The following is a 60,948-nucleotide window of genomic DNA, read 5'->3' as shown; positions in this document are numbered from 1 at the left end:
TGAGATCATCCTGGATCGTAAACAACTAAATGACTATGTTCATTCGTTCGTGTAGGAGCCACACGTCTGCGCATAATGCTCCAAAAACGATAACATTGTCTTTAATAACATTCTCTTCGATACGAAGGCAACAATCGCATTAGAGTCCAAAGTAAACACGAAACCTCTGCAACATGTAGTACTGTATCGCTAGTCAATTGTGGCATTATTATACATATTCCCTTGATGTGTGTAATTTCGATATACATTAGCGCAAGCCCGTCTGCAATATATCAAAAATGGTTGTTAATGCTGTCCCTAAACATATCGACTTGAATGAATCATAAGCTACATAATGTGCATGACAAAAGTACATTTAATAATCGCAGCAATATACATGGTAACTTCTTTTCTCTAAAGTTGTAAAATCATGAAAAATATTCACATGTAGTTGTCAAGCCATTCATACATATCTTTGAAAGCTTCTGTGCTAGCCTTCATAACAACTGGATCAGATCTGTCCCTCGGTGAGCGAAGGCGTGGCCTACACCTTTAAACACTTTTATTTTCACAGCAGGCCCGTCCAACTTGGAGTTATCTCCTGATGCACCGATCGTCAGGCGATTGGCTTCTCTCACAGCATTTTCCATCTCAGATATTGTGTCCAAGGGCATTATCTTATCAAGTTCACCAAACATCAGTAGAGTCGGGGTATTCATCGCGAGGGCGATTTCCACCATATTAGGAGCGATCTTTACAGCATAGAAACCTACCGCTGCTCTGAACTTGTCGGCGTATTTGCCACTGGCCAACATAACTTGAAATCCTCCCCAACAGAAGCCGATGACACTCACAGAAGAGACAGACAAATTCTGCTGCAGATAGTCCAGCGAAGCGTCCATGTCTCCATCAACTCGGTCCTGTGGATGACTGGCCAACCACTCCTCATACGGATCAGAGAACATGCTTGGTTTGGTCGGGTCTAGTGGATTAACACCAGAATGTTGGTTCCACGGATTGTTTCGAAAGAAATTGGGCATGAGTATGGTGTAACCCTTTTCGGCTATGCTGTCAGCCAAGAGTCGACTTGTCGATGTACTGTATCCAGACATATCCGACATTAGTATGAGAGCTCCCTTCAGCTTTAAATTTCCCAGGGGACGACTTAGATAAGCCTTAAGGTCAGAGGTGATCTCAATGTCTTCTCCCCGAGCTTGAACTTCTTCCAAGATTTTGTCCGGCTCTGGTAGCTTTCCGGTAGCCATTTTGTTGTCGACAGATTCGTTTGTAACGGTAGTAGTAGTTTCTATATTTGAAAGAGGAAGAACATCAACGTGAATATTATCAAAAGTTTTTAAAAAAGCTTATATGTTAATCCTGGGGAATTATCTTTGTAGCAATATTGATCAAAATATGACTCCAAAGGTGGTTGACGAGGTAGGTGAACATTCACTAACATGGATGAGAAGCGACATCATGGCATCAAACCACAACCCGTTCCATTCACGTGGGGGCTTATCGCCCTGACCAAATAACTCGTTATCAGAGCTGCTAACGAGTTATTTGGTCAGGGCGATAAGCTCCTACGTTGGTGATCGGAAGAACAAATTAATGAAGGGGATTAGGTAGGACAATTAACAGATATGGACTTGAAATAGTATACTGAGATAGCTAGGGTAAAGTAATAGGCATACACTAGACACAGGTAAGGCATGTATAATGAATGAAAGGTTATTGCATGACATTTGTTGTTCATATTCATAACTTCTAGACGAATATTGCTTGCCATACCCTGTGTTTCATCTAAGTAGCGCCAAAGCAGTGATCAGAACTGTAATGGAATCTACGCAGGTCGATACTTGTTTGATAAAGTGTGTCATAAATAAATCAGAATAAGTCACACGTTGAATGATCGCGGGTGTGTTAGTGATTGTGCCAATATTTATCTGTATCGCCATAGTAATTATTTAAAGTACAACTTAAGAGAGTATTTGTATGGCACAGAGCTTTCGCGCTATTTTGATGTAGGAGGCTACGTTTGAAGTATGAATGTTCCGGGGAGGGATTTGGTCCTGCCAAATGAAGGTCATTCATATATGCACTAGAGATTTTAGCCCTTTGTTAACCTCATGTAGAGTTTTGACCATGAACGCGGTGATAAAATGCAAACTACTGACCCATGTTTTCGACTCTGGAACAACCTTTAACCAAATATAGGTACCATTATTTCGTAGAAAATGTAGAATTTTGACCTAGGCATAAGCTTATAAGGCTTTAAATGTGGACTCTTGAAACGGAAAATTTGGGTGTGTACTTCATAGCGTGAAGTCCCAAGGGTAAGCCTGTACCCAATTTGGGGTCGAGTTCCCAAGCCCCATGAATGTGAAAAAATACATCCAAAGCAATGTGTCGACTGCAATAATAAAACAGTATTTCAAAGAAAAATTGTTTTTGTACACGCATAAGTCAAGCGTCTTTTGTAAATTTTGCGCACATTGATTCGTAAACAAACAATCAAAGTTTTGAGTTTTCGACCAATGGACCGTCATTAAAGTTTTCGTATTGTCGTATGGCAGAAGTCTTCACATAACCATTTGTCGCCAAATTTCAATCTCGCTCGCCCTTGATATCGTCAGTGGTGCACCACAGACCCCGTCCGATCGTCAAGGGGAATCAAGGATGGTCATAATACAAACAGGCGCCATATTGCTAGAGGGGGCAGTTTTAAGGTCATACACAGAGTATTAAACAGCAATAAACGTACTTTAAACTGTAAAAATAACACGTGGCTATTTCACTCTCAAGTACTCAATAATAGTCTACAGTCGACATGATAATCGTTTATGTAATGTTTGAGGGAAAATAGATAAATTATCGCAGCCCAAACATTGTTCGCGATCACACAAAAATGTGAACTTGAAAGGCAAACTTGGCGAGTGGGGCTGTGCCGAAGGGTAGAATAAAACTAAAAAGTTTTGAAAAAGAGCATTATATATCTCATTTTATATTAATGATGGTGTTCACACCATGCCCAGAGTAAGATAATAAGTGACACAGCTTGGAGACTCGATAAATCGAAAAGTGCCGATGCTATCGTCAAGTTGGTGGCGCACTTTGATGAATGCTTTCTCGCTTCGGGCTAGGCCTACAAGGAGATATTCATGTTTTTGGGCGCTCTTGCTACCAGTGTTTGCTCCTATGTATATTCTATGAACGTAACAATATTATTAAGAAAACTATTTTACTGCATTGATGCGCATTAACTGTTAAATCCTTTTTTTTACAAAAAACAAATTTCGCGATCCGCATTTTAACACTTCCGACGAACAAACTGACGTAAACGTAACCTAATCACTCGCTATGCACATTCATGAATCGATGTCTCATATTCTATGATAGATATGATTTCTTTTATAGGCATATGCTTTGATGTCACTGTATAATCATACATCGAGAAATGTCCATCAAACACACACATTTACCTCTCATAGTGTAGCTGTTTGTTCTGTTAGAGTACTGATAGTTAGCTAAGAAAACAATTGTCGACTGGACTGTACACATACATGTATACGATACCATGGAAACACTTGCTGTTTGTTGATGGCAACAAACACCTATAAATCGAAGATTTTGAAATCTATTCGCTGAAAAATCACGTCTTAGTAGAGTTCTGTCAGAAGCTTTTAAGCCCGTCTGACACTTAATGAAAATCTTTTCTTTTAGAATTACAATGTGGGGAAACCGATTGGTTTGCATGGGAGATATTGGATTTCGACTTTAAATATCTGACCATTCCCGCATTTACAAAACTGACCCAGTCATGGAATTGCACTTGTTATTCTTGTGAAAAGATGAGTTTAGGGTAATATGCACCTTGAAATTTAAAGACTTAAACTTTTGCTCGAACTTTCCTTAATTAAACTGTCAACCATTCATTTACCAAATAAACAATAAAAGTCCGGGGTTAAAGTACAAAGATTGGTACCCTGAGAAACAAATTATCCATCATTTACCGATATTTGAAATTCAAAATGGCCGCCATCCTGTGTGAACTGTATGGGCTTCCGATTTCAGAAAACTAACATTTGTCTTACTCCAAGAGCTTTTGTGTGAGCCCCAATTGACAAGATGTAGATCAGAAAGCAATTGTCAAAATTTGAGAGTTAAAATATCTGTCCTGGTGGTGCATTCTACCTTGACCTGAAAAGTACAGTGTCAAACGATTTCTGTAATGAAACAGGCAACAGAGCCTGTGTTCACTTCTAATGGTGAACACAGCACCCATTTAGTTCAAAACGACTTAACTCAAACGTATGTAGAATCACACATATTAAAGTGAACTTCAAATGTTCATGTAAGCTTATAGAGGTAACATGAAAAGATCAAACCAATCTGTAGAATGTGTCTGAGTTTTCAGTCAGCCAGTTGACCAGCCATACTTGAGGATACACACAGTCATCGTTTCAAAAATCTTGTGGAGGAAATCTCATCGTGTGTAGTGAATCTGCAGACAATTTCAAAGCAACAACTCTAGACTACAAAAGTTACCTACCAGGCTTGACTTGCAGCGTAAGCAGACGCGTGGGCGCTGATGTTCGGTGGTCTGTTCCGTGACCGGGTCCTGACCTCATTGGGTCAATCTCGGTCAGGGGTTTAGCCACCGGCGTATGTGGACTGGGTAGTCTTGATGTAGACTTATGCAACGTTCTGACACGCATACTGCCAGAAAGTCAGAACGTAGCATAACTTTACACTAAAACTACCGAGTCCACATACGCCTGTGGGTTTGGCACGGTAACGTTAAGTTGCGGCATAGAGTTTATATTTGATTGACCTACTTATTTACTTACTGTATGCAAATTTCGATCGATAAATAATTCACTTAATTACGCTGGGCAGTATGTTATCAGGGGATTTGCCATTTGTAGTTAGGCCTACATGTCCTGAAAAGTGAGTCACAGATTTGGAGATTGCTCAAGACAGAAGAAAATTTCAAGACACTTCCTATTGGAACAAAGACAAAAATGTTAATTAACTATATCGCCTCATGCTCTGCAAAAGTCAAAATTGGAAAACTGCTATTTGCCGGTATTTTAGCTGTCTCTGAGGGCACGACGACCGATTGTGACAAATTTTAGTATTGAAATTTGTTGTTTTTTGTTTCGAAAAGGCTGAATCGATAAAAGGCATCCTGGAATTGATTACAACTTTCATACTTTCATGCAACAGCTTCCAATTGTTTGCATGAAGGGTGCGCTGCTTTTATCACATTTTGAAAAAATGGACTTCTAAGATTTTTCATTTTGTAATGCTACCGTTCCTAGTCAACCTCGGTAATGATAGCTAAGTTTACGGGGAATTTAAAATGATAATTTAACGTCTCTTGTAAAAGAAGTCAATTATATGTCAAATGACATTAAAAGCATCCCCTTTTGTAGAAAATTTTGATTTTTTCATAACATTAGACTTGGCCTAGTCGCTTGGATTTAACGCGACAGTCTGCTCAAGGTTATTCCTTCAACTTACTCTGTTTTTGATATTTAAATGAATGAATGAATTGAATGAATGAATGATAATATACCCACAGACTTGGAGAAAGTCTATCATAAAATGTCGATGTTTTATTAGGATCTTCGCGCAGATACACTGGTGGAACACAACGACATACTTAGTAGATACACAATATTGTCAGCTATTTATCAAATTATATCAGGTGTTGAATTTTATACTTATAAAAAGCGTCGCTTTCGACGTATTTAATCTTGGAAGAGCTCTACTTTCCGACCTTCTCTACCAATTCAACGTGATGTCCTGAGCTACATCAGACATTCTGGTGCAATTATCCCATGCAGGTCTTTCAGGAGGGGCTGTGACCAATTTCATGTTCCTCACACAAGTTTTCTTCTATAGTAAACTGTGTAGATAAGCCAGACATTAAAGTTGCCAACTCATTTGCTCATTGGCTAGAAAACACGAAAGTGTCCCTTGTCTTCGGAAAGACATATCCCTGAATCCGTAAGTAAAACATACCAGGGGGCTGTGGTCTTGGCAGATATGGATTACTATTGCCAGAAGTGCCAGTTGATGGCCTCTTTCAAGTAAACAGAAAAGCAATTGACTCCTGTCTTTCCTAGGACCAGTGCAATATGTCGAACTACATCTGGCTTATGGCGTTACGGTCAGAATTATTCATTCAATGTCGCAGATTCGTATCTTCGAGACAAAGAAGGAAACTGAAGGAAGTGGGTGACTTGGTGCCATGTTTTATTAGTCCATTTATTCATTTAGAATTGTTCTCGATAACGCAGTTGTTTCTTACCCTATCACACTGGCAAATATGATGCAGAGGCATTTCCAGACACAAGCAGAGCTCTGGAACGCTAGTGTATGTAGAAAGTTATGAGTAGCATGACTGTGCTATTATCTCGCCTGTCGAGCACTTACATGAGCGTCCAAGTGATTTGCGGCGTTGGGTTACTCTTTAACTAGTTTAAACTAGTTTTAACTTGCTCAACTAGTTTTTTGCCTGATGACTGCTTGTGAAAATGAGGGCTCAATTTTTTAAAGTTTTGTCGGTGGATGGATAGTTTTTAAAATAAAGAAAGGACCTATAGAATTCTACATGCTTTTTAAAAAGTTTTGACATTTGTTAACGTTCTTTGATATGGTTTAATTTACAAGCTGGTATTCGCTACAAGGATCTGACATTCAAATGTGAAACTAAGGTCGGTAGAGCAAAATTTGCAGTGCGTTCAATCTTTTTGGGACTGAAAATTGATGGCGTCCTGCGAAATTCGGCAAGGGTGGTGAAATGTTTTGGGGATTAAAACGTAATTTACATTGAAAATTAATATTGTTTAAAAAATTAATATTATATGTCAAGGCGCCATAAAATCCCCAAAACCCTTGCCAAATTTCGCAGGACGCCCTCAACTTTCACTCCCAAAAACCTATTTACAACATATGTGTACTTGGCAGCAACACTGCAGGATAGATAAAGCCAAAATACGAGGGGTCTTCTAGAATATAAGGTCTGATCCTACCATTAAATGTCGACGACAAAGGCCAAGAATGTTAACGTAGAGGAGGACTTCATATGCCAGAAGAGGTTCGGGTCTGAGAGTTTTATCGGAATAAAAACTATCACACGAAACTTACATCTTTTCGTGTTGCTTGTTTGGCCTTAATTATCTCGTTCATCAATGTAATAATTTTAATCTTGAATTTTAAAGTCACCTATACGCGTAATGGAACATTCCATACAATATATCCAGGTTCCAATATCTAAGTTCATTTGAATAATATATTTCATATTAAAGCATCAGCCCTTCTTAAATTGTAATGGATTCCTATTGGATTTCTATTACGTATAATAAGTAACTTTCTTGTGTTATGAGTCAAGCATTTTAGATTTTACCCACAATGCACCTGTTTGCTTCAATGCCCTCCCAAGTATTGTGACACGCAGTATGGTCGCAACGCAGGACCTCATGAATAGATAAATACATCCGAATGGAGCATTCTGATCGATCAACTGCCAATTGGTAGATTTTAATATATGTTATTGCATATAGAAGTACATGCGGATGCTAGCCATTCACGCGATGCAATTATAAACTGATAGGAGAGTGAGAGTGTGAAAGAAAATAGGACGTTTGGAGATTATATCAGATCAGATCAGAAATGCTGCATCAATTATAATCTAAATGTTCGCTATTTCTGTAAAGCCCGCCACTCTGAGCGTTCATCAACGTGATAGCTACCTAGAGATGTTTACACTATCTGAATAAAGCGGCACTGCAATTATTTCAAAAGTTACACGCCTGAGAACAACGATTATACTTCAAGGTGATACCTCATATCAAATCCCCATTAGTTGTATCTTTTTACATGTCTTTGATAATATTGTTTGAAATCAAATGCGGCATAGTATTTGGTGAGACCACAACACGATGTTAAAAATTGGCGACTGACGCACAACTCAGCTAACATCTACACAATTTTTCGAGTTGCTACTCAAATAAGGCCATCGCGAAGGCTTCTATACCTGGAAAGTGCGTAAATTTTTTCGACTAAACCCTGAACCAAGGAGTGAAATACTGACTTTTTCTCAAAGACAATATGGATTAATTACAGCAATCCAGAATATCTCTCTCAACATTGGACTGTATTCTTTTTGTAGAAAAATCCAAAATTGTTCACATGTATTTCGCAAGCCATTCATACATATCATCGAAAGATTCTTCGGCTGCTTTTGTAATGACTGGGTCTGATCTATCTCCACGGTGGGCAAAAGCATGACCCACTCCCGGGAAAACTTTAATCCTCGCCGCGGGCCCGTCCAGCTGTGAGTCGTCATCGTTTGCACTGGTCACAAGTCGGTTAGCTGCTTTCAGAGCGTTTTCCATCTCCGCTACAGTGTCCATCGGCATCAGATCGTCAAGTTCACCGAGAAGCAGTAGGGTTGGTGTCTTCATAGCGAGGGCGACCTCCGCCATATTCGGAACAAACTTCACCGCGTAGAACCCAACGGCAGCTTTGAACTTGTCCGCAGATTTGCGACTGGCTTGCATGATTTTGAGACCTCCCCAACAGAAACCAATCACACCCACGGATGAGATTTTCAGGGAATTCTTCAGGTATCCAGAGAGGAGTCCATGTCTTGGTCAACTCGATCTTGCTGGAGACTCTCTAACCACTTTTCGAATGCATTTGAGCATCCGGTTGGTCGAGAGCGGTCAATCGGATTGCCGCGAATTTCGGGATTCCATGGGTCTCCCCTGAACAAATCTGGTACAAGACAGACGTATCCCTTTGCCGCAACATTATCAGCAACTGCTCGGTTGGCTGGAAATGCATAACCAAAAATATCTGCCACCATGATAATCCCGCCTTTAGGCTGCCCTGACGGACGGCTCAGATAACCTTGCAGACCAGAATTGATAACTACGTCTTCACCTTTCATCTGGACATCAGCACGAGTATCTCCTGGTTCACATGGTTTGTGGCACGCCATCCTTGTCCAAATGAACTGTATTGTTATTGGTAGATTTTGATTCCTGCAAGAGGAGAAATTTACATGAAATCAATATTACAGCGAAAACGGAGTTAGCTTGGACTCTCTGTTTTGCCGTGCAACCAAAAAATGCAACCTCTGACATTTTTTTCAGACAAAACACACAGACAATGTAGCAAATGTCATGGTTTCTTTTAATGAAAAGGCGTACTGGCGTTACGAAAACTTACTGCTTTAATGTGTTGATTTCATCATGGAAGTTTATCTGAATATATACTGATCGTAGGAAGAAAGCATGTTTGCTTCAGGGAGGGACTGTGATCGGGGAATGTATATTTGTTTCGGAAAATGTAGAAGGTGCACTAATGCATATGAATTTTACAATCACCGTTTTGCTAGGTCCATCGATCGTGCGTCTCTTGGCATGGTAGCTTGGTAACTTAAATTTCAAACTTCGGGCTTCTAAAAGTCGTACGCAAAGCGAAAGCGAGGCAACTTCTTGGCCTATAAATTGCGTCGGCTGAGAAAAAGGTGAAAGACGACATTGACAATAAACATGCTGACCAACATAAATGACTGATTTGCCTAGCAAAACAAATTATTAACGGCCTTTTTCAAGGCCAACACATATTCAAAAGAGAACTATCGTCACAACAAAATGAACCCCCCCCCAAAAAAAACCCAAAACATGCGAAACAAATCAAATATAACGAGATATAACAAACACAACAAAGCTAACGAAAGGAAACAGACGGAAAAAACATGATCAAAATACCAAAAAGTTGCGATACACAAAAATAAAAATCGAGCGCTGTCACAGACTATTGTAATAGATTCATAAAAATAACTTATCGACTACTGAAAAACTCACAGTGACAAACATCGAAGTCAGTGTGCTCAGCAAAGGCTAAAACTTTATCCCGACACCTAACTGTCCAAGAAGAAACCAGCTGTTACACGATACGACAAATAGGCTATACCCGGAAAATGAGCCTTCGATAGATTATGAGACTTAAACTATAAAACATCCATTCAAATTCACGGCAAAATTGATCCCACATACAGCACAGAACAAAAAAATTAGGTAACTCTTTGGAAGCTATGAAAATGCCTCCAGTCTTGTCAACATCCCCATACGAAACACGAAAAATTACATGTGGCTAGTAAACGCATGGCGTTATTGTCACGTAGCGTGGCTTGATATAGCAGTAGGCGTATAAGAGACGGCACGATACACCGAATATATTCTAAGTCGTAGCACTTTATTCAGCTGAGTAACATAAAGTTACACGGTAAAACTTCTATGTCTCACAGTAGTCTAGTACTTAGGCGTCTGTCTCGGTCAACGTCGTCTCAAACGTCGCAACAGGTTCTGGACGGCTTCTACAGGTTCTGTGCGGCTTCTACTTTAACACACTAAAATGCAGAGTTTATATTGGGTGAATATCTGACTTTGTCATGACTTTGGTATGCGTCTATAATGAGGAACGTCACTCAAATCTAAGTACAAGGTTAACAGGATGGAAGTATCTCTCAACGCCGAGCATGGCTGAGACTATCTGTCAACATAGCGTCCGGTCAACGTTAATGACTTAAGCAGTTGTCAAAACAATACGTTCACTAAGAGAGGATGGACTCTCCTTCAGAGGTCACGAAAATAAACAAGGGAATCGTTCTCACGATGCACCACGTGCAGAAGGGGTTACTATAGGTCACTGTCGGTCATTCACTGTCAGTCATACAAACTAAATTCAAGTCATAAAATATCATATAATATTAACTATCGAGTGGCTACATCACAATATAAACACTATCCAAAAATAGGAAGATAACAATTAAACCGTTCAATAAAGAGAGGGTAACAGCAGTTCTAGATGCTGGTGATATTCATAAGAGAATATCAGCGACAACTGGGCGATCACGATACTACACAAAATTAACAACAGATTAAACAGATTAAACAGAGCAAATCACAACAGAAATGAACTACAATATGACAACAGAAACGTATAAAAAACAACAACATACGATCACAAAAGGTATGAATATCGGGGACCGGTAAACTGCAAATTCTTCTGGATTGAAATTTCAGAACACTGTCTATTATTAATGCCAATTCGGGTTGGGCAAACTTACGTGTCGTATACTGGTTTGTACCCTAACCAGGTAAGTTAAGGTTGTATAAGGCAGACCATCTGAGGCGGAATTAATGGTTTGTATTACACGCCACAAGATCACTGTGCAAAAATTGGTCATCGTTGGTTTGTTGACAAACTAAACTTATTCTATTATCTGAAGGGAATTTATTCCAATTTAAAATAGAACTTATAATCCACTGCTGCAGTTAATTTTCTTGCCGCTTTTAATGACATGCGGGATTGCCCCTTGGTTTGAATAAGATATAACAAGTAAAACTGACTTGGTCATATGCAGTGTTCGCGCCACTCACAAAATGCGAGTAAAACTCATTTGAACACGATTGGAACTAATTTTGGATAATGGGATGGTGAAGTGTTGTCGATTTATTCTGCAAATGTAACCTCATCTGCTTTCCTTTTTAAGTTACACACTCGTTTTTATGACTAATTTGTAGTATCGCAACATTCAACTATAGGGCACCTATCATTTTTGAGAAATTTGAAAAATATAAAGATCAATTGTCCCAAATGAGTTCCAATCGTGTTTTGGCGAATTTTTTTATAGTCATCAGCCACGCTTGCGAATTTTTAATATTCGCTCCGGAAAAAACGGTTTTGACGCGATCACTCCAACTGCCGGGTCGTATCTCCTTTGCACTCTTACTTCCGGGTTCTGGAAGCGACCCGCGCCCTGCGTACAGGTCTGTGTGTTCCCGGCGTTATACGGCCTCCATGAACACACAGACCTGTACGCAGGGCTAACTGGCTAGCAGTTTTCACTGCCAGGCAAGTAATTTTTGGTGCCTACAAGCCTGACGGGCTAGCGTAATTTAGGAGAGTAGCAAAGTCATTCGGCATCAAACGACAAGGAGTATCACTGTATCTCATGAACAGCAAAGCGAACGGAACACAGAGACGGTTTTCGAGCCTTACAAAACTTACATAAAATTCTCTATATAAAAGGATGCAAATCTCCTCACGATAGCGCACATAGGATCCTATTTTAAGCGGTAATACTTGCCACGTTTCATGGCATTTACAAAGTTACACATAAGAGTTACACAACGTATTTAACTCTCAAGTTTCTCGACCTTGTCGAATATTGCCAAGGGACGTAAAGGTCTGAATATGTAATAAAGGTTAGAGGTCAATGTAGCACAGTTTACTTTCCACTTTTAATATGTTTGCTACTTTTATCCCTGAAATCATTATGAGGAAATGTTCATATTAACGATAATGAGTGTCTACGTTGAGGTTTGAATAGGGGTAATGATGAATTATACTTATTTTTGGTCGGCCAAGTGTGGACGACACATGACCTTTGACCCTGATTGGCTCCTACAAGTACAAGTGTGCATTGTGCATTGAACCGGTCGGTCGCGCCTGAGACCATTTCGCCTGCGGATGCCTTACTGCTGGGACGCAGGTCATTAACTGTCTTCTTCAAAATTATCAGCCCGCCTTTTGAACCTGGTATACAGCGGAGACAATGGCGCCTAACTGTGGACCAAGGAGCTCGCCTGTCGCGAGCATATCAAGGAAAACCGTTTGCATTTCCCATGGACGTGGACGTTGAAAATTCTGGTCGGGTAAGTCGACCTCCATGACATATATATAAAGGCCTCACCGTGTCTTATCGACAGTGGTACAAACTCGTGTTTCCTCAAATGTTGGGTATTTCATAACTTTATCTACTACGCATAGACAACTTGAGAAGGGACCAGTTTCATCATCAATAATATTTAATACCACAAATCTGCTTTTTTTCTGTAATAGTATAACACATTTCATGTCACCATTACCCGTTGACATCGTGTAGAAGGGGGCCTTGAAAAAGGTAATTCTGTGAGTGAATTCATACATCACCATCACAGTAACACAGACGGGGAGAAGAAAAGTCGTGTTTTTATGATATACTAATTCATTTTGCCAACAATTATTGTGTTGGTATGTTAATGTGAGTAGCAGGCTATCAAAAACTCAAATTAATATTTCAACGGCGGTTAAATTCAACCAGTCTAGGGATTTACCCGCCAAAATTCTTTTTCGCACCGCTTGTGGTATTAAGTTACGATTGGCTTCGCATCTTAATGGTGGGCCGTATGTTTGATTCCCAAACGTCATTGTCATACTGTTAGTATGTTTTACTTTTTTCACGGCAGGAAATTTTCTTCTAAGAAACTTATAATTCTCAGCTGGGACAGTGCTAAGAAATGTTATGTGAGAACATATGAAACCCTCTCACCAGCTCCTTACACATATATCCCCATGTTTACACTTCATTCTAAATCAGTCCCGCAAGATTTATCTGAAACCAATTACCATTCGTACTTTCCCCGCCAAAAGTGATTAAATTACAGTCAAAGTTGTCATAAGGTTCATTGTCTCAGACCCCATGTATTCCAACTTACTGGTTGTCATGATAACGCAAACTTCAATAGTTCCCTAATTTTATTTTTAGCTCCAATATGTGCATATGTATATATGCTAATGGGAGGTATTCTTATAAGTGGCAAAATAGCCTCTGTATGTATGTATGTACCGTATTTATGTATGTATGTATGTATGTATGTATGTCCGTCCACATCAAAAACTCCTAAACCGCAGCACCTACTGTCATAGTATTTGGCGTACAGGTGCACCTAGGGTGGAGATTTCAAATGAACATGTCAGTGCCAAAAAGTAAATGAAAAAAGTAATGAGGGCAGATTCCCTTAGGTATTCTAAATTATGTGTGCAGAAATCGGGATGAAATTTGCATGTTTCTATTTTTAAGGCAATTTTTTCAGATTTTAGTCAAAACATCTTTTTCTCTGAAACTGCTTGTCTGATTGCTTAAAAAGTTGGTATACATGTTCCTCAGGATGACCTCAGTCAAGTTTATACATATTTATGGTAATTTTCATATTTGTAATTTATGGAAAATTTTCCAAATTTTTGGTTAAAAATTGTTTCATCCAAATACTCCTGATCTGAAAGCAAGCTTTGATATTTGGTACACAGGTTCTAACGGTTGATCAAAATCTAATCATGTGTTAAAATTCTGATGAAATCTGCAATTTTTTGTATTTTGGGGGTAATTTTTGCCTTTTTTGTCCAAAAAAAATTCTCTTAAAACTACTGATCTGGTAGCTGTGATATTTAGTGTACAGGTTCCGAGGGTTTATGTTAATAAGATATAGTGAAATTAGGATAAAATCTGCAATTTTGTATTTTGGGGGCAATTTTTCTCATTTTTTGCTCACGTGTTCACACACGTGAGCATATGTCGCAGCGATGTCTGTCTGCCTGTGTGGTCGTGTGTCTGTCTTTCTGTCTGTCTGTCTGTCTGTTGGTCTGATATCTCATAAACGGCTGATCAGATCAGAATCAAATCTGGTAAATAGATTCAGTTAACAAATGGCAAGAACTGATTAGTTTTTGGTGGGTGTGGCTTGCATACTTTTTGCTCATTTGCATAATTAATGATTTTAGAAAAAACAGATATACATTAAAAACCACTGCACACAATTTGACGAGATTTGCTACAAATGTTGCTCATACCAAAATATATCAGTAGTGGGAACCATTAAGGGATGACATGAAAGATAGTTGCTAGTTTGCATATTTAATGAACTTTCCTAATTAGGGATATATATCTGATTTGACTTGATCAAAATTGACCAAACTTGGTATGTATATTGAAGATACTATAATTAAACATTCTTGAAAGTCATCAAGCATTTTAACTTCACCCAATTCCTAATTTGCATATTTAATACACTTTGCTAATAAGGGATATATATTTGAATTGACTGACTAAAGTAGATGAAACTTGACACATGTATTGAAGCTACTATGATACAACATTCTTGAAAGTCATTAAGCATTTGTACTTCAGCCAATTCCTAATTTACATATTTATTGAACTTTGCTAATAGGGATATATATCTGAATTTACCAGACCAAAGTTGATGAACCTTGCTATATACATTAAAGATACTGTGATACAACATTATTGAAAGTCATTAAGCATTTTTCTTCAGCCAATTCCTAATTTGTATATTCAATAATCTTTTCTAATTACGGATATATACTGGGATTTACTTGATCAAGTTGGCAAAACATGCTATGTACATTGATGATTATACCAGGTTTAAAACAATATCGAAAGTCATTTCACATTTTCATGTCAGCTAATGTATAATTTGCATATCTAATGAGCTTTCACAGTTCGGCATTTATGGCTTGAAGGACTTGGCCAAGGTAATTATACTTGCTATATAAAGTGGTGATACAATAAGAGCAGTCAAATAACTTTAATATTTTTATTTCAGCTAATTACATATTTGTATACTTCATGAACTTTTAGAATTAATTGGCGGTGAATACTGTTCATTATCCTGATCATATTACTTTCAATGAAGTTGCAAACATGTGGCAAAGGTTCAAATTTACATATAATGCAATATATAATGAAACGTGAGCATTTTCAGTTCATATCTGGTTGGTCAAAAATTTGTTTCTCAAAATTTACTAATCTTATTGCTTTGATATTCAGCAAACAGGTTCTTAGGGTTTATGTTAATATGATATATTGAAATTAGGTTGAAATCCAGAATTTTGAATTTTGGGGCAACTTTGCAAAACTGTCATCTTTACAGGATTATCTTTCATTTTGTATTTTTTAGATTTTTTTGGTAATTTTATACCTACGGGAACTAAGAGTATATAATGTAATGATTTAGTAAGCATTTGGTATTGTAAAATGTATTTGGTGTGGAAATGCAGTAAAAAATCATTAAAAAACATAGCTGAGGTGCTTTTAGCAGGTTTTGCTTCCAACAAATATATCCAAAATTTTTTTAATGTTTGAGAGTGAGGGATTATGAAAATATTGCCAAACAAATGTCGATAAAAAAATTAGCCAGAGAAGGTTTGACAAAAAGGAACGGTGGAGAGTGGGGAAAAAAGAATGTAATGTATTGAATAAAAAAGATAATGTACCTCATCAATCTTCAAACACCCCCTCCCCTTTATCAAACCCCTGAGGTATTTTTTGCAGGCAATACATGTAAACCATGCAGTCAGTGTGCGAAATTAACGTTGGTCCGACGGTCTGAGACCGACAGATTTCTCGTCGGGCCGAAAGTTTTTAGCAACATGTCGGTCCATATGACCGACTGGAATTCGGAATAAATAATGAAAATTTCTCCGTCAAGATCTGTAACAGATGCAGATGATGACTGACTTTGAATCATGTGATTCAGACTTGAATGTCATGCACCTATCAATGTTTTCCACCGAGGGAGTGGAGGGCAACAGGGTTGATCGCACTTTGTGTCCTGGTAGTGGGGAATTCGATCGCTATGGTATGCCATACGGGGGGGGGTTGACAATGTAGCAACATAGTAATTTTTTGTTTTGCGACATTTTACATTTACTAATATTTAGTCTGATCCCTGCGATCTGTGCGCAAAGCACAGTATAAATTCAGATAAGTATAAATTACGTCCGTGCATCCAGATTCTAGCAATGGAATGGATTGATTTTGGTGCAACAATGTGATACAATATTATAAGAATACTCGTCTAGTGAGTGTAACCCTGGTAATCTTAGCATATCGGTGTTATATGACAACAACACCCAGTATCACTTCACTAGTTCCACCATAGGGTCCTCAATTTCCGATGATATTGATGATGATGATGATTAAATATTTAAAAATGGAGAAAAATAAACATATATTTGGACTCTGTAAATTTGTTGTTGTTGTGGTTGTTATTATTGTTGTTGATAGTACTAGTAATTGCAGAAAAGGACAAAATATGCGCTGCAAAATTCAATACAGCCTAACTATAAAGTTAGACTGTATTGAATTTTGCAGCGCATAGTCCACGTCATAATGTAAGATTCAGTGAATGCCTGAAACATGACAAAACTATGGGATTCTGCAACCAAACACAGCACGTCCAATCAGTAGCGTGGTTTTTTAATATTTGCAAAGACTTACAGAAATCCAGCTTTTATAGGGGAAGTTCCTGTTTAACTATTTTATCATTACATTCAGCTGTTATATCTTTATCAATCTCCATGGGCGAAGGCACACTTGGGGCCACTGTCATAAGTCTGTGCCAGTCTGTTTATGTCAGTCTGTCTGTATGTATGTATGTATGTTCATGTTTCATACAATTGTTGGCTTGCTTTGATAACTATATGGGAGAGAACAGTGATATTGTCATTATTTTTCTTTTGCAGATCAAAATATTGATGGGCCTGATTTTCTTTCTTTACAATGAAATGACATCAATAACCTTTAGGCTGAATGGCCATTTTCCAGTTCTTAGAGAAAGTTAAGGTAAGGTTTAATTCCTTTCTCACCATAGCAATATATTATACTGTGTATTCTGTGAGTGTCTTCTATCAAATGAATGATCTTCTCAGAGATAATAGGCCACCCTATCTAAATCAAATACTTACAGTATATCATCACAGTGACCATAATTGATTATGCTAAATTAACCTCTATTGTGTTTAATCCAAGTTGATCACAAAATTCATCTGCAAATAATCAAAATTTATATTTGAATATAAAAAATTGTACCTTACAAAGAATTGTGTTTGTGAAGTTCACATTTGCCAAAGTATCTTTTCAAATAGACTAATTTTCTGTCCCATCCTACCATCCATTGTCCTTCAACAATTTAACTTTGATATTTGGTACATAGGTGCCTAGAGATAATCTATTTCATATTTGTTGCTGCCAGTGAAAATTGCATCCGGCAAGATTTAAACTGGAATGGACCATTTTTACATATTTGTGTAACTATTGAGTCGCTGCCAGTGAAATTGCATCCGGCAAGATTGAAACTGGAATGCACCGTTTTTACATATTTGTGTAATTATTGAGTCGCTGCCAGTGAAAATTGCATCCGGCAAGATTGAAACTGGAATGCACCATTTTTACATATTTGTGTAATTATTGAGTCGCTGCCAGTGGAAAATTGCATCCGGCAAGATTGAAACTGGAATGCACTGTTTTTACATATTTGTGTAATTATTGAGTCGCTGCCAGTGGAAATTGCATCCGCAAGATTGAAACTGGAATGCACCATTTTTACATATTTGTGTAATTATTGAGTCACTGCCAGTGAAAATTGCAGCCGGCAAGATTGAAACTGGAATGCAACGTTTTTACATATTTGTGTAATTATTGAGTCGCTGCCAGTGGAAATTGCATCCGGCAAGATTGAAACTGGAATGCACTGTTTTTACATATTTGTGTAATTATTGAGTCGCTGCCAGTGGAAATTGCATCCGGCAAGATTGAAACTGGAATGCACCATTTTTACATATTTGTGTAATTATTGAGTCACTGCCAGTGAAAATTGCAGCCGGCAAGATTGAAACTGGAATGCACATTTTTACATATTTGCGTAATTATTGAGTCGCTGCCAGTGAAAATTGCATCCGGCAAGATTGAAACTGGAATGCACCATTTTTACATATTTGTGTAATTATTGAGTCGCTGCCAGTGGAAATTGCATCCGGCAAGATTGAAACTGGAATGCACTGTTTTTACATATTTGTGTAATTATTGAGTCGCTGCCAGTGAAAATTGCATCCGGCAAGATTGAAACTGGAATGCACCATTTTTACATATTTGTGTAATTATTGAGTCGCTGCCAGTGAAAATTGCAGCCGGCAAGATTGAAACTGGAATGCACCGTTTTTACATATTTGTGTAATTATTGAGTCGCTGCCAGTGAAAATTGCAGCCGGCAAGATTGAAACTGGAATGCACTGTTTTTACATATTTGTGTAATTATTGAGTCGCTGCCAGTGAAAATAGCACATTCCAAGTACGCATTCTAATGAAAGAACTTTTCAACTGCTGCAACTGCCCCAAAAGTCATCATGAAAACTAGTAAATAAATATGGTGTAGCAGAAAGGGCATTCATGAAATAGGAAAAATGTCTCATCAGTGGAGGTTCTATTGATACTTCAAACTTGAGTATATACTATAAGTAATGAAAAAATATCATAGTTATCATGGAATGGACGTAAGGTGTCAGTTAAGTGGTAATGAAGTTCAGTTTATGTGTTTGGACTTATTTTAATTTTATTTAACAAGTAACAGTTGTGGTCAGTGAGTAAGATGACATTTCTTGAGAAATTAGCACCATATATGTTTAGTGCAGTCTCTCCTCATGTCTCCTCATGTCTATAACTTTTAAATAACTGGAAGTAGGGAAACTGTGTGTCGTATGCATCTTGGTACTGTTCTTCCTGGTTTTAATCTCTTTTCAGATGCCTGATACACCCCCCCCCCCCCCCCCCCCTATTTCAGATAGTATTGATCTGCTAAATCTGGACTTGTACCAAACACATCAAGGACAAGGTTACCTTAAAGGAATCTTAAAGTGATATTCCTTCTATCAAAGGGAACCAAAGAAAGTAAGGATATAATTAATTTTGCATTACCTTTTGTAATATGTTTTACACTCACACAACGCTCTATTCCTGTACTCACTTCCCAACGGTAGCAAACCATAGAGTTTTAAATTATGGCTGAACAGCCCTAAAACTTGACAAACCTTCATTTTCCCAAATCTTTTCTTTTCAAATATTGATGTCAAAGGTAAACCTTGTTACCAGGTATTACAAGCATAAATAACAGGCATAATGTGATAGACAGCAAAGCAATGAAAGTAAATTGCTATTCTTGTACCTTGATGGAAGTTTAACATAAACGATGTACACATACTTGGACAGACACAACCCCAAGGTCTCTGCTTTTTTAAAGTTGGAAAGGTTGGCATAGCAGTAAATCTATCCATGTTTGCTTTGTACATTGAGTGGGGTAGAATATTGTGTTGTAGTAAATAGTTTTAAAGTCAGTGAATCATTGAGTGTGTATTGCGTTATATTAGTTTACATTTTGAAGCAATTTTGAGTCAAATGCACCTGAAATTCAAAATGAAATGACATACAATATGCTACACTTATGTAATGAAATGGAATGAGTGTAAATAGACTTTATTATTATGATGAGGAACATAATGCATAATATTTTTTGCATTTTAGGGATCAGAATATTGGCAGCAATCAGAGTGTTGGAGATGACCTTTGCAGTTCAAAATGCACTGGGGAAGATTGTAGGCATTGTTGATGTAAGTATCATATCTCTCGGTATTCAACACAATATGATTTAATATTTGGTTTCCTTAAAGGGAAGAGTATGTCATGTTCATTATGCTCTTTGTCACTTTGGAGTAGCTTCTGTCACCGCAGTAGTGGTTTAACTTCGTGTTCACATGCTGGACAAATTTAAGAACAAAGCCTTTCAGAGTTGTATAAAGAATGTTATCTTTAATTGGCTACATATTTTTTACCAGGATTATTTTTTCTCTATAGGATGCTGGAACACTTTCAGTGAAAGGAGAAGAAGATGGCAGACTACCTCGTTTGGGTGTTTTTGTGCATGAGGAGAAGGTTTAGCAGTTTGTTATTTTTCTTGAAGCAATAATCTTGTTCTTGCACTCCTTTATTATATTGGAGTGCATTTCCTGAGTAACTTTGACCATGCTCCAGCTGTAAAGAGTGCATGCCAATTTTTAGAATACTTTTGGCTCACATCTAAAGACAAAAATACAATCCGGGATAGGGTCAGACAGTTAGGCCTTGTTATTACGGGAAATGTGTAATTTGGTCATAGCAAAACAATTTCCTCTGAAAATTGTGAAACATCAAAAGTAGGACTTTGTATGTATCCTATTTCCTCAATAGCGATATTAAGAAAAACTATTCATTTTTCCTTTTTAGCTTTGCTGTCAGAGATGGGAAGCTGATCATATAAGCTGACTCATTCATTTTGAATTTTGCATATTATTACTTTTAGGCAATTTTTGTCATTTTTAGTCAAAAAATCTTAACAATCTTCTTCTTCAAAACTACAGGTCAGATAGCTTTGATATTTGGTACACAGATCCCTAGGGGTAATCTATTTCACATTTGTTCAAATTGTGTAGAAATATGCAAATTTGTAATTTTGAGGCTAGTTTTGCAATTTTTGGTCATGATCAAAACTTTTTCACCAAAACTGCTTTTCTCATGGCTATGATATTTTGCATACATGATTCATAGGGATGACCAAAATGTGTAGCGTATATTTAATTTGTTTGATGAAATCTACAATTGGTATTGTAGGGGTTATTTTAGCCATTTTGGGTCGTTTTTTTCTAACAAGTGCTTATCTGATAGCCTTGGTATTAATTATACAGGTAACAAGGGGTTATCTTAAAGTAATGTGTATCAAAATTATGATGAAATGTGTAATTTTGTGTTTGGGTGCAATTTTTATCAGAAAGATTGGTTTTCATAAGTTACTTGTCTGATAGCTTTGATATTTGGTGTTGCGGTTCCTATTGCTTATCTCAATATGATATACTGAAATTATGCTGAAATCTGCAATTTTGTATTTTTAGGGTAATTTTGCCATTTTCGTTACAAAATTTGTTTTCAAAAACTGCTTGTATTATGCCTTTGATATTTGGTAGAAATGTTCTTCTTGATGATCTCAATCAAAGTCAAGGTCGGCCAGGAAAGTTTTATCTTTCCTGCCTCTCAGCCTGAGCAGAGGTTCTTGGCTTTTTATCCTAATGAGTCCCATGTCTTTTTCACCTTCAAACATATCAAAGGCTGTCAAAGATTTCCACATTCATCAAAACATATGTCATAAATAGTTAAGTCTCTACACAATACAGCAGAGACCTATCGGCTGCTAGGTTGCTTGTTTACAGATTTTAGTGAGATTTGCATATTTGTATTTCTTGGGCAGGTTTTATGCCTACATTCGGGATATGTTTTATGCATATACACGTGAGAGCTTATATGGTTGGCAGTGTCTGTATGTCTGTAAGTATGTGCAATATATGTCCATCCAAATCTAAAAATCCAAAATCGTGGCAGCTACCGACTTAGTATTTGATGTACAGGTACACCCATAGGTGGAGATGTGAATTTGTTCAAATGAATATGTCAGTGTCAAAAATACCTAACGAGGTATAAAACGGAAAAATCAGCAAATTGGTCACAAAATCATTTTCTCTGAATTAACCATTCTGATTGCTTGTAAACTTGGCATGCATGTACCTAGAGGCAACCTTATTTGAGTGTCTTCAAATTTTGGTGAAATTTCTTATATTTGTATTTTGGGCAATGTATTCAATTTTTGGTTAAAAAGATCATTTTCTCTGAAAGTACTTGTTCAGTTGCTTTTAAACTTTGTATGCATGATCCCAGGGGTAAACTTTAAGTATACTCACTCTGGCCTGCTACATCAAACCAAATGTGAGCCAAGTGTCATTGAAACAATTTTTCAGTTTTGAGTCAAAAAATTTATTCTTCAGAACTACTCATTTGACAGATGTATTCTAGTAACTAGGAATGACTTGATTTAGATTTTAGTGATAGTGTCATTGACACTATGATTTGGAATCAGATGTTATTTTATGCCATTCATGGAAGAGTTGGCCAGTATTTGTTTTAATTCTTTTGTCTTTATTAATGTTTAATTCTCATTTTAGAGGCCTGTAGTCTTTTAAACATTTTCCATATACAGTAAAACCTGTCTACCTCCACTTGGACTTGAAATCTTCAAAATGGTGTTTGGTATATTGGGGAATATTGTCATTGTGTCAATAGGCAATGGTTTTAAAAACCTCTAAAGTTTGACCGTTCTATTTTAGGCAAAGTTGAGATAGTACAGGTTTTGCTGTATTTTATTTCTTACCAAGTTACACTTATTATTTGCTTATGTATATATATTCGAATCATTATTATTATCAGCATGTATGGCTTGTCAAGTGATATTTACCTGAATTGTACAACTTTGTCAAGAATTTTCATTTTATCAATAATAATCATAATAACACTAAAGACATTTCTTTGTGTGATCTCTTTGGCAGGTTACCACCACAGGGCTCTCCCTTTCACTGGATAAAATACCATTCAATCCGGGGTTCCTTTACTGTTTTTTTTACAGGACTATGCAGTTTGTCAGTGTATAGTGTACCGGGTATATTCATCAAGACTAAATTATTTTAATCCCCTTTCTCCTAAGTGGTATTAATTTCCAAGCTTGGCTATGGAACCTGATAGAAAGAGGATTAAATGGACTTTAAGAGGACAACAGACAGTAAAAGCATCATCAGTGCCCAATCCCTCCATGCCAGCCCTCACATACCATATCCTACCCAGCCCCGCCCTACCTAAAACTGGATGCTCTCCTGGCCTGCTGACAGACCACAGGGTGGCTTGCAAGCAAACAACATTCATGCCAGTCTAACAAGGAAGTGCTGGCTTGCCTGTAAACCGATGTTTATTTAAATATGCTCTAAATTCAAGCTTTTTTGGACACACGTAGTGGATTGCCTGCAAACCAAGTCCTACACACAGTGTGGTATGTTAGCTTGCCAGTCTGTTCAATCAAGTGGCATGTAGGCAAACTGAAAACAAACCAAAAAGCAAGCCAATTTAGGGGAAATGAAGCAATCCGTTCAGCGACAAATAAACCGGTGCAAATTTAGCACGAATTTAGCTTGCCAGAAAGCTAGAAGAATTTGCAGTGTAAACAATAAAACATGAACACCACTTTGGTACCTCCTGCAAAAAATGCAAAAAACAACAACAAACAAACAAAACAAAACAAACAAACAAACAAAACACCACTACCAGGAACAAAGTTCACTGGATGCCTAATTATAGTTGCTTGGATGCTCCAGTTCAAGCATTCAAAAATCAGAATTCAACAACTATTTTCTTAAAGATAAATAATGACAAAACAACAAAATTTAGTAATGGTAATATTTGACATAGTGTTAATGTACACGAATACACCGCACGATGAAGCAATGGAATCAGTAGGCATAGCATTAAGGTAGTATGCGCCTCGAAAGTGAAAGACTTAAACTTTGATCAAACTTTCCCGAATGAAACTTTCAACCATTCTCTTACCAAATCAAGAAAAAATCTGTCATGATAAGACAGACACATCTTGTTGGGGGTCAAGGTCAACTACTTTAATTCAAACTTGACAGGCTGTAAACTAAAGTCCGCTAAATTCCCCCAACACTGATTGAGGGCGCTGGCCCTCCTCCTGATTAGATAATGCAAGGGCCATGGATTTGTGACTTATGCACTGTTTTATGGGACAGAGTGTCATAGTGTCTTTGATCTCCCTCACACCTCTGCAGCTAAGCTTTGCCTCTATCTTATCGTATTTAGAGTCCAATACGGCCAGTGTCTACTGAAGAATGACTGGTATGGAACCAAATTGCGCACCAAAATTTGAGGTTGCCTCTGAACTTTGACCATAACATCATCCTGTACGTCATTGATTTTGCACATATCTAGTTCTAGGCTAGACAACAGAGCTAGAAGTCTGATTTTAGTTAACAAGGATAATTATTGGAATAAAGTTTTTTGACGAAATGTCACGTGACCAGAGCGACGTTTAACCCTCGATTTACTACTGGGCCTATAAATCAGTGACCAGTTTCATTTGAGCATAAAAATTAGGGATGGTCACTTTTTTCTTGAAAACACTCTTGAAGGGGCATAACTATTTTATGCACTGCATCATTTTGAAAAACACCGGCCCTCCCTGTAATTTCTATCAATAACCATACTATAACGACCTCGGGCCTCCTCCATATAGAATTTGTAAAGGCACATATCGCAGGCTATTACTTCATGCATATAGAATACAGTCTCCTGTGTTCTATTCCGTTCTGCGACTACGTGCCCCATAGATGTGAGTACATATGTGGCCCGTAGGCCCAGAGCGGAATAGCACACAGTTGACTGTGATAATAGAAGGCGATTTATCAGTGTACTAGTATATAAGTTGATAAAGTCAATTTGAGTGAAAATGCATCTGTTTCTAGCTTTAACTGCAGAACGTGAATTTTAAATTAGGCTTAGCCAAAAATGATGCTGTTGATGATTTTGATGCAGAGGGGAGGGGGGACGCTCGAAGGTCAAAGCTAAGTAGCCTCAATCCACAATCATCCCACGCAGAGACGCCCCATACAAGAAAACAATAAAACAAGTGTCCTACTAATTACTGCCCGTAGCTGCCTGAGGACTGCCCGAGGAAAAAGTAGGCCAAATTTCGCCCATCTTAACACTAAGCCAATAGGTTCCATTTATATCATGCCAGGCCAACCAAAACTCTTATTGATTTGGCGTTAACCTGATGTTTTCTCCGGCTGTTTTGGAACTCAGAAGACGCCGGACGTCGCCAGCCTGATAGTGAGATCGTACCATTCAGTGCAAGAGGTGGTACGATATCCTGGCCGTGCGCGTGCAGCTTGACAGCCTAACACCCCTTGCACTGAATGGTGTGATCTCACAAGCAAGCGTCTTTCTTGTCGATCCGCCATCGTCTTCCGGGTTCCAAAACGGCTTGAGAAAACATCAGATTAACGCCAAATCAATTATATTTTTGGTTATCTGGGCATGATATAAGGGAGCTTTCAGTAATTACAGGGGGGTGGGCCGGGGAAATTTCGCGCACACCTGTACCGTAAAATGTGACCCTCCCCTATCCTCCTGTCTAAAATATGACCCTCCCCCTTGTCCGACATTCTAAAACTTGACCCTCCCCTCAACCACTCCGGTATTCTCTCCAGGAATAACTAAAACAGTATCAGCTAATTTACATAACAATTGGTTCAATTGTTATGTTAGGTACGAATTACAGAGGGGAGGGCTGGTGTTTTTGGAGGGACAGTCGCAATTTATCAGGCACATTCTCGCGAGCCAGAGCAATAATTTCCGCTCCGCTGACCTACGCAAAAATCAAGCTCAGGCAGATTACGGTAGGAAATCACGAAAGTGTGAATGGGTGTAATTAATTATTCATGAGACTATGTCATCAGAGTTAGCCAATCACGAATCTGTTTTACAAAGTCATGTAGGGTCGTAAACCAAAGACAAGGTCCGGCCTCGTTGTCTGTGTGTACACGATCGAACTTTCAGGCTCTGAGATCATCTGGTTCCGTTGCATAAATCCGACAGCTTTCAAAACTTTGACAGTTTTTCTGTCATGATCGAGAGCAGCGGCGACACCATGTGAATACTATGGCTTCGGTATGGACACAAGAGACGTCGGCCTGCAGCGAACCCGGCCCGCGCCCAGTCCCACTTCAACGTTGTTCCCGTACGCGTATACATGTACGCACCCGGCTGAACTGCAAACTCATGGAACATACTAAACCTCTTGGTTTGATTCCGTTGTTAGCGTAACTTTTGTGATGAATTAATGAAACATAATCTGAGCTGAACAACTGTGCAATTTGCCGAGGACTGTGATTTCGGCTGTAGAGTCGATCGGGAGCCCAGCGTGCATTTGTATTGCAGAGTAGATGCACTTGCTCGAATGAAAGGCCCCAATATACCATTCATACATTTCTAGCTCGAGCTCCATGTGTACCTACAACACGATAAGAAAGCTTTCAGTGTGAACCTAAATGATGTGAGCCTAAATGAAGTGATAGACAAATAAACGTTTATACGTAACTTGTAGTAAAGGAAATTTATGATCGATAGTTTTGACCAACGGGTTTTACACAGCGGTGTTGTTCTATGCTGCACACAGAGAGGCGTGGGGCCGCCGGCTGGCGATCAAGTTATGCGATACCCTTCAATAACGTTCGTGAAACACGATGGGGACGGCCTGCCTGGTAGCATACAGACTTGCCACCGCTGGACCTCGTGTAAAGAAACCCGTTTTTTCCAAAAACATTATACATTTACACATTGCGCGTTCTTCATCGACAGTGAGCGTGGTCTGGTGGTGAGCACCAAGATCAGCCGCGTCGTTTTGTATTGCTAATTACAATAATTTATGCGCGTTTATGAGACCTACTTTCTGATTGGCTCCGTTCAGCCAGCGCTGGAAACCAGCGATAGATCGGCGAATCTCTGCGTAATCAACCACGGTCTCTTAACGGGTAGCGCTGAGCTGTTGCCATAAAGAGGCGCGTGGTTTACGACTATGATCAGGCAAGAATTTTTGAAGAGATATGGTATTTCATACATTTGAGGGAGGGTCACCATATTTTGTGCAACTATAAGAAGGCAAGATGTAGCTGATTTAGTGCTTCATCCAAAAATATCAAATCATAATACATGGAGTCTATCAGGCAAATTATTGACAATTTACCTCCACAAAACATGCTATATCTGTATTTTATATATGTTTGATAATATATTTAAATGTACTTTGCTTGAATAGGGAAGTAAAATGTGCATTTGTGTACACGAAATTGATTTCTGAATTTCATCTAAAAAGTTGGTTCACTATCCATGGTGTCTATGATGATATTATGAATAGTTTTTCCCAATACAAAAAAAGGTAAATCTTTCCATTTGAGTACTCTTGATTATTGATGTTAATTTTCTTGATTAGACTAGAGTGGTTACAAGTCTATGCTTGTGTAAGAAGTTTGATTTTGGAATTTTACTGAAATGTCGATTCACTATACATAGCAGTCTATGATGAAACTATGAATAATTTTTTTTCAGTACAAAATTAGATAAATCTATGCATTTATGTATGCTTGATTATTTAGATTATTGTTCTTGATTAGACTAGAGTGGTAACAAGTCTATGGTTGTGTAAGAAATTTGATTTTGGAATTTCAATGAAATGTCGATTCACTATAGAGTGGTAACAAGTCTATGGTTGTGTAAGAAATTTGATTTTGGAATTTCAATGAAATGTCGATTCACTATGCATTGCGGTCTATGATGAAACTATGAATAATGTTTTTTTCAGTACAAAATTAGATAAATCTGTGCATTTATGTATGCTTGATTATTTAGATTATTGTTCTTGATTAGACTAGAGTGGTTACAAGTCTATGGTTGTGTAAGAAATTCGATTTTAGAATTTCACTGAAATGTCAATTTACTATGCAAAGTGGTCTATAATGTGTACATATTTTGTTGGTGATTTCCTCCTATTCACGAAATATCACATGGACAATCAAAGTTTTGGCCATAAAATCAGCTTCTGTCAAAAGTGACCCTCCCCTCAAGATAGGTTTATAAAAAGTGACCCTCCCCCTTGAACTGTTTTCTAAAAAGTGACCCTCCCCCAAATTCCCCCGCCCCCCTGTAATTACTGAAAGCTCCCTAAGTTGAACCTATTGGCTTCGTGTTTAAACGGGCGAAATTTGGCCTAAGTTTTACTCGGGCAGTCCTCGGGTAGTTCTCGGGCATTCCTCAGGCAGCTACTGGCATAGATGTGCATGGCAGGGCTGTGTGTTACCGGCGTTATACGGCCCCACCACAGGCCGTATAACGCCGGTAACACACAGCCCTGCCATGCAGAGCTACTACCGGCAGTCACGGGCAGTAATTAGTAGGACCGAACACAGTCGCTTGGTGGGCTATTCAGCTCTGGGACTATTCGACCCATAGACGAGTGTACAGAAGCGAGAAATTCTCGCTTCTGTACACTCGTCTATGGGTCGAATAGTCCCAGAGCTGAATAGCCCACCAAGCGACTGTGGACCGAAAACGAGTTTTATATCTGATTAATTAATGAACACACCACTCCAATTGTCAAGGTAACTGTATGTTCCGGGATCATTATTGTGTGGCTGTTAACTTTTGGTCCCGTTTGGCCCAGGTCGGCTATGCAGAGTCACCCATAACAGGTATTCGTGACGCCGTTCGGCTTTGTTTACCCGGTTTGACCCAGTCCTGTGTCAGGAAAAAAAACGCGCCATTGCAGTGGCCTTCGTTGACACCAACTTCTCGTTCATCTTGTACGTACGCCACTTTGCTTTTGGCCCTTCGCGGCGCGGCAGTGAAGGCGATTAGAACGTTAACCATCGGTCATGTCGTGTCGGAATGAATACTACATTTAACAACAATGTAAGAAAGCCATATCGAAGAAAATGAGCGCTGACCAACGTTTACCTTGGATGATCTTTACAGTCGGATCGTTCATGCAGTGGTGTTCGGAGCGAGTAAAAAGCAAGACCTTGATCCCGGGGGTGTATTTCTAAACAATGGCTTAGTTTGTGCAACGTGACTGATTGCACTTTTCACAAACATCGCCTTGAAGTATAATTTGCAATGATAACATGTGTCTCTGGTTCAAAATTGAGTCCCTCCCTGTCGTTTCATCTGAATTTCTCAAAAGTACCGTAAGAAAACTGCTGAAGTTAAAGGACAGGGTGGCCAACGCTTGTCCAAAGCAGTGGGAATACTAAATATGTGCATGTCCCCTGAATGGAAGGGTGCAATTCTTTGAAGCTTCAGAGATCTGGGTCAAGAGGTCAGGTCAAATATCTCGTGTCGCCGTAACGTTTGACAACCCCAACAAGGACTGGCCATAGACTCCCTACCCGTTTTCTATCGTTGGTACGATTCTATGAGCGGTGTTGCAAAAAAGCCAAAAGTTACAGCTTAAGGGGCTTTAACATTTTTGACAGTTTTCATGAATGTTGAACAAAACAGAAGAAGGAGGCAATGCACAATTTTGGAGTTGGCGTCAATGGTTTGGAGCTGATTGAAGAGAAGGGCCCCTTCATCAGCATGGACCATTTACCCCAACTCCCCTAGTATCAGCAATCTGTTATAATAAACCAGTTATTCAAAGTCGTAACTGTGTTTCATGTTAGAGTAACGACTGACTTTCTGGTGATTGGTAGGGGTTTGATAACAGCGGCCGTCATGTATATTTACTTTTTTTGCTTACTGACCTAAAAATAACCATGTTTGCTGTAAGATCGATTGAAAGTTTGTTTGTAGTTAAGGGCGTGGCAATGGTTGCTAGGCATTTTATTGCGTCACTTTGGTTAATATTGTATCCCCTATTTAGAGTTGGCATATCATGGACAAGTATTACATACTGGAGTGATACGATAGAGCTGATAATATTTGACGACTTGTCAGAATTATGAACTTTGAGAAATCAAACGAATAAGTAGTCGCTGTAATTTAGATATTGAGCACAATTGATATGAACGGCTTTATAAATACTTTCATCACCTGTGACAATATTCATGACATGACAATGTTATCACATAAATAGCCGTGTAACAACAACAACAACTTGTCAAAGAAAGTTTTACGTCTGACCTAAATTTGAGTACAGATAGTCCAGTTATATGGTTTGCAGCTTCAGACGATTAGGAGAGCCTTGTCAGTGTCATACAAATTATCATCACTGCCCATACGAAGAATTTAACTTGCACTCTATAGGGACTGGTTCGTATTGCTACCCCTCTAGTCCATTGTCTGCATGCCTTCCATTCCATTGTAAAGTAAAATGTCCTTGGCTGTAGCTCTTGTAGACAGCAATGTGTATATGGCCGTACAAATGTAGTTCATCTATAAAGACATTTAACAGTTGCATTCGTGAAGGTGTGGGTGTTGTTTTAATAATAACAACAAAGCTATCCGAACACGGTAAGCTACCGTGGCCGAAAACGACACAGACCCTCTTCAGTTTGTAATTGCGTCGTTCTGTTTGAGCTGCGTCGTTCTGTTTCGACCTGCGCTCTTCAGTTTGTAATTGCATGAATTGCGTCGTTCTGTTTGAGCTGCGTCGTTCTGTTTTGAACTGCGCTCTTCATTTGTAATTGCGTCGTTCTGTTTGAGCTGCGTCGTTCTGTTTTGACCTGCGCTCTTCAGTTTGTAATTGCGTCGTTCTGTTAGACCTGCGTCGTTCTGTTTGAACTGCATCGTTCTGTTTGATCTGTGCTCTTCAGTTTGTTTTCAGCATAACACGGAAGTACTGGAGTAAACATTTTGTAACAAACATTGCACGGTCACTTGGAGAATACCATTGCAACTTGGCATGGGTGCCCGTGGAGTCATAGGTTGTAGAGGGAGAGCAACTCCACACATCGTTCACATATTGGTTGGTTGCGTTTAATGTATGGTGGTGTGTATATTTTGTTTCACTGTCTTGTGTACAGAACAAAATAGGTACGGCGAGACAGCTGACTATGAATGTCAGTGCAGTCTGTACAATGGCAGAATAGGTACGGCGAGACAGCTTAATATGAATGTCAGTGCAGTCTGTAGGGCCTACTCCAGAGTTGAGACACTGCGTACGACACTAACGCTATGTTTCAAAAGTTTGCCAGACTTTCTTTATCAATCGCCTCAAGTCAGGTTCAGTGGATAAATTTCGTGGTATAGGCCTAATGGCAGATTGTACGTATTCTTTCATTCTGGAAGCAAGGATGTCTAACTTTGTTCTATTGTGTTAAAGGTTGTGTTCGTATTGCGTTTACTAGACTGATTCAAAGTACATTACCAGAATATGCCAGCGGGTCCTATACTTTTCAGTTGTGCTATTTTTGTAGGAAATGTTTCTCTCAACTTTGTGCTTTTCTTTGACCTCCGTTATAAATAAATAGAACGGAAGAATTTTCTTTTTTTGTCTACACTTTTAGACAAGAACTGTTTCCGTAAGATAATGTGCACAGTAACAATATGTTTTTACTGTAATTTAAATAGTAGGGAGAGTCCATTGTTACCCTTGGACAAGGCTACCTCGTGGTCGTCATCATCACTTGCCACACGTGGTAGAGCAGACAGTTTACATCCTGAGCATTTTTTGAGCAATTTTATAAGAAGGAAAGTGAGGGAAACTTCACACATCGTTTCTACCTTTGTTAAATGATGCGGTACATTGAGTCGATTAATGTGTGTATATACAATCTCTCTTACTACCTAACCATAGTGCTTCACTCTTTTCCTTGTTCATCTTCTGGCATAGGATGTTGCCGAATGAGTCAACCATTCTGAGAAATTCTTTGGCAGATTTCACATCTGATAACATTCGAGTGGTGTCATCTGCATATTGTGCAATTTTAACTCATTTTGTTCGATTCGAATGCCCTTAATGGTTTTGTTGTGACGAATGGCGATGGACAAATTTTTTAAACTAAAAACAAGTAAGGTGAAAGAGTATCACCTTGTCTTGAACCGCTGCAAACTTAAAATTAACCAGAGGTGACACCATTATTAATGACTAGAAGTATCGCAGTATAAAACTTTGACCCATAGAATAAAAGACTCATCAAAATTAAATTTCTTTAAAGCAAAGTAAAGGACAGGCCACTCGATAGAGTCAAATCCCTTGGTAAAATCAATACAAAGTAGAATACCAGGTATATCGTTGTCTTTTGTAAAGTGTATTGAGTCTAAAATCTTGCAAACAGCGTCACCGATGTAGCGACCTTTCACATATTAAGCAGCTTGATTTGGGTAAATTATTTCCGATAAAACTTTGAAATTCGAATTAAAAGGGCCTTGGCAACAATTTTTATAATAAAAGTTTAAAAGACAAATAGGTCCCCAATTTTTCAGCTACAGACGATCTTTTTCTTTTTGATCAATCAAAGTAATGGTTGCTTGTCTATGGGAAACTGACACTTACAACTCTCCATATGGACGTGTACATATAGTTTAAACTCAGTACCATACAAGGGCCAGAAACGCCATTCCCCGGGCTTTTATTACTGGACATGTTTTTCGAAACTTGGTAGCACTCTTCGAGACTCAAATAACCCTCACACATATTTGTTCTGTAATTCTGACAGTAAAGGAATATGCAAATCGCCAGTGAACTCTTCTGGTTTTTCTTCAGGAAAACAATGTGTAGTCTGGTATGAATTTCGATAAAATTCTCTCTGCGTGTTTAAAATTTCATTTAAATCTGTAGATGCTTGAAGTTTACGAATGTGATTTTTGTAATGATTTCTCTTGTCAAGCTTCAAAAAATAAGCATTGCTTTTTTCACCCAGCTCATGTCATCTTACTCCAGCACGTAGAATAATACCTTGTGTTTTGACTTCGTAAATATCATCTAAAGCTCTCTGAACTTCATCAATGTCTTTTCATGTTTTTCTATTTCACTTTCTTAATTTCGAGGTCCTTTTTTGTTGCTCCATCTTTTTTTCCTTGTGTTTTTTACACTTAGCCCGTTCTTGCTGTATTTTATACAAAAGTCCATGATTTTATACTATTTTAAGCCTTGGATCAAGAACGTCAGTGAAATCTTGTCCCATATATTTTTTTCATGCTGCAAACCTTCGAGCAACCAATAATCGCATACAGAAGGAACAGAAGTATGCGATACACTTACAAATGCCAGACTTCACAAAAGCTACAATAGATGGCACTCCGATTCACATGAGCATACGCAAACACAACAAGACCAAACCGTAGACATAGCTTCCGTAATTGAACAACAAACTTCAGTGGAACAAATATTAACACATAAAATCAATCAATCATTCAACCAATCAAAAATGAATTTTAAGTGACTGATGAAGAAAACTCTGTTTTCGAAACGTAGCTTCAAAGGATCGCAGTGTAACGCTAGTCTCTCCGCTCCAATGTGGGTTAACAGCAAGACACTGAAGACACGTAAATTACGGGTACGTCTCGCCATGGCTAATCAACCCTTTACATAAAACAGCTAAACATTATATACACACACATAGAATAATACACAAAACGCAAAGAATTCACATATGAACGATGTGAGGAGTTGCTTTCCCTTTATTATATTCGCCATGGCTAACCAATACTAACATAAAACAATGAAACATGACACACACTCACAATATACACAATATCATACACAAAATGCAAATAACTCAGATATGAACGATGTGTGGAGTTGCTTTCCCTTTATTACAACAAAACAAACTGAAGAGCGACGATCAAACAGAACGATACAGTTCAAACAGAACGACGCATTTACAAACTGAAGAGCGCAGGTCAAAACAGAACGACGCAGCTCAAACAGAACGACGCAATTACAAACTGAAGAGCGCAGATCAAAACAGAACGACGCAGCTCTAACAGAACGACGCAATAACAAACTGAAGAGCGCAGATCAAAACAGAACGACGCAGCTCAAACAGAACGACGCAATTACAAACTGAAGAGCGCAGATCAAACAGAACGATGCAGTTCAAACAGAACGACGCAGCTCTAACAGAACGACGCAATTACAAACTGAAGAGCGCAGGTCAAAACAGAACGACGCAGCTCAAACAGAACGACGCAATTACAAACTGAAGAGCGCAGATCAAAACAGAACGACGCAGCTCTAACAGAACGACGCAATTACAAACTGAAGAGGGTCTGTGTCGTTTTCGGCCACGGTAGTAAGTAGATTTCAATTGTTTTCTAATTTAGCAACTTGAAATATATTTGTGCCACTTAAGTTTACTGTGACACTCTCACAGCCACTGCCATCCTCCCTACTGTACCATCTGCTTAGTATTACACAGATATTGGTGTTTTGTAAGAAAAGTCAGATATATCATTTATCATGACTAGTGGAGTGTATTGTCAGTGGTACGTGTGAGAATACAGTTGTTCAAGTTTGCACGAGGTCAAGGTTTTACAAGTGCATTGACATTGCAATGGGGTCAACAGAAGGACACTGTGATGACACTATTTTCCACAGTCTGTAGGCGCTACGAGGGACTCGCATTCCATTAAAAACGTTAAGCCAGGTTGACCTTTTGATGATAGCCTATTTTCAAGGCATTGAATAAGCACGTAAACCTTTGGGTTTTTTTTGTCTAAGCGCAATCGTTCTCAACGTTTCAACGTTCTCAATTGCCAGTTGTCAACTTTCTCAAGTTAAAACATTTTCACTGTTCTCTCATTACGTACAGATTCCAAAATTAAGCAATAACCCCCGCCGCAGGAGGGTATACACGAGATTTTGGTACAATGCGCGACATATAGCACGAGCCGATAGGCGAGTGCTATATGAAGCATATGGTACCAAAATCTACATATATATCTACACGATGATGACCTTGTGAATCTTACTGTGCAATTTACAAATCAGAAAGATAATGTGTGTACCTTTTCTATCGCGCGTATTTTCAGTACTATCGGATTTTTTCTCACATTATTACATGCCTCGATGTGAGTACAAATCAGTGCATTGATTTCAATAGGAACATCCGGGAAGTTTGCGGGCCGGTAAACGATGTGCAGACGGGTGTCCATGGTTACCGGGTCCAGTGAAGCCCTTCGACGTTATCGACGTGAAAGTAGATGCTTCACGCTAGATGTAAAATATCCCTGCGCGTACTGCTACTTTGACTTTCGTATTTTGGCTAACGTGAGACAAAATATCCCCAGCTAGTGTGAGAATCGGTTTGTTTGCAAAAATCCGGCTAATACAATTTCGGAAGGCGTAGGAAAAACAAAATTAGCCGGCAAATAATATTTTGTCTCATTGTCCCTTTACGTTAATTCTGCTCCCACCAAAATAAGTTAAAAACCCAAAAGTGTGACAGAAACCCATGGCGAGACAGTGTAAGCACGCCTTATTTGGGCCATTTGCACGAGGGCTTGACGCTCGTGCAAGGACAGCCGCAAAATTCACTGCAAGGGTACGACACGCTTGCACTCTTGCCATCGGGGTTCTGTTTTTATTGTATTTCATACATAGATCAACGGGCAAAGCCCACTAACGGATCTGCGAAACAAAAAAGTAACTCACCACAGGACAAGTAAACAAGACAACCACAAAAAGTATTAAGTTATATTAATTTGACTAAAAATTACACACATCAAAACACAGTACTATTACAATGACTGGATAAAGTATTTTTTTAAACTACACAGAGTAGAAAAACATCTTCATTACATTTGAAAGAGAGATCTTTAAAAACAGACGTACATCTGCAGGGCACTGTCGATAATTTTCTATAATTAACAGAACACAAGTCTGGTTTTAAAAGGAGTTTCTTGCGTAATTTTCTACTGGGGCATAAAACATATTTGGTTTAAAATATTTGGAGAATCATAATGGATATGGTTTATTTTGTATAATATAAAATGTCATTATCTGGAAAGAGTTACCTGCATGCTGCCTCAAGCATTCCGTTCACCGGGAAAACATTGTGCGATGCACTCGACCAATCAGCTGCTGAGTTCCCTGATAAACAGGCATTTGTCTTTGCTTCGAAATCTACATAACAACGTATAACTTTTAAGCAACTGCGGGAGGATGCCGTCTGCTTAGCTGCTGGCTTAGTTCACTTAGGCCTCAAGCCAGGTGAACGTGTTGGCATCTGGGCAGCTAATTGTTACGAATGGATCACATCATTTTATGCGATGGCCTATGCCAAGCTCGTTTGCGTTCGTGTAGTGGTTGGTTTAAATGAGGTGTATTTCGAACATCTTGTGAAAAAAACCAAAATGGCAGCGTTGATTGTCGGACCTGGTGATCAAGAAAGAGTTCTGTTGAATGTCGCACCAGAGTTATCAAATAAAACAAAAGAACGTGATACAGGTAAAGAAACAAACCTTCGTACTGTGATTCATCTTGGCACTGAGAGAAAACCAGGCATGATTTGCTATGAAGAAATGATGAAGATTGGAGATGACGAAGACTTCAGACGAGTTGGGGAATTACGAGAAACGGTTGATCCTGATGACGAAATGATGATGATAACTACATCTGGCAGTACAGGCTTACCAAAGGTGGTGGTGAGATCGCACCGATGCTCTCTTGAAAATGTACATGTATACAGTCGACACTTGGCACAAATATTGGGAACTGACATATGCTATATGGCAATGAGCATGTTCTCGCATGGAAGTGTGGGAATGTCCTTGGTTGCGGGCGTGAGTCATGGTTTCACAGTTTTAGTGCCAGATTCAAAATCTGACACGGAAAGCCTTGTAAATTTTATCAAGGAAGAATGTGTTACGGTAGCTGCTGTATCATACACATTTGTCTTAGACTTTCTTAGGTATGCTGATGCGGACAAGCTCAAGCAGAGTTGTCTGAAATACGTCTTCACAACTGGCAACTTCGCTCCAGCTGAAACTTTGGGAAGGGCTAGAAAGGAGTTAAGCTTGAATATTTACACAATACTGGGAGCTTCAGAATTGGGGTTTGTAACTCACAACAACAACCCTGAGAAATTCGGGAAAATTGGATATCCTATAGATCATTTTGAAGTCAAGATAATTAATGACAGTGGTAACATTGTACCACGTGGTACGTTTGGTGAACTATGTGCCCGGTCACCGTACACAATGCTAAGATATGAGAACGATAAAGAACAAACAAAATCAGCCGTAGATGAATGCGGCTGGTTTCATACAGGTGACATTTGTAAACTGGAAGAAGATGGCTGCCTTGACATCGTTGGCCGAAAGAGAGACATTATCATTAAAGGCGCAAGAAATATTCATCCTGTTGAAGTCGACCAAGTTCTTGTCAGACATCCAAAAGTTAAACTATCACGGACTATTGGTGTACCAGACAATCGCTTCATAGAAGAAGTATGTGCATGTGTTTGTCTTGAGAAAGGAGAAGAGGTCACGGTAGATGAACTTTTACAGTTTGTGCGTCGATTTTTGCCAGAATTTCATGTGCCAAAGTACGTTTTGTTCTTTGACTTCTTTCCGAGTGGCCCGACGGGTAAAGTACTTATCAAAGAACTTGAAGCAAAGGCTAGAGAGATGCTCGGGATGTAGACTATTGCAAAAACATTTCAAGCATAGCTTACTAAATTTAATGGCAAGTTTGAATAATTTAAGTCATTCTACCCCACCCATGACCTACGTTTAATTAGTCTAGAACAATCTGAAGGTTATATCGTGCGATGAGGCTAGTCGTCTCCATGGCCCTGAGTTTAATAAGTTCAGTTTTTAACTTTCTTGAAGGTCATGTTAACTACAAGTGAATATAGTTTAGCATATCAATAGAAATTCTAGAATTTTCTGGATGAAGCTCCTTTTAGTACAAACACGGGACGGTAGAGACTTTCAGCTAGACTTTCGGGATTACTTCAGTGTTTACTTCAAGACTTTTGGGACTTTTCAAGACCTTAATACTCACTGTCAACTCTGCACGATCCGGGTCTACATCAGGTCTGCAAACCAAAGGACTTCCTCACCCATTAGTGTGCCTGTCTACACTCAACTCCCTGGATATTATTTTAGGAGTTTTTGTGCTGTCCCAGCTGAGATAAGTAGCCTGTAAATTTTTACAGTTTTTACTTGATTTAGTTAATAGTTTTTATAAATTTATGTTAGAGAAAATCGTTGACTTCACCACTTTTTCTGTCGTAACATACGTCAGTCTCTAGAACTGTTGACTGTCGTGCGCTTCATTCTGTATATAGGCTTGAGGGGATTTTCCTTCTTTCAGAAACATCTACCATATGTAAGTTTGTACAACAAAAATACTTAAACATTGTGTATTTGAATATCTTTGAGATTTGATAGCTCGTGCAGATGTCCACTAGTCGGTTTCAGCTCAGCGAGCTTGAGACATGCTGGCAATCAGCACCTGTGACGAAGAGGCGTATCTTAGAAATATCGTTATCCAAAACCCATCTACATGTACCACGATCAGTGAACTGTAACTTCGGTCTTCGCTCTCATTTATATTGTTGGGACGGACCATTATTCTGTGTTTTCAGATCGTATTTAAATTCGATACATAATATTTGTTTTGGTGGCGGCATTTTGAAACCAATAATGAACGTTTGTTTAACAGCGTAAATTGATCAGCATTGATTACGTGTATCTTTTCTGAGAGACACAGATTACATCAATTGCTTATGTTAGAGTTACTCGACGCTTTGGCAATAATTGGCAAGGGGTGCACCGCACCGAAAAAAATGTTTTCTGAGATAAAGGTCAAGCATGCTGCATAGGTAAACACCATCAACATGTGTGCGTACCGAGAAGGAGCTATTATGATATGATTGTGATAAATACAATGTATGTTATCAGACCTCAAGTTGTCGGGAATAAATTCTGACGTGTCTTTACATGAATGTTAAGTATTCCTCTCTTATGTGTGTAAAAGAGTCTACTTTCTCCATTTGAAAGGATGAAAAATAAAATAATACAGGCTGCAATACACACAGACTTTGTTGACAAGCTTATTTGTCATTGATTAAAGCAAAAAATAATAGTTGACACTAAATTTAAAAAAAACCTTAAATTTTGAAAATTGACGGTTACATTCCGAATGTGGGTTGTTACTTCTAAAGCAAGCCACTTTTCATAGCTAGTGTAATGAAAATAATGATAGGATTGGTTGCAAGATTGGAAATGGTTTTCTTTATCTCAAGGTTCTCGCACTCAGTTTGGCAAATGCCAAAGGGATTTTCTGTTTTGATTGACATAAGTCAAGACTGAAATTTATCAGGACTTTGGTCAAATACTTTGACCGTTTTAATGCCAGAAGACAATAAGAAGGAATATTTGAACGAAAGCCAAATCTACATCCGTATAGATCAGTAGATCATGACAGGCATGTATTTGTGAGAGAATGGAAAATTCACATGTTTCAATTGATCTTTAACTCCTACTTCTCTGTTATGAAATGTAGACATGCCAGTAGCTATGTCTGATAGTATGTTAAATATCTTGTTATCATGACCAATTGATATTGATTATTTTGTCTGTATCACTTGGGAGACATCCTCAAGTACTTGAGTGATCTAGATTAGAAGATAGACAGAAGATCAGAATTTCAAAGCAGGACAGCAATTCAATAAAACTAGGCAGACAAAACTCTAGAGGGATTGATTGTGTCAGGTCAGCGTCTTTTTTTATAACCAACGGCATTCTTTAACATCCTTATAAAGTGTATTTATCTTAATTTTAAAAGTATACCAGGATTGCATATATTGTATTTGAGTTTTACTTAGATATTCTTATAAAGTACGCTGCTTGCAAAGTTGATGTATTGACGTTTTGCTACTCATGTTGTGTTATTGAGTCATTCAAAAAGCTAATCGATCTTTCTGTGAAAAAATAGCACATGGATCAAATCTTAAAGCTGTTTTTGATCGTGATTTGTAATTAGTGTTTAATTAATGTGACAGTTTCTGTAACTATAGATTGTTACAATAAAGGAATACTATACTAAAGACTATTTTCACACTGTCTTTGGTCTGTGCACCAATTTGGACCATGTAAAATAAAATGTTCAATTAGGTTTAGGTGTTCTTGATTTACTTTTTTCTAAATATTATTGTCAGCTGTTGCAGTAAAAAATAGATTTACTTGGACAGCCTGATGTAGACTTTGTCCCGATAGAGAGGTTCAACCAATAGCCACTGGGGCTGTATTTCAGAGAAACTATTATGTTTCTCATCGTCGATCTAGACAAGAAGCGTAAGCCTTTCTTTTTCTTTATTTGCAATCGAAAAACTGTCTCGGGAATGTGACATTCCATTATCAGTAACTGTAAACATTATGTGTGAATGTCATTCTGATTGCCAAGTTTCATTGTATTTTGAGTTAGTAAGGTAATTCTTAACAAGTGAATTTTTGTCTGCATGGACGTAAATTGTGGTGCTAAAACAAATAGGGAATACTTTGACAAGCTGGCTATTGAGCTGTTAATTTAGACTTGGCAATAATGCAAGGTACTTGTACACCATACAGCATCAAGAAAAAACGCTCATCTGAGAATGTGATGAGTTCATTTTAAGAAATGCTTAATGAGACATTTTTATGTTTTGTCATTTGCACAGTCAATGCAACAGCCACTGTGCAATTACAAACACAAAATTTGTGCAGTCGATCACTGTCAACTTTTGCCAACTCGACCAAAGACCTCATTACCTTCAGCAATACCGTCTTGTTGTCTTTTTTTTAGCTAAAACAATTTAGCAAAAATGTCAAAAGATATATTGACTCAGGCCTAAATGAATAACTTTATACTTATGACCCTCTTTCTTATCACATTGTTGAAATATAATTCTTATGAACCTAAAATAAACAGTTCCCTCTAAACAACTTCCCTATCAAAATTATATCGACTAGATATGCTTATCACTACAGCATACATGTACTATCTAAACTGCAAAATTCAATCTGCCATCGCACTGAGACAGTGGGTGAAAGGGCGTGACCTTGGAATGTCAACATTTTCAGAAATATCTTTCACTTTAAAATAAATAGAATGGACTTAAAAACAGTAGTATTCATTCAGTAGAGCTTTTACGATTATCTCACAATGCAATTGCTATAACTGTATCGAAAACCTCTACACACTCAAAATAACAAAAACATATAGATTTTGTGTTGTAGTACGAATTGTTATACAAGAATGACACAATTTGCATTACAAAAAATGCCTCATGTATTTTGTATCCATCGGCGACGACAATAGAGGTCAGGGTAAGGTGTAGCCTGCCATAGTGTTCTATGACTAACATACCCTGCGGTAACCTTGTCGGCTAAAGTTTACAAGTAACATACACGTTGTATACCCTAGCGCGCACTGCATCATGGAACCGGTAAAAGAACTATATTCAATTCAATCTGAGGAATTCACCCAATCTAACACAAACAAAAGACTTAATATCTATAAATCGCCGAATTCAGCAGGAATATAATATGTTAAGACAGTATTGTCCGGGCGAGTTACTCCGAATTTTCCGAACAGTCCTTGAGTACTTATAAATCAGCATCTTGGATATTTCCCTATAGATCTTATACCCCATGCACCTGAATAGTCTGCGATACACACTGACTTTGCTATCCAACGATTTCTTTTCACAAGGTTGCGCTCGTTCAGTAGGCTAAATTACTGTACAACGAATGCCCTTTTCGATACTTTGTAACATTTAAGTGCAATGAGCTAGCAGACACAGAAATATTGGCAAACAGTCGCAGGCTCCTGCTCAATTTTTATGACAAATTCGTGAGTTCTCTTTGCAATTGATATGCCGATACGGATTCTTTGTTTCGTAACCGATGCCTAAATTGTTTCATTAGGTGTTCATTTGTAAGGCCCATTACAATTTGAATGGCTTGTGATGTAAGATTTGCGAACATGAGAGTGATTTCATTTAATTTAACTTGGCGTGACATTTCATTACAGAAACGATTATTACAGTTCACTGTCTCCCTTGGGGGAATAGTCAGCTAGAGGTCATCAGGATTCAGAAACAGTGTATAGAGGCTCAAAGTCTTCAATAATATCACTGTTTATTTCTTACACGTCGATGTTACATATTGCCAGGTGTTGTACCTTCTCCCAAGTACTTGTCTTCGTAAAGACACATCCTATATACAATTTACACAGTGGTTGGTTACAGAGGTACCCGGATTCTCTACCAGGTGTTACACTGGCAGTCTCCCTTCGGGGAATAGCTACCGAGAGGACGCCGGAATAGAGAAACACTGTACAGGCTCAAGACCTTCAACGATATCTTTTCTCATACATTGCTGTTACATATTGCCAGGTGTTGTCTCTTCTTCCAAGTGCCTGTGTTCGTAATGACACCTCCTATATACATTCTACAAAGTGGTTCTTTACACACAATTACCATCTAAGAAATAGTGTCCCTTTCTTGGTAATGACGTATTTACGGCCAAAGCTCATATCAATAGCCAACACCACAAACGCCAGAACAATTATTTGCTTGTTTATTTCTCACAGTCTATATCGCTATCGAACATCGTTTACAATTCTGACTCTTATCGTTAACCTCTATGCAGAATTGACATTAAGTTGATATCGCTTATAATTGATGCAGTGGGTGAAATCATGCTGGATTTACAATAGAGTAAACACTTACTGTCTTAAATCTTAAAATTACATACTCAATGTTTTGAAAAATAACCCATAACATGCAATGAAGTAAACAACGTCTAATCCTAAATTAATATAGTTAACACCTCTATATATTAACCCCCTAAAAAGTAATGATTTCATCGACGAAACAAATACCAATGTGTATATCCTTGACGGCCATATATGTATGCGCACCTTACAAAGATAAAACAGTAAAGTAAATTTGATAACAAACTATTGAATCTCACATAATATTGATGTTCTTAGACATCACGTCTCGAGAAGTGTTAGTTCTTTTGAAACCCTTGAAAACCAATTTTCTTTCCAAATCAATTGTTCATTTTTGCCTCAACTGTAGAAGGCAAAATCTTTGTATATTTCTGCCATCTTAAGTTAGTTAGATTTGAAAAAATGACGTTCATCAGACAAAGTTACTAATATTTCCCCTACCTATTAGACTCGTATACATTCAAGGTGTCAAAATATCAAAAAACCGCTTATCAAAATACGGCAAAGCCATTCTGCATACTTTGTTTTCTTACAAGCAAGGTGAGTACGCCATACGATAATACAATAGAATACCTGATATAAACTAATTAGTCATCGCGAAATTCTAAATGTGATGTCAACGTTAATGTAGTCTTTGTGTGATTCATCCAGATGTGTTTGGTAAAATTCTGACCTGAAAATAAATCATTCAAGACTTGTGGAACGACCAATTTATAACTACAATAAATGTTGTGGCCATGCAATGTCTTATTAGAGGTCGTTACTACTTTTAAGTTTAAAGTTTGCCGCTCTTCAAGAAGGTAGTTTATCAACAGTGATGTCACAATAAACTATACGATCTCACTGATCTATATTCCGAGCTTCTCCATGGCTTTCGCCTTCAGTTCTCCAGCCAATATTTTCCCAATAGAGCTACTTGGGAACAAGTCAAAAAACACAAGATATTTTGGCTCACCAAGTTCTGGCAAAAACTTTCCAAGGAATTGCAAAAGTTCTTCTTTGGAGACCTTTTCTCCCTCTTCAAGACAAACACAGGCACATACTTCTTCAATGAACCGTTCATCTGTCACTCTTATGGTCTTAGATTCCTTTACCTTGGGGTAAGAACTTCATCGACTTCAACTGGATAAATGTTGTCTACCCCTTTAATGATGATTTCTTTCTTTCGCCCCATGATATCGAGGCAGCCGTCTTCTTCCATTTTACAAATATCACCTGTACATATATCACCTATATCACCAGCCACACTTATCTACCGTCGATTTTGTTTCTTCTTCATCTTCTTCATACCTCAGCATTGTGTAAGGTGACCTGGTACACAATTCACCAGTGACACTACGTGGTACAATGTGACCACTATCGTCGATTACCATGATTTCGTAGTGATATATAGGATAAACAATTTTCTCGAACTTCTCGATGTTGTTATGTACGGTCACAAAAACAATTTCAGTTGTTCCAATTACTGTGTAGATGTTGAGGTTTAGCTGTTGTCTTGCTTTCTCAAGAATTTCAGTAGGGATTTTGTTTCTCGCTGTGATGAGGTATTGCAAGTGACTTTGGTCTAGAATATCCGATTTCCCAAACTTAAGAAAATCTAAGAGAGACGGGTACGTCAGAGACGCTACTATAACACGTTCTTCCCTTATTAAAGACAAAAGAGTTTCTGTGTCAGAATTTGAATCTGGTACAACGACTGTGTAACCATAACTCACTCCCCCAACCGTGGACAGTTCACCACTCCCATGAGTGAACATGTTCATAGCTATGTAACGAATGTCCGTGTTTACTATATTTGTCATGTGTCTGCCGTACACATGTGCATTCTCAAGAGAACCCCGATGACTTCCAACTTCGGCATGCCCGTACTGCCAGACGTACATAACATCATCATTTCGTCATCAGGATCAACGGTTTCTCGTAATTTTCTAACTTGTTTGAAGTCTTCTTCATCTCCCATGTTCATCACATCTTCATAGCGAATCATCCCCGGTTTGCTGTCACTGCCAAGGTGAGTCACTGTATGGAAGGTTGGTAATTTCCGTACACTGCATTCGCTTGTTTCACTTGCCCCTGACTCGATTATCAGAGATGTTATCTTTGCTTTGTTCACCGGCGAAAGACAAGAGATGGAAACATATGCAACGGGTGGAAAAGTGTATATCAATTATCAAATGAACATAAATACAAAGATATCTGTGCATAGTTCTCTCACGACTATTATATAAAGTGAATCAACATTTCAGTGAAATTCCAAATCACATTTCTTGCACAAACATGGACTTATAACCACTCTAGTCTGTTCAAGAACATTAACGTCAATAATCAAGTGTACACAAGTGCACAGATTTACCTAGTTTTCAATTGGAAAAAAATTATCCATAGTTTCATCATAGACTGCCATGTATAGTGAATCAACATTTTAGAAAAAATTCCAAAATCAATTTCTTGTACACAAATGCAACACGTTACTTCAAATATCAACCAAAGTACACTTAAACATATTATCAAAATATAAAATATACAGATATAACATGTTTTGTGGCGGAAAATTGTCAATAATTTGCATGATAGACTCCATGTATTATGATTTGATATTTTTGGACGAAGCACTATATCAGCCACATCTTGCCTTCTTGTAATTGCACAATATAGGGTGACCCTCCCTCAACTGGATGAAATACCATATCTTCAAAATTGCTTGCGTGATAAATTGCGACTGTCCCTCAAAACACCAGCCCTCCCCTCCGTGATTTGTCCCTAACTTACATTACAATTAAACCAATTGTTGGGGAGAGTACTGCAGTGGTTGGAGGGGGTCAAATTTTAGAATGCTGGACAAGCGGGGGTCACATTTTAGACAGGAGGATAAGGACGGTCACATTTTACGGTACAGGTGTGCGCGGAATTTCCCCGGCCCACCCCCTGTAATAACTGAAAGCTCACTGACGACCACAACGAATTTCACTACCATATTGTTTCATTTAGATCTTTGAAAGGTCTGCTTTTTGCATGCTACAAGGCTTACTCACATCATGACTTTTAAATTTCTACATAAGATGCTTGACGTTTTCATCCATAATTTCATCGTTTTTCACGATAGCATTCAAGTTGCAATTTCTCAGAAATACGAGTCATTTTCATTCAAGAATTGCATTATTTCTTAGATTTTTAAACTTTGTGAAGTAATTGGATGGCAGTAAGACTCGGAAACCGTCTCTGTGTACGATTTGCTCTTCGCATTTTGATTCTCTATGTTGTGTGATGCCGGTTGATTTTACTACTCTCCAAATTTATGCCAACTTTCAGTTGCTTGGCCGTCTTTTCCCAGAGCAAGTCCAACTGGGATGCGTTCACATCGATCGCCATAGCGCAGGCTGTATAGCTAGCGAGGACGTCGGCAAGGCGACTTCTGTAGCTGAACTAGGTCAGATCGCCAAGCAATCGATATACTAATCTGATTTTCGGCATAATGAGCAAAACGTATAGAGTAAGCGAGAGGTCGTCGGTATATAAGAACAGCTAGTAGAGGCTCAAAGTCTTCAATGATAACAGCGTTTTATTATTAAACAGAATGTTACATATTACCAGGTGTTGTCTTTTCTCCCAAGTGCCTGTGATTGTAAAGAAACGTCCTCCTTACAATCTACACAGTGGCTGTTTACATACAATTACATCTCAGCATTAGTGTCCCTCCCTAGTAATGAGTATATATGGCCAAGTCTCATATCAGTGGCCAAAACTATAAACGACAAAACAATTATTTACTTGTTTGATTTCCACAGTACATATCGCTATCGAACAATTCTGAATCTTATTATTGACCTCTATGCAGAATTGACATCAAATTGATATCTCTTATATTGGATGCAGTGTGTCAAATCATCCCGGATTAACAATAGAGTAAACGCTAAAGTCTTAAATCTTAAACTTACATACTCAATGTTTTGAAAACACCTTATAACGTGTAATGAATTAAATAACATCTAATCCTAAATTGATATAATTAGCACCTCTATATATTAACCCCGCAAAAAGTAATATTCTCTTCGACGAAACAAATAACTAATATGAATATCTTAAACAGCAAAAGGCAAAACCTGTGTTATATTTCTGCCATCTTAATTTAGTTAGATCTGAAAAAAATGGCGTTCGTCAGACAAAGTTACCAAGATTTCCCTATTTACTGAACGCGTATACATTCAAGTGTCAAACTTCAAACAACGGCTTGTAAAAATTCGCAAAGCCATTCTGCATACCCTGTTTCCTTACAAGCAAGACCAGTACGCTATAAGATAATACAATAAAATACCAGATATAAACTACTTAGTGATCGCGAAATATTAAATATTAACGTCAACGTTAAATTTGTCATTCTGTGATTTATCCAGATGTGTTTGCTAAAATTCTAAGCTGAAAATACTTATTCAAGACTTCTGGAACGGCCGTTTTATAACTACAATAAATGTTGTGACAGATTCTTATTAAACTTATCAGTTCAAAGTTTGACGCTCTTCAAGAAGGTAGTTTATCAATAGTTGATAGAATGACAATACACTATAGGATAAGCCTTGCTGTTTTGGTCATTGTCATGTTATTGCAGCATTTATAGGTAAGAATGCAGAATCCTATTTATCTACATTCCAAGCTTCTCCATGGCTTTTGCCTTTAGTTCTCCAGCAAGTATTTTTCCAATAGGGCTACTTGGGAATGAGTCAAAGAACAATAAATATTTTGGCACACGATGTTCTGGCAAAAACTTTCCAAGGAATTGCAAAAGTTCGTCTACGGAGATCTCTTCTCCTTCTTCAAGACAAACGCAGGCACATACTTCTTCAATGAACCGTTCATCTGGCACTCCAACGGCCTTCGCTTCTTTTACCTTGGGGTGTCTGGCAAGAACTTCATCGACTTCAACTGGATAAATGTTGTCTGTCCCTTTGATGATGATTTCTTTTTTTCGCCCCATGATATCGAGGCAGCCGTCTTCTTCCATTTTACACATATCACCTGTATGGTACCAGCCACACTGATCTACCATTGATTTCGTTTCTTCTTCATCGTCTTCATACCTCAGCATTATGTAAGGTGACCTGGTGCACAATTCACCGATGATACCACGTGGTACAATGTGACCATAGTCGTCGATTATCTTGATTTCGTAGTGATCTATAGGATAACCAATTTTCTCGAACTTCTTGATGTTGTTATTTACGGTCACAAAACCAGTTTCAGTTGTACCAATTACTGTGTAGATGTTGAGGTTTAGTTGTTGTCTTGCTTTTTGAAAGTTCTCAGTTGGGATTTTGTTTCCAGTTGTGATGATGTATTGCAGTTGGCTTTGGTCTAGAATATCCGACTTCCCAAACTTAAGAAAATCTAAGAGAGACGGGTACGTTAGAGACGCTACTGTAACACATTCTTCCCTTATTAAGGACAAGAGAGTTTCTGTGTCAGATTTTGAATCTGGTACAAAGACTGTGTAACCATGACTCACGCCCCCAACCGTGGACAGTTCAGCACTTGCATGACTGAATATGCTCATAGTCATGTAGCGAATGTCCGTGTTTACTATATTTGTCATGTGTCTACCGTACACATGTGCATTCTCAAGAGAACTCCTATGCGATTTGACTACCAACTTCGGCATGCCCGTACTGCCAGACGTACATAACATCATCATTTCGTCATCAGGATCAACGGTTTCTCGTAATTTTCTAACTTGTTTGAAGTCTTCTTCATCTCCCATGTTCATCACATCTTCATAGCGAATCATCCCCGGTTTGCTGTCACTGCCAAGGTGAATCACTGTGTGGAAGGTTGGTAATTTCCGTACACTGCATTCGCTTGTTTCACTTGCCATGTCCCGTGTGATGCTCAACATAACTCTTTCTTGATCCCCTGACTCGATTATCAGAGATGTTATTTTTGTTTTGTTCACTATATGTTCAAATTACGCATCATTGTATCCAGCATGTATCCGTACACACACCAGCTTTGCGTAAGCCATCGCATAAAATGATATGACCCATTCGTAGCGATTCTTTGACCATATGCCAACACGCTCACCTAGCTTGAGACCCATGAACCAAGCCTGCAGCCAAATTGACCACGTCTTCTCGAAGTTGCTTGAAAGTTACACGCTGTCTTTTAGATTTCGAAGCAAAGATAAACGCCCCTCTATCCGGAAACTTCTCAGCTGATTGGTCGAGTGCATCACATAATGTTTTTCCCAGTAAATGGAATGTTTGATGCAGCATGCAGATAGCTCTTTCCGGACATTGACATTTTGGTGAGTTTAGTATTAATCTGTAGATCAATAATGAAGCAAATATGAGCTTTTTAAGTTGACTCCGAAAGCAATACTGTAATTTATGAGCAGCTGTTACTTATACCTTTCGAAGTACACCCACCCCCAAAAAAAAATCGACAATACAATGTCGCCAAAGCAATATTGGGCTTTTGAGTTACGGCCACAAAAGCGCTGACCAGTAGAAAACCCTAATCTTCAGTTGCAATCAATTGTTTGTTTTCAGGACTCCAAACATTAGAGATGTTGGGAGAGAATGCACTGTGGGACAGATATCGGGGACACGATCATGTTGAAATACGAGTATAATTATGTGTCAGCATCATAGACGCATTGATTTATCACATGCGAATGCATTGTGACCATACTTTTGCAACCACGTTGACGTTGCAGTAATTGACACAATACGGCCATCGAAACAGCTAGGAGGACAGACAACCACGATGTCTAGATATGTGAATTGTAGCCATAAACTCGCTGCGTTCCGATTATTGGCTAATACTGGAGATTGAGTTATTCAGGGGTCGCATGTACCACAAGGAAATAGCGACGTCAGTCTGGCAATCGTGTCCTAGATATGACCCCAAATCTTAAACTGAGAAATCCGCCATAATGCTTTCAGCAAAACTACTTTTTGGAATGAAAAACAGCTTCTTTAATGTTTAATGCCATGCCAGACATTTTCTACATCTATACTGAAATGATAAAATGGTAGATACTTACAAAATACAAACCAATTCAACTCCTGTGATTAAGTTTTTTCTTGAAAGTCGGGCAGCGAGACACAGAAGCTGATGCGTCGACCGTCTGTGATGGTGTATTGTCACTGAATGATGTCAATGTATGGCCTTTTGATCTCTATACTGGGTGCAAAAGAGGCGTACTATTGATATGGAAATTGTTAATGGCTCAGTGCGAGCATCCCAGGGACCTGCACGAAAATCAAGATATTCATATATCCTTTTGGGGATATCTGTGATATTTCCACTGAAGAATTGTATTTCTTATCAATGCCCTCCTCTCTCTCTACTTAATACTTTTATCAGGGAATGTAATCTCTCGGCGAACAATCTTGCGATATACTTTTTCAGGTCATTGTTATGTCTGGAGATGTTGATTACATCTCCTTATAAGGTTAAGTTCAACACAGTGCCTCATTTGCATTTGCCAGTATATATAGATTTTTCAGTAGTGTATGGTCAAGTGGTTAGGGTTGTGTGTTGTTGAAAAAAGGACACAAACAGGTCACTACTGAATCATCTGCATACCCCTACCAATACATGGATGTTGTTGCTTTGCAAGGATTCACATATCTTCTATTATGACTAGTTGAGTCACAGGGAACAGATGAAAGGACCCTGGGGTGGGGAGGAGGGTTTTTTGTGCAACGGTTTACCTTATTTGATTTTATTAATTTTGACTGTGATATTTCAAATAAAGAGTTCAACTCCGCACCGTCTGACAGCTTTATATATTACCGACAAGTCCTTATCTCCTCTCCAACTTGTGTATACACCACTGTAATTGTTCCGAAAACATTTATGCCGTTCATACACAGGCCATTGAAACGTCTCTGAAACGGTTCTGGGCCAATACTGACACAGAAAGTTATGTGTGGACACTCCGAAATGGAGCTGAAGCGTTTCAGATTTGAGACGGTTTAGTCGGCCCGACCAGAGTCGTTGTAGGGATTAACTCTATCCGCAAATCGCTGTGTGGACAGACTGAGCCGCTTCAGAAGCGTTTCAAACGCCCTCACGCGACAGGTATTTGTAACATAAAACAAACAACAACCAATATACAATATTCACTTTCGCCATGGCTGCCGAACACAGTACTACATCTCGCGGTATACTGGTCCGACGAAGAGATAAGCTTGATACCAAAAACCCTATCAATTCGACCAGAAAAAATTCATTACGATTTGAAAAACGTCGAATTAATAGGAAATTAAAACTGCCGAAATAATTTAGTGGTCGAATTTAATTTGGAACGACGAGGATGAAATTTAAGCGAGACATTTTGCCATGTTGAGACTGCTTCAAAGCATGGACTGTGAAATTTTGTGAGGTCGACAAATTTCGTAACAAAAAAACCTCAAACGCACGTTGGTGTCACATCAAAATCAAAGTGGCCGCGATTACAAACGGAACAATCTGTGAGACTGCCACCGGCCGCTCGACGGACGACACGTAAGTTGACATCGTGTGCCACCCTTGGAAATATATTGTAACTCCTTGACAGGCAGATGAGATAGTCTTATAGCGTTTGATGCATTGAAAGTTTGTAAAAATAATAAAAAATGACATCACCGATCATAAGAAACGTGGTGTTGAAGATAATAGTTTTTAAAAGAAGACTATGACGACCATATTTCTGTAAGTATTATCTAACTTTAGAAAACCAACATCTGAAGATTTACTTCCACCACACTTTTGATTTGTTCCACTCTTTATTATAAGATTAGTCGAATTTCTGGAACGTAGGTGTACATTTTCGATGTCTGTGTATCGTCTACACCGAAGTCATATCCAAGAAAGAGTATAATCAGTTCGCGACCGCGTAAACCTCTCTCTCCCTCTCTCTCTCCGGCATTTCAATGTTTTATATTGTCGACATTTATATATCAGTCTGAAGTTTCAGGTCACTGCTCATTGCAAGTAGTTGATGTCAATTTTTCCGTATCGGGCATGGTCTCTATCGTCACTCTAATTGTTAGTGTTTTCCTGTTATATTCCATATCAAACTCAAAACACAACGTGAACAACGCTGATAATATATTGCATATTTCGTATCGAAAACCGGTAAAGTTCGTAACTGGTGACATGTCACGCCCTGGAGAAAGTTCATCACCATCGATCGAATGTCCGTGGCGCTTTTGCTTCCAAATAGACTATTGAAATGCACAGGGAACTTCGCGGTATGGCAATTATATGAACTTTACCTTGAAGAAAGTCTGTGACTTTAAACTGGCCGTACAACCAACAATAAACATGGCGGAGCAATGATACCGATTTCAGAGACTTCGATTTTTTTTTCATTGCGACCTCGACCGCTGGTGAGAGCGAGTCGTCTATTTTTTTCCCACTGGCTATTTGGCTTTGAATTTTCAATTGCCATCTTGCGCTAAGTTAAAGCTAAAAACAAGACGGGCGTTCTCTGTAAATCAATAAGCCTTTTGAATATGAAAAAATCGGACATCTGAACCTCAACACGCAGCTTGAAAGTTGTTCTCCGAATCAGGACAGGGACATCGGCCCGGGACATCGGTGAGGCCGGATTTCACGTAGTAGCTATGGAAACCGACGGCTCTGTCTATGGTTCGTTGTAAGAAACCATGCGATGTACGCTCCCTTGGGCCGTGGAATTTCGCCGTATCGCCTCTACAGACTACACCGTCTATTACCTAACCATGCTATTAAACAATCACACGATAGTTCAGTAACATATATCTTCATTAATCTACCGATCATCCACCGTCGAACACTTCGAAACAATGGTCGCGGTCACGGATTCAAGGACGTTCACAAGAAGAAATTATCAATAAGTGGCGCGCAGAATTATTTTTACTGGTTTTGAGAACTTCTAAAATAACTTGTAATCTGTATATCTTCACACATCGAACCGATATTGTATACCTATCACCGTCGAGAACCGATATTGTATACCTATCACCGTCGAAGTTCATGTCTTTCACTGTAGAGTTCTTTTTATCCAAAACACATATTCAGAAGAGTCCCACAGAGCAGTCAAATGAAAGGATAATTGCTTCAAGCGAATGAAATTGCACGAAAGAATGAAAATCAACAGCACACCATGGACGTGATTTAAAACAATAGAGCTTGTGAATAGGACTATTTGAGTAAAAAGTGCCGTTTTTCTCGCAATTTTAGCAACTGTAACGACCCTTTATTCTTTAATACCTTTCCATAATTGAATTAAACTAGGTTTAGGGCTTATACACACAGTGTACACAGATGTACAGAACTTTAAAAAGTATTCTGCTGGTAACGAACAGGGGTTTACACTCTAATGGGCGCAGTAAAACAATGGTCACGTCCATAGATTCAAGGACGTTCACGGGAGACACGATGGCAAATAGTGCAGTGTCGTAAAATTGCTTAGACTAGTTTTAAGAACAGTACAATATCTGGTCATCGGTGTACCGCTACCTGTGAATCGAACGACAAGTGTAGACCTATAGCTTCGAAATTTTATGGGAGAGACACCACGACTGAGACCGACAGTAGCATAACAAACTATTCCCAATTGTTCGTCGTGTTTAATACAGACATCTCTGTAGGTGATTCTGGTTTCTCTTGAATCAAAAGTCCGACATTGACAAAATTGACATAAATAAGTCCGAAAAGTTATGTTTTATTCAACTAACTGATTCATCTCCTTTGATATCCCCTATTAGCTACATGTAAACAGTCCGGAAAGACTGACATCGATGTCTCCCGGCCCCCATTTCTTCACCGTTTTGCAAAACATCTCATCAGCCGGACGCATGGGCAATATCTTTGTACGTTGGTCAAAACTAATGACAGTATAGGTCAGGATGTAACATCGGTCAAAGTAATATTGAATATGGAAGACGAAAATGCTTTCATTGATTGACAAAATGAGAGGGAACGAGTCAGTAAATATCGAACCATAAAGGGGAGATCGAGACTGCCATCCCCCATGATTAATCAACTGGGAACAAAATATATATTTCGATCAACAGACTTACACAACCAGAGACAGCATTTTATTCAGCTGTAAAATAAGTCACCGCCTTTCCTATAATAACACCCCATTTGCGTTTCGATCTACTCTGCTCTGTCTCCAATCGGTATGGCCGTCCGGGTTTCGCCTGCCGTACTGACTGATACATGGTTATTTCTTCACATATTTTTCATCGTTTGGCATAAAATACAGCATCTCTTTGGTGCACAAGGCAAATCAACGTTTAGAAGGAAAGTCACAGGAGGTTAGGATATTATATACCGTAGGTGAAATTAGAATGGAATGTTGAAGATGAAAAGACTTTTATCAGTCGACAAAAATTGCCATAAACCGAGAATTGAGATTGTCTATATGATTTATTAATTGGGAACAAAATATTCGATTGAGTCATTAAGTTTGTGTTTGATTCGTTTTAAATTGTGTTCCTACATTCTTATCCGATTGTTTGTGTTAATAAAAATGTTTGTTTCGCCTCGGATATTTGTAGGGAAGTTTGGATTAGTGTGGACGGTAATGTTTTGTATGTGTGAGGAAATCTTATGGTGAGGCGAAACAAACATTTTTATTAACACAAACAATCGGATAAGAATGTAGGAACACAATTTAGAAACAATAAAACACAAACTCGACACAAAACATTTTGGATAGTTCGGTGGGGAGCCTCTTTCACATTCTTTACAGCCAGTACGACGCGTCGACGTCGTTCGTTTCAGCCATCTTGTTATGCAGTATGCTTGGCCATACACACCTTTTGAACTCGAGAGGGCGCATTAGACGTCTTAAATATCAAAACAATGGCTTAATTTTGTGAGTATGGACACGAGCGGACCCAAACTATTAATCCCCTGTGTTTACAAATCACAAATAAAGTCGCTGAAACGTTTCAATTTTTGCCTGTATGAACGAAGTAATTGCCAACTTGCTAATCCGCTGTCCGTATCAGCGGATTAAGTGATTGAGTCAACACCACAGCCGTCACACACCGTAGTAAAATAAGTGTTGTAGTTTAGCATCTAAAATGAAACTGGTATTGACTGGTTTTGGACCCGCTTACGTGAAGAGAATTGCGTATTAAGATGAATCTTGAAAGAAAGTTGACGGGGTGGCCGTATTTAATGCCTGACAGTTGCAATTCAACAATTTCTCACACACTGTCGAGACTCTATCGAAGTTAAATTGCTACCACGGCAATTTCCATGTATGTATACATTTTGACCTATCATTAGAGATGGGATTTAATTGCGTTTTTCAGACTAGAGATATAAAGGCGTCGGTCAAATTGTCTTCTGCCCTCGGGCACATGGGCCCTTCTTTTATAAATACCTAAGATTTTTACAGGAAAGGTATTTCCTGTAACGTTTCGCAGCCACCCATATGTCTGTTCCTAATAGTAAACAGCGCATTCTCACTTATGTGTATGCAAGTAGGATTTTTTCTCTTAATATTAGCTGTGCATGTTTTACACGTTCATAGTGACATATAGACTAATATAAGTGCATGGCCACGAAGCACATTTGTCTTTTTGACATAAATGTCTTACAATAGCAGTATGGCGCAAGAGATGTGTCTCGATTTTTCTGATATCACTGATGAAGAGTTAATTGAAGCCTCACAAGCATCAGAATACTTGAAAAAGCCTGGCTTTGGAAATATTGATGTAGCAGTGACCAGCATCCCTTCAATGAGTCACTAATTCGTCATTTCTGCCATTTACACCTTCTTATAATACCTTGTTACTAAATGTGCAAGTGAGAATGCATATTGAATATTTTTATTTCATTAAAGGATATTCCGAGAGGGAGGTTTTCTGACCAAATCCAATGGATTGCGCATTTAGGCCGATGATCATCGAACTAATCACAAATCTGTCAATTTTAAAGGTGTAAGATACTTCATCACCATTTCCTAAAAGCAAATCTTGGTGCTAAATATTTCATTTGAAAACAAATGCAAACTTCCATATGCCAATGATAAATGTCAACAATTAAAATCTATTGTCAAAAGGGGTTGAGGACTGATAAAAGGTTACTCTTGCTCATTACTGATTTACTGTTTATATTTAAAGGTTCTACAAAGGTTCGTGCCAAGAACAACAGAAGAGGGTGAGCGATATCTTGCATGGTCCAGCTTCAACGAAAAGCAACTACACAACACCAAAGCGAAAGTACCGTCGTCAAAGCAAGTGAAATGTCCAGCAATGTTAAATCTGGTGTGGATTACAACTTTTGTATTTTCAATATTCATAAATAGAAATTTTAATAAAATTGAATAAACAGATGTCCAAATGTCACATTTTGTAGATATGTCTGGTCTGCGTTTTTTATTCGGAGGTTAGCTGTGATATTGTCTCGAGGCGTTGCCGGAAAGCCATATGATGACCGTACCGACATATACTCATTTTCGAGGCATGATGGCAAAAATTTCACGAGACGAAGTAGAATTAAATTTCTGCTATTATGCTGAGAGTTCATCTGGTTGGTTTCAACCCACCCCAAAACTATCAATTCAAAATAAGATTGCTCTCTAAACTTTTAATTACTACGTGTATTGTTCTATCCGTGACTATAGTTGTGTATATAAGCAAGACACGGGCTCATAATCGCATAAATGCAACAGTTACAGTTTCGGCGCACCTGAAATCTTCATTTTTGTTGTGTTTACAAAACAATAATTGCTTACAAACAAAATTAGTCCCGGTTTTCTGTGCTCAGTAACATATGATTATCGCGTAATGAGTTCGATTTCAATTGCAGTGCGAATACTACTTGCGCGCGCGCTCCAGTGCAAGTAAACTATGGTTGATTATGTAATAATGTCTTGAGTAATGAAAGTCGCCCTCTACGACTACTTATAGATTCTCTTTTATTACCTTTATTACCTGGCAGGATACGACTAGACTCGCCAAAATGTCATTATCTGGAAAGAGTTACCTGCATCAAGCATTTGATTTACTGGGAAATCATTTTGTGATGTACTCGATCAATCAGCAACACAGTTCTCTGATGGAGAGGTATTTGCCTTTGCTTCCAGATCTACAAAACAACGCATCACTTTCAAGCAACTGCGAGAGGATGCCATCTGGTTTAGCTTCTGGTTTAGATCACTTTGGTCTCAAGCCAGGTGGAGGTGTTAGCATATTGGCAGAGAAATGTTACGAATAGATCACGTTGATTTATGCGATGACCTATGTCAAGCTGGTTGTTGTCCGTGTCGTGGTTGTATTCAATGAGGTAAACTTCGACTGGTGAACAAACCCAAAGTGGCAGCTTTGATTATCAGGGAATGGTATTCGGGAAAGAATTATGTTCAATGTCCTACCAGAGTTATCAAATAACGCAAACGAACGTGATACAGGTAAAGAAGCAACCCTTCGTAATGTGATTGATCTTGGCATTAAGAGAAAAAAGAATGCTTTGCTATGAAGAAGTAATGAAGGTAGGCGATGACGAAGACTTTAGACGAGTTGGCCAATTACCAATTACAAGAAATTGTTAATCCTTATGACGAAATGATGATGTTAACTACGTCTGGCAGTACAGGCTCATAAAATGCCTAAGATAGTCTCTAGTTGTGTCGAATGCGGTACGCTTCATACTGTATATTATAGTAGGCTTGAGAGGATCTCCTAGCTTTCAGAATACATATACTACTTGCACGTTATAAAAATTGAAGTCTTTAAAAAACTTAAACATTAGATATTTGAATGTGTTTGATGTTTGTATGCGTTTGATATTTGATGAGAAATTTTCCTTTGACATTCATTTCAAACACATTATTGGACGTTTTAGATTTATCAGTCTAATTCGACTTGAGTTCATCCAACTCTGGCCAGGTCCTGATGACACCTGCTGGAGAGCACACAAAATGACGATATCATGAGAGAGTAGGCAAATTGTCAATGCCGTTGTACATTTTGCCAAATTGTGAAAAAATGAGCACAGTGATCTACCCAAAATATCTTTTCAAAAGTACAAGACATACATGGCTTAAATGCTACTCAAAATTGACTACACTGGAAGGTCAAAATATTCCAAATGAAGTTTTAGGCTCTGAAATTTTTTATGTAATAATGGCAAAAAATAATAATTCCATTTCGTCATACATTTATCATTACTGTTCAAAGTTTCACTTTTGTGATATTTTACGATGAGAATTTGAAAATTAAAAAAAATCAAGCATGTTGACTGTATCTTTTTTTCTTTAATATTTGATTACTCTCATGGATGCCAGAATTCCCTGAACACGATTGGAACTAATTTGGGATAATTGGATGGTGAAGTAATGCCGATTTAATCTACAAATGTAATCTCATCCGCTTTTTCTTTTTACATTACACACTTGTTTTTATGATTAATTTGTAATATCGCAACATTCAACTATCTGGCACCTAACACTTTTGAGAAATTTAAAAAATATAAAAATCCAATTATCCCAAATTAGTTCCAATCGTGTTTATTAAAAAAATTTATCAACAGTTGCAGCTTCTCCCCGTTACTATGCCCATGTTTTCTTTACTAAAACCATACATGTTTTAGATTTTTTCGAGACTAAAAATCTTGAAAAATGACAAATTGGTTCTAGATTTTTTTAATTACAAATAAAACAGGCAGTATTGCTGAAGGCAATGAGTACTTGGGCCGTGATAGAGTAATTTTGAGGACAATATATACTACTATTCAAATATGGTCTTGAATTTCCTCCTGTCAATTAGGCATTTGATTAACTGGTTATTAAACGAAGCAATGGCATACAACGGCAAAATATGTCTAGCAACTTTTGTGGAGTTTGAGGCAGGGGTTCTTTATTTATAGTGAAAATTGCTTAAACTCCTTAAATATTCAAATTACAGCAAATTTCTTTTGTTCTCGATGGTAGATGTCTAATATTTAGATGGGCATATTTAGATTTCTACCCTATAGTTATCCCTATATACCAAAAATCGGACATCCAGCTCTATTGGCTTGCTCAGAATTAGATATGCGCATAATTAATGAGGTACAATATGTGGTGTCATAAGGTGTCCCATCATACCAAATATGAAGGGTGTAGCACTTGTGGTTACTGAGTTGTGGACAAATATATCTGAGGTCAAAGGCCATTGAGGTCACGTGACATTTTGTCAAAATAATTGTATTGCTAAGTTATTCCTATATACCAAAATCAGACCTCTAGCTCTATTGGCTCGCTCGCTTGAAAACAATCTCATAAACCTGGCCATATGGGCAACTGTGTATGGGCAGCTGGATGCTTGACTTCCCGGAGAAGGCGAGCTGTCACGTTCAAGCTCAGGATTATTTGTCGATCAAATTTCAGTAAATTTACCTTACCTAGATGAAATTTGTCTATAGGCTGAAATTCCGCCGAATTTTGACGAAATTGCATCGATTTTTCAGGTTCATATCCGACATTTTTGAGTTTTGAGTGCAGACAGAAATAAGTTTTGAGGCAACATGGCTGCGACCCCATGTTGACCCCGGTATCTGCTAAAGTGCGGGTTGCGGGCTACGGGCTGCGGGTTTTTAGAATTATGGCTAGATTTCTAATATATGTAATATGGCATTTAGTATATAAGAAATAAAACCTTTAGAATGTGTCTATTATAAATAATGATGATCAGGTCTATCGTACAGTATCCCTTTTCCTGCGAAGTCCATATTTCACCATCAGGTCAAGATGGTTAAATTAATGAAACACTACTATATGGTGTATTTTAACGTAATACTGTATATTGAAGGCTGTTGAAAACATCAATGCTGTAAACTTGATTTTTTGGACTAAAGATGCTATAACAGACCAAACCAAATGGGTGAAAATACGTTATGTTTCTGAAAAAATCAAAATCTGCCAAACTAAAAGCGGCGATTCCGAGGACCAATTTATTTATTCCGAGCTGCCTGGCCATTACAAATAATTAGGGATCTGAATCACTTTTCTTTCTTGCCATGGATGTGAGTGAGAAATATACGTAATACCAGACTGACAAAAAAAAAATCGCGCCTCGGAAATGTCGCCACTTATCGCGGAATGAAAATTGTTACATTTCTAGTATCAGGCCATAGGAAGTAAATTCTTGTAATGCATCCATTCACAATTCGGTTCCAGGGCAACTCATACAGAAAATTAAACAATGCCTAGTTAAATGCAATGCATAAGGAAAGATTTGACTTAAAAAGCGTAGAAGTGATGTGTATTGTAAATGCCGTGTATTTTTCATGAAATCTTTAAAAGAAAAAGACGTACAACAAAGGACTTAGTTTACTTTGCCGTTTCGGTTCAAGCGAGGTCGCGACCTCAGAGAACGACATTCTGCTAACATTTTACGCGAGAATTTCAGTGGAAAAACACGCCGGTGCGTTGCCTTATTTCAGGAATCTATCTAATAGGAATATTTTGGATGAGTTTGTGTTCTGCAGCTCTCGATAATTTATCTCCTAATATCATGAACGTATGACTTGCACCTGCAGTATGATACGCTAGCCCTGCGTACGATGCTGTGTGTTAGCTGTAGCACATAGCATCGTACGCAGGGCTAGGGGTCAACCGGATGCGCTATTTTGCGGGTTGCGGGTTGCGGGCATGAAAAAATGTGTGTTTTTTGATATCATTTTCGCCCTTCTCACACTTCAGATTAGTTCAACCGCCGATAAAAGCACAATTTTCGAAATCGTTTTCAACGCCGTTTCAAATAATTTATTGTGGTGAACACGATTATAGTCCTAGGAAACTTTTCAAAGTCACGCTGGATCAAATGCTTGAAGGGGGCATACCGGCATGGAGCGACTATCAATAGTAGCGAGAGAGTTGCCGACATCGACGGTTATTTACGAGAAGTGAATAAAAACGACTGTCATTTTTGGAAGCGATCGAGTAGCTGAGGTAGGCTGGGATACGACTTGGGCCCAAGAACGCTGAATTTCGGCAGTAATTTGGCTTTTTACGTGTAAGTCCCAAAATGGATTTGAAGTCACCGACCCTACCGTACGGGTCTTTGCAGGGCTGTGGTGAGCGGGGCGATTAGCTGTAGCGGAACACACAGCATCGTACGCAGGGCTAGTTGACCCCAAGTGAAAATGTGTTCGCGATCAAATCTTCCTATATTTTTTCAGAATTTTCGACAAAATCATTGCTTCTTAAATCTTT

General features: G+C 38.4%; 4 protein-coding genes and 2 long non-coding RNA genes across 6 annotated transcripts; 2 read left to right on the top strand and 4 right to left on the bottom strand.

Moving 5' to 3' along the window:
* Window positions 1-338: 338 nt before the first annotated feature.
* On the bottom strand, window positions 339-4,761 carry LOC139136074 (carboxymethylenebutenolidase homolog). Its single transcript, XM_070703865.1, has 2 exons — window positions 4,532-4,761; window positions 339-1,285 (listed from the first exon to the last, which is right to left on the bottom strand). The coding sequence occupies exons 1-2, from the start codon at window positions 4,695-4,697 to the stop codon at window positions 477-479; spliced, it is 975 nt and encodes a 324-aa protein (XP_070559966.1). The 5' UTR covers window positions 4,698-4,761; the 3' UTR covers window positions 339-476.
* A 2,507-nt stretch (window positions 4,762-7,268) lies between these two features.
* LOC139136065 (uncharacterized) lies at window positions 7,269-29,176 on the bottom strand. The gene is made up of 2 exons (XR_011553091.1): window positions 29,111-29,176; window positions 7,269-9,038 (listed from the first exon to the last, which is right to left on the bottom strand). It is a non-coding gene; the product is annotated as an uncharacterized lncRNA (long non-coding RNA).
* On the top strand, window positions 12,460-23,051 carry LOC139136055 (uncharacterized). Its single transcript, XR_011553080.1, has 5 exons — window positions 12,460-12,722; window positions 17,371-17,470; window positions 19,424-19,570; window positions 20,201-20,286; window positions 20,531-23,051. It is a non-coding gene; the product is annotated as an uncharacterized lncRNA (long non-coding RNA).
* A 6,880-nt stretch (window positions 29,177-36,056) lies between the features above and the next one.
* LOC139138503 (medium-chain acyl-CoA ligase ACSF2, mitochondrial-like) lies at window positions 36,057-37,805 on the top strand. Its single transcript, XM_070706942.1, has one exon. It carries the CDS (start codon window positions 36,311-36,313, stop codon window positions 37,682-37,684), a length of 1,374 nt encoding a protein of 457 aa, XP_070563043.1. The 5' UTR covers window positions 36,057-36,310; the 3' UTR covers window positions 37,685-37,805.
* Window positions 37,806-44,002: 6,197 nt separating this feature from the next.
* Window positions 44,003-44,524, bottom strand: LOC139144475 (uncharacterized). The gene has a single exon (XM_070715176.1). It carries the CDS (start codon window positions 44,522-44,524, stop codon window positions 44,003-44,005), a length of 522 nt encoding a protein of 173 aa, XP_070571277.1.
* A 1,786-nt stretch (window positions 44,525-46,310) lies between these two features.
* Window positions 46,311-49,912, bottom strand: LOC139138413 (medium-chain acyl-CoA ligase ACSF2, mitochondrial-like). Its single transcript, XM_070706830.1, has 2 exons — window positions 49,801-49,912; window positions 46,311-49,076 (listed from the first exon to the last, which is right to left on the bottom strand). Exon 2 carries the CDS (start codon window positions 48,649-48,651, stop codon window positions 47,404-47,406), a length of 1,248 nt encoding a protein of 415 aa, XP_070562931.1. The 5' UTR covers window positions 48,652-49,076; window positions 49,801-49,912; the 3' UTR covers window positions 46,311-47,403.
* Between the last annotated feature and the right edge of the window lie 11,036 nt (window positions 49,913-60,948).

This window comes from Ptychodera flava, chromosome 1 (assembly GCF_041260155.1).
Source record: "Ptychodera flava strain L36383 chromosome 1, AS_Pfla_20210202, whole genome shotgun sequence".
Classification (NCBI taxonomy): Eukaryota; Metazoa; Hemichordata; class Enteropneusta; family Ptychoderidae; genus Ptychodera; species Ptychodera flava.
This window is presented reverse-complemented; position numbering and strand designations above follow the sequence as displayed.

Excerpts from the sequence above, each read along its gene's own strand:
- LOC139136074 (XM_070703865.1), bottom strand. The coding sequence starts at position 4,697 with ATGCGTGTCAGAACGTTGCATAAGTCTACATCAAGACTACCCAGTCCA. Across the intron at positions 1,286-4,531 it reads TACGCTGCAAGTCAAGCCTG|AAACTACTACTACCGTTACA; the intron begins GTAGGTAACTTT and ends TTTCAAATATAG.
- LOC139138503 (XM_070706942.1), top strand. The coding sequence starts at position 36,311 with ATGGCCTATGCCAAGCTCGTTTGCGTTCGTGTAGTGGTTGGTTTAAAT.
- LOC139144475 (XM_070715176.1), bottom strand. The coding sequence starts at position 44,524 with ATGTTCACTCATGGGAGTGGTGAACTGTCCACGGTTGGGGGAGTGAGT.
- LOC139138413 (XM_070706830.1), bottom strand. The coding sequence starts at position 48,651 with ATGTTGAGCATCACACGGGACATGGCAAGTGAAACAAGCGAATGCAGT.